The sequence below is a fragment of the Saccostrea echinata genome, unplaced genomic scaffold, assembly GCF_033153115.1.
Source record: "Saccostrea echinata isolate AGI-Se365-2 ecotype Australia unplaced genomic scaffold, CSIRO_AGI_Sech_v1 ptg000030l, whole genome shotgun sequence".
Lineage (NCBI taxonomy): Eukaryota > Metazoa > Mollusca > Bivalvia > Ostreida > Ostreidae > Saccostrea > Saccostrea echinata.
The window spans coordinates 33,114,746-33,175,693 of record NW_026889779.1 but is presented as its reverse complement, the minus strand read 5'-3'; the positions used below and the strand labels follow the sequence as shown (position 1 = coordinate 33,175,693).

General features: G+C 32.1%; 2 protein-coding genes across 2 annotated transcripts; one reads left to right on the top strand and one right to left on the bottom strand.

Annotated features, from left to right (window-relative positions):
• Positions 1 to 14,606: 14,606 nt before the first annotated feature.
• On the top strand, positions 14,607 to 45,238 carry LOC133196739 (atrial natriuretic peptide receptor 1-like). The gene is made up of 20 exons (XM_061332599.1): positions 14,607 to 14,733; positions 14,967 to 15,163; positions 15,420 to 15,545; positions 16,350 to 16,485; positions 16,689 to 16,829; positions 17,145 to 17,240; positions 18,573 to 18,654; positions 19,721 to 19,817; positions 21,229 to 21,396; positions 23,562 to 23,666; positions 24,082 to 24,153; positions 24,539 to 24,704; positions 25,661 to 25,813; positions 26,503 to 26,674; positions 38,048 to 38,188; positions 40,540 to 40,732; positions 40,983 to 41,172; positions 44,088 to 44,171; positions 44,400 to 44,491; positions 44,599 to 45,238. The coding sequence occupies exons 1-20, from the start codon at positions 14,607 to 14,609 to the stop codon at positions 44,782 to 44,784; spliced, it is 2,724 nt and encodes a 907-aa protein (XP_061188583.1). The 3' UTR covers positions 44,785 to 45,238.
• A 6,544-nt stretch (positions 45,239 to 51,782) lies between these two features.
• On the bottom strand, positions 51,783 to 54,898 carry LOC133197053 (uncharacterized). The gene is made up of 4 exons (XM_061332893.1): positions 54,895 to 54,898; positions 53,912 to 54,082; positions 52,063 to 52,161; positions 51,783 to 51,913 (listed from the first exon to the last, which is right to left on the bottom strand). The coding sequence occupies exons 1-4, from the start codon at positions 54,896 to 54,898 to the stop codon at positions 51,783 to 51,785; spliced, it is 405 nt and encodes a 134-aa protein (XP_061188877.1).
• Positions 54,899 to 60,948: the final 6,050 nt, after the last annotated feature.

Genomic DNA, 60,948 nt, shown 5'->3' with positions numbered 1-60,948 from the left:
GTTGTACTTCTACGGGTCCTTTAGAGTGTTGTATTATACTTAGATAACCGCTAATGCCCCTGGGCTTCTTTTTTTCAAAGATAACATCAAACTCATGCGAGAGGATGAAAACAAACAAAATACATAAAATAAAAAATATTGTAAAATTACGTTTGAAATTTAGACAGTGTCCATCTCCTTTACGCTGGTACAGTGAAAAGTACATTGTATGACCCCTGCAGAAAAATGACAGGAGGTCCCTTTTTACGACGAAAAATGACCCCAAGTCGTAGAAAAATAAATTTTGTAGAAAAAGCCCTAGAGGTCAGTTTTATAAGAATGTCTATAAAAAATTGGCCATAGTTGCGAAATGATCGCTACTGCAACAGAGTAATAAAAAATTGAAATAGGTGATTGATGCCAAGGTTTGGGTCTCAACATTTTCTTCGTTTTTCTTGCGTTTTTCTTACAATGACTAGACGAACACACATTTAAAATGTAATAATTATAGCATTATAGGTACATATATTTCTATCTATTATGCCTATTGTGTTCTCAGCACATAATGGGCATTACAATAGATACTTCACAGAAGCTATTTTTTTTTATCTGTTTCATGATTGGATAATTTACGGATTATAGAACGATTGTGGCCAATAAACAACTAAACTTTGACAAACTGGATGACTGTATTTTCCATCGTCATCTTCTTCTTATTTATTTAGTACTATTCTACTATCACCTGCCTATGGCGTTCATGTCTCCCAACATTATTCGGCACGCTAGAGCATGCTCCGAGTACGATCAACTTTGAGACAGAGGCAGGATCCTGAGAAATAAGTTGATGTAACAGGGATTTTAACAGCCGCGATGAAAGTCAGCATTTTGAAAATTCTTTGATCGTTATAATGACTGTGTTTCCAAATTTATTTATTTTTCTATTTTTTTATGTTATAAGGTTATATGTTCTGTAAGTTTAGAATATTTATAACTTAAACAAATTACAAAAATACATGAAAGTCATAGCTTTTATAAATACGGAATAATGCAATAGAGCGGCGCTGCTGAAGCCTGTATTAAAAAATATATATATATTTGTAAAGAATTAGATCTTTGTTATGACAAATAAGATAATTGTTCGGAAAACCTTGTTCTTTATTCGGATAAACAAGATATTTGTGAGAATAAATAAGTACTTCCTTGGATGATCCTTGAATGATCTTAGAAGAAGGTAATTTTTTTTTTGTTTTAAAGCCGCATTATAAATTTTGTGTGATATTCTAAAAACAATTGTTATTTATTTCTTAAATCGTGTCATCCATATTCAAAAACTTGTTTTTCATATTCATAACTAGTTATTATTACTCTAAATTTTATGAATTCTGTTTGATGTTTGTAAGTCATATTTGTAAACTTGTGATTTATGTGCGAAGTTTTCGATTTTTTCCCGCAAAGTTGATATCAATTTCCGCATAAATATGGCTGAAATACTACCGACTCCCGCTAAACAATAATCAATGAAAATATCATATTTAAAACTTGAAATTCATATTTGATTATTTTGTGATATAAATGTGATAGCCTTATGATTTATATGCAAAATCATGTGTTTTAAGCCCCCCCCCCCCCCCACCCCCCCCCCAAGTTATTTATATGCAAAATCGTGTGATATATATGCGAAATCTAATGATTTATTATTTTTTGATTTATGATGTGATTATGGTTTATTTGTGATTATCTTGTGATTTATATACGATATTTTGTGATTTGCATATTTGTAAGTTTAAGTTGTGAAAAATTGCTATTTCATGCCAAAACTTTTTTTTTAAATTTATATTCGACAATATTTTGATTTTTATGAATTGATGTTATGCGTTATGATTTATGATTTTTTTCTATCATATAAATTTCAATTTTTTCAATATGAATTTTAGCTTTTTGAATATAAATCTCAAGATTGACGAATATGAAAATCTTTTTTGGCAAATGAGTAACAAGTTTTGGAATAGGAATATAACTTTTCGCATATAAAAATAATTAAATATAAATTAAAAGATTATCTAATATGAATAAAAAAAATGATTATAAATAACAAGTTTACGAATCAAATGAATATCAACATTTTTGCATATTAATCACAAGTTTTGCATTATAATCAAGTCATATAACTATAAACGTTTTGCATATAAACCACAAGACTATCGAATACAAATCACATGTTTTGGCATATACATATAAATAACAAGGACTCGAATATGAATATCATGATTTGTTTTTAATATTCATAATAAGATTTCCCATATTAATCACAAGTTTACGAATATGAATCACAATTTTCAAATACAAATCAGAAAATACAAAATGAATCGCAAGTTTATAAATATGAATCCCATGTTTTCGATTATAAATTACAGTATTTTAAAATGCGAATAACAAGTGTTATCTAAAACACGAGGATTGTATAATATTGTACGGAACAAAGTGAACATTTGCTTGGAAATATTAGTTCTTCGTTCAAGTGAATTACATATTTAATCGAACTGTTTTGATTTTTTTCTTCTTTGCACAAGGTTAAGCTTTCCTCTGTTAATACTTAAAAATCAAAAACGGTACTTGCGTAAAGCAAGTTGGGGACAAGATATGGATATATGATCAAGTTTTTTTTTATTGACTTCATTCCTTTGCGGTTTCTAGAGTTTCATGGAAGTTATTATACTCATAGTTTACGATAAAATTGTTTGCATATCATTTTTGTGTATAATATACACTAAATGGTTTTTGTTTGTTTTATTTTTTGTTGTTTAACGTCCCTCTCGATAATTTTCATTCATATGGAGACGCCACCACATGCCGCTGGAGAGCTGCAATTTTTTTTACCTATATTCGGCACTTAGGGCCATTGAGCAGTGAGGGATCTTTTTCGTGCCAGCACCTACTGCGACACGGGACCTCGGTTTATACGGTATCATCCCAAGGACCGGTCTCTACGTCCCACAGTTGGATTCAAACCCGCGACTTATGGATCAACTCCTTACTCCGCGACTCTAGAGCAGACGCTCTAACCACTGCGCCACGCGGGCGACTACACTAATTGATCCTAATGACATTTTTTATACTAATTGTTAGGCCCTTATTTACACACTGAATTGTCGACGGATTTGTCCGTTATTTCCCGATCATGAGACGCAGCACAAGGTGTGTGTGACCGTTCGGCAGGGGATGCACACTCCTCCATGGCACCTGATCCCACCTCTGATGTTTTGGATGTCCGTGTTTGCTCTGCTCCTATTTTGTATTGTTAATGGACTTTTGAGTTTGAATACTGTTCGTTATTTCCATATATTGCATGGTAAAGAATTTTTTTGTTCTTTCGGTTTGAATGAAAATTCACTAAAAGCCTTTAACACATCAAGTAATTCTTCTTATATAAATTGTATTCAGTTGGTTTTCAAGACTTAACTTTGTCTTTATACATGTATTGTCTTTTCAAGATACTTTTACAATTAGTATAGAAATCACGTGACTGTATGTAAATTGTTTGACCAAAAAAGTTACGCTCAAACTCAAATTGATTAATCTGTAGACATTATAAGCAATTCTCTCTTTCTTTCTCTCTCTCCAGAACATGAAATATGAAGATAACGAACAGTATTCAATCTCGAAAGTCAAATGATACGATACAAATTAGGAGCAGAGCAAACACAGACCTCAAAATTTAGAGGTGGGATCAGGTGCCATGGAGGAGTGAGCATTCCCTGCCGACCGGTCACACCCACCTTGTTCTCCTTGTCATGATCAGGGGAGAAAAAAACGGAAAAATCCGTAGACAGTTCAGTGTATAAGTAATGGCCTTACAATTACTAGTAGTATGAAAAACATCAGTCAGCATTTGATTTGATGATAAGTGCTGACAAGGTCATTGTATCGACCGTAAAACTTGCGAAATGATAACTTCAAACGAGACTGTTGATATCCTTTTTCATGAACTTGTATGTCAATAGTTTGCCTCGTTTTAGAAATTGTTCATACGTAGAGCATGCTCTTGCATATCGAATCAACTGAGGGACGTAAACCTCAGATAAGTAAGGGAAGTTGACGATTGAAATGTTGAAGTCATCACGTTTTTCATAAAGCTTTGTTGTTAGGTTACCATAAACATCTTTTTCTAGTAAAATATCTAAATATGAAACAGATGTGTCTGATTCTGTGGTATCTTTTATTTCAAACTCACTGGAATATATCGAGTCGACATGTATGAAAGTAACTATTGTTAATTAATAATACGTCGTCGATATAACGAAATGTCGAGTTGAAGGCCACAGCAAGTGTTTTCCTCTTCTCATGTAGAAGTTTTTTAATAAATTCTGCTTCATATGAATACAAAAATAGATCTGCTTATAACGGGGCGGAATTGGTACCCATGGGAATTCCAACAGATTGTTGGAAGACCTGATCTCCAAAAACTACATAGATATTGTCAATCAGAAAACAAATCATCTTTTTAATATTAACTTCAGAGTACTTGTTTGTACAATCAGAATGCTTTTTAACAAAATAATTTTGCAAATGACCAATGACGAGGTATAAAAAGGTATAAAAACATAAAAAGGTTCATAAAAAAATCTGTTTTAATATCATACAAAACGATATAAAAGGACTTCCACTTAGTGTAGATAAATCATGTCAATTTATCATAAATGAGAGATCTTTTTATTTTTCGACAAATAACCTGGAAGGGTTTCTATAGAAAGGTTTAGACCTACAATTCTCTCCCAATTAAGCTCAGGTGAGCATTTTGGTGTACGGGCCTCTTGACTCATAATTCTTGATATTTTATCCCAAAAGAAAACTAAATCATTATAAAATCCACAAGGGTTTTTTATTCTGCGAAGGTTAATTTTTTTTAATGTAGGATATGTAGGTTTATGAGCACGTGAAGTAATATGCAGTTACTAGAAAAGTTTTTTTTCTTTCAGATAAAATTTATATCCTTATATTTGATTTTGATGAAAAACATTCTGTTGGTATTGGCTTATTGTAATAGAAAAAGAAAATGACAGAAAAAACACCACACGTTGATCAGTCTGACAAAAACAAAACAAAACAAAAAAAAAACCCCACCATTTTTGCTTATTTAATTAAGTCAACGGCATATGGTGATTAATTAATCACTCTGGTGATGATAATGTTCATGCAAAAACAAAATGATGGTATCTTTTTCAGACAGTTATATATATACGAACAGATCCTGCTTGATAATTATCGACCGTTCTTCATTTGACGAAAATATAAGTATTTCTCTAATCAGAAACTAGACTAGAGTTCTCAGGCATTTTCACTGTAACGTGTATTGCATTAAATAGCACCAAATTCAAACCAAACCTTTTCTATATTAATTGTATTCCACCGATGTAATTCATGTTTGGAGTACATTTAGCATTTTAAATATCCTACAAGAGAAAATCTGGACAGTTTTCTGGAAGATTATTTAACTCTATGAGAACAAACACCTACCACTGCTTAATTGAGCTGTCATGATCGGAATATCATTTAACGAAGAGGAATATCCGCTAGGATCATCAACATCATATACATATTTAAGCCTATTCAACAGTAGTACATGTGTAAGAAAATACAAATAGCTACCCTATAATGGTGCTCTCAGTTTGCCGTGCCGTGTGCTTAGTTTTTCTGGAGTTAGTAGGTTTTGTTATGTGTAAACATTTTCATCTTGGTCTCCTTATGTTACGGGGACAGAGAAATTGGGCTAGTTATGAACTTCAGGCTAGTGCTATATCTATCGCTGTGGACAACGCCAGAAAAGATGGACATTTTTCAAACCATACCTTCACGTAAGTATATTTTTTATTATGATACAAATGTAGAGAATTTCATGCTAGTGATATAAGTGGTAAGACTCAGTGAGATTAATGATTTGACGACGTAAATAGCACAAAGGTAGGGTTCCCCCTTAGAAGTATTATCCCTCGCTGTTGCCTAAAAAAGGAACATTGCAAGAATAAGAATATATATCTATTACTTTTCATATAATTATATTCATGTTTTGTCTCAACAAATAATAGACTCATTTTAGCAATTAAAACAATCCCCAAAAATTTAAAATAAATAAAGATCAACACTAGAGATTTTTCAAGTGGAAAAAATGTAAATATTTAAAATATCTGTGCAAATTAATGAAATAACGTTGAGTTGTGTTTATAATAATGTCTAAGTTTATTTTGTGCTTATCAAAAATCTGAGAAGACTAGGTATATATTTCAATCTTATTTCATGAGATAAAGACTATTGGCAAGCGTAAGTCGTTAATGATTGCATGTCTGCTTTTTTAACTTCTCATCGCTTTTTTTCCGGAAAAAAAAAAATAAGAAAGCAATATCATTATTGAATTTTCTTCTTCATAAAATATTACGTAATTCTTTGTTTTCTCAGAATACTCTCTCTCTCTCTCTACTTCTCTGGTTTCCCAAACAATTATTTCTTTTCTTTGAAGACAGCAAATAATTGCACATTGGCTTTCAATATGATGTTTTTATTTGTCTATGAAACTTACCATATCGCCAGATCGACCGGTATTTTTTCTATGTATAAGGTGAGTTGGGTTCACATGCACCAGTTTTGTCAGGAATTTAGAACTCAGCAATGCAGAGATTCAAATAATCAGTGATCAACAAAACAGAGAAAAAGTACGAGTCAAAGAAAGACTATGATTTACTTATGCTCTACGTATGAACAATTTCTAAAACGAGGCAAGATATTGACAAACAAGTTGATTAAACAATCGAGTTGCGAGTTTTATGGTCAATAGAATGACTTTGTCAGCAAATACAACCTATTATTACTTCAAATGCCGACTGGCGTTTTTCAAACTAATTGCTAGGCCATTATTTAAACACTGAATTGTGTACGGATTTTTTTCCGTTTCTCCCGATCATGACAAGGAGCACACGGCGGGTGTGACCGGTCAGCAGGTAATGATCAATCATCCATGGCATCAAATCCCGCCTCTGATGTTTTTGACATCCGTGTTTGCACTGCCCCGATATATATTGTTTAAATATACTTTGAGCTTGAATACTGTTCGTTATCTCCTTACTTCATTAGAGATTTTAAGGATTCTTTAATGAACATTTGAAAATCTAAAAATAAGAGATAAAACGATTAATCTTATCAAATATTTATCAAATATTCTTTTTCAAATGTTTAAGCGCAAATATGTCAATGGAAAATACGGACAAAAAATATGTCACTACAAGATAAAAATCTATGTATGTACATACAATCTATCATTTAGTCGAATGCTGACTGAAGTTTTTCATGCTTATTGTTAGGCCATTATTTAAATTTTCTACGGATTTTTACGTTTGTCTAATCATGACAATGAGAACACTTCGGGTGTTTACTCCTTCATAGCACCCGATCCCACCTCTGATGTTTTTAGAGGTCCGTGTTTGCTCTGCTCCCGATTTATAGTGTTTCAATGGACTTTTGATTTTGACTACCGTTCGTTTTTTTTTTTTCCATATTTCATATTGCCTAGTCATAAATGTGTTGTCTTTACGATTGCAGATAATCTGTATCCTACTCAATTTTGATATTCTAGAACTTTATATTGATTGACTTTTTCCCTGGAGGATTGTTTTTTGCGTCTTATCCTGTTGACAATTAAATAAACAACTATGATCAGATGTGAGTATTAATCTTGGCGTTAAATCAATGCACTCCAATTAATGAAATATTAACAAAATATGATTCCATTCTGAATCAGGCATCGATGGTGGACTTGAATAAATTTTGATACATAATTAAATTTACAAAAAGAAAAAAGAAAAGAAATTATCATTAAATTGGTTAATAATCTTGATATTTCATGCGCATATGTTGCTCTTACTAACATTAAAAAAAAACAACAAATATGTGCAGTTTTGACACGGTTTTCATCAGTATAATGAAAACAATTAACTGTTTTGTAGAATAAACTTTTTAATATCAAACAAATTCAGATCTTATCCCTACATTCAATTGTACATCTAAATCATTTTAATATTTCAGCAGAATTCTTAATTCTTTATAACGGAACCTTTTATGTGTTCTGCGAAAAAAAATTATGGAATCATTTGTTCTCATTAATTTCTCAGATATATACTCGTATATGAACAATAAATATGTATGATTATCTGGAATGTTTATTAACAGTTGCATAGATGAAAGAAAATTAATAAGAACTATGTTGAATTAACATAGAAAAAAGTATGACTTATGAAGAAGACATATTTTTTTAACATTAGTATTTGTTTATTCATTTTTACTAAAAAACAAAGAGCTCTCGCTTTTTTGACATCCATAATGAAATTGTTATATTTTTTGAGTATTTGTTTTTAGGAAAGCAATGCTAATGTCTTTACTGCTATGTATTCACACTAATGTTCTGTACATGCTGAAGTGTTCAAATATTTACAGTGATAAAATTAAGGAGATATTTCTTGAATGTGTTTGAAATATACAGAAGAATCAAGTGAAAATAAAAAATAAGATATTTAATTTATACAGTGAAACCTGTCTTATCCGACATGCTGCGGGAAATAAAAACAATGTCGGATTAGGCAGTGTGTCGGATTACCCAGTGTTGAATATTTCTGAGCATTATCATTAGTGTCAGACGACTTCATACAAAAAAAAAATCATTTTTCATTAGGTTAAGAGTACACTTGTATTTAATTGTCAAAGTGTTTGCATAATTGTGTGTTTCTTCGCTGTATAAATTATATCTGATTAGCATTTCTTTGAGAAACAGCGTTTGTGATATAGCATTAGTAATCTCTGTAGTAATATACGATGTTTTTCTTTTTTTTTTAAATGGACAAAACATGAAACTGCCGATCGCTTCGAGATGTTGCAATTTAATTTTTACTTACTGACAGTCGATATTAAAGTAAATATTTCGTCTACCTTCTCTACACAGTGGTATGGTTTGTTTTTTTCTACAGATTTTTCTCAACATAGACTGTGCTATTAATACCGTCACGCGACTTTTCATACAAACGGGACGTAACTCTAAAACTGTGCGATTGAATTTTAATCAAACAGACGTAATATTTTAAATTTAATGGGCAACTGAAAGCGGTATTTTTTGCTTTCGGCGAATCTTTTATGTACACAGCCTCGCTTGATTCAGTGTATATTAACCCGGAAATGAAACGTTTTCTATAAGACAAGTTGCTGCCTTTCAAATTGTGTATTGTATACATGTTACACAGTAGTTCGCCGTACTCATTTTTTTTTCATAACATGGCTTTACGAAGGACCCTGACTGCATATTTGATTTTAATTTCAAGTTAAAAATCTTTTTTATTCTGTAAGGTAAAGGCGATCTAAACATCATGTACTCTTTTTATTTTCTGTCGCGTGGATGCTATTTTTTCCAATGCGAGAATAAAATTGATAACAACAGGGACGTACGTATATATATAACATCAAAGAGAAATAATTGCCTAATTTTTAATTCAAAAACTGTTCATTTATAATTGCTTACATAAACACTTTCGAACTCGTACATGTAATTAACTACTCTCTAAGTAGACCAATCTTGTGACCAAACGGGACATTCATGTTACCTGGCCAGCGGCTAATTACGGTACACCAGTGTAATTATGTCGGATTACTCAGGGTAAATCATAAAGTAATTATCTACTTCTGTTGACAAAAAATCGCCGGAATTCGGAATGTGCAGTGGTCGGAATATACAGTGTTTTATTCTATATAAATTATAAAGAAATTTTTGGGAATAAAATATCAGGTCGGAAAGTCCAGTGTGCCGGATTGCACAGTTGTCGGATTGGACAGTGGGCACTGTATAAAAAACAGAGATCCTACTTCAACAAAGATTCCGAGAGTATAGTCCATCTCCACTTTGCAAAAATTGTATCCTTTTACGGGGCAGGCAAAAGGTGAAAAAGGAAAGAAGCATTTTTCTTCTTTATGCTACCAAGCATTTGGGCATGATCTGATTAATGAAATATATGGAGATAACGAACGGTATTCAAGCTCAAAAGTCCATTAAACATTACAAAATAGGTGCAGAGCAAACATGGACCTCCAAAACATCAGAAGTGGGATCAGGTACCATGGAGGATTGAGCATCCCCTGCCGACCGGTCACACCCGCCGTGTGCTCCTTGTCATGATCAGGAATAACGGAAAATTCCGTCGACCATTCAGTGTGTAAATAATGGCCTAACGATTAGTACAAAAATTTCAGTCAGCATTTGACTCAATGATAAATTGTATTTGCTGAAAAGGTCATTGTATCGACCGTAGAACTTACGAAATGATGAATTTAAACGAGACTGCTGATATTCTTGTTTCATCAACTTGTTTGTCAATAATTTACCTCGTTTTAGAAATTGTACATACGTAGAGCTGTGCTTAATTTTTTCTTTCGATTTATGGGTAGCCCAATCCTGCAATCAAAGTACAAGATACAAAGATTTTTTTCTTGTCAGTTGACAAAGTTGCAAACCAAAAAACTACAAAGGCTTCCGTAAGTATTCTACGGTTTTTTCCCAAAGATGGAGGCCAAGATCTATGCATTTGAAAAGTATTTAATCAATTATTGCATAAAATTAGCCCCCTACTGGCAAGTTTAATCTGGTTCCCCTTAAAAATTAAAACTGCCATAATTCTATCAAAATACATTGAATGGGAAGAAAATACAACTTGATTTATTACTCAGTAAAGTAGACCCATATCCGGTGGCTGCTATAGGACATATGCTTGAGATATTTTTTTTTATAATTCGTTCGCACGAAATAAAATTCATTCCCACAAAATTAAAAATTTGTTCCCAGAAATTAAATTCGTTCGCATGGAATTTAAAATCCGTTCCCATAATATTAAATTCGTTCCCACGAAATAAAATTCGTTCTCACAAAATTAAATTTCGTTCCCACGAAATAAAAAAAAAATAGTTCCAACGAAATTATATTCTTTCCCACGAAATAATATCAATTCCTCTCATTTTTGATAAAGGCTTTCTTTGTCATCTGAAATAAATTAATTTTTTAATACAATGCATGTGCAAGCAATACTAAAATAAAATGCCTGGTAAATCATAATTGAGTTTAGGCAAGTACCACATGTAATGTACAATACCAGGGCTCTGATCCGAAGTTTTGGAACTGTGGCTGAATCAATTAAAATTAGGAGTTTTTTTTTTTAAATTGAAGCTTGTCATTAAAATTCAATTTAAGGATATAAGTTGGGAAGTATGATGGTTGTTCGAAAAGTTCGTGGACAATGTCCATCCTCGTTATACTACTTTGAAGAAACTTTATGTAAGCACATTATCATATGTAAAAATATTTATTTTGTTGATGGTTGAAGTTTCATTCCATTCGATGTAATAGAAATCAATTTACTTTATTTTAAAATCAACATGTTTGATAACCCCGGAGCAAACTAAACAACATTATAACGTCAAAAATATAACATCATGAGGTTCTCAAAATATTCTCATACAGTCTTGTCCAGTATCTGCTCATTTAAAACGTGTCTCTATCAATTGAAATTCATTTTGTTAACAATTTTTCCAGTTGCATAATTTTGATTGTCAATGTTTTCTTTTTTTTTACCGCTTAACTATGCTTTCACAAGACCAGAAACCGTGAAACGCTTTTCTCTTTCCAAAACCTTACTAACTGAACGTTTTTGGGTTGATTCTTTACAGATAATTGGTTTTCTCACAGATCGTCCTCGTCTGATACAGAGTCTCTATCATTCAAATACCGCCTGGGCCATTTACACACACATGCATGACCCGCTTTTGAGATATTTCATGCTTCCTACAACATTTTCAGATTTTATTCTGACGTTTTCCAGAGTACAACAGAAAATTGTATCGTGAACTGCTGTTCCGTGACGTTCCACGAAGTCACCTTTTTTGCGTTTTTCAATGAGGATTACCTATCTTCAAAAATTGATTTCTTTTCCATGAAGCAAACTATTAAGTCATAATTTGGAATATGAAACGATGTAGCAATTCTTAATTTGATCGTCTAGATTTATTTTGGTTTTTGAGCCTTTTTACAGAGAATATGACTAAAGTAATTAATTAGTGTATTGTTTGTAAATTACTAAATTTTGACTTGCTCCGCAAACCAATTTTCGCAGTTTTAACTCCTAATAAGTTTAAAATAAATCAAGATATTTTAAAAACCTTTAATACGAATCATGTGAATTTATTGTTAAAATATTTCTACCAAATTTGGATATGATATGACGTTAAATAAAAAAGATATGACAGAAGTCCACGAACTTTCCGAACAACCCTCGTACATATTATATTTCTAAAATAACACATTGACAAATTTTGGTTCAGTTCAGAAATAAAGTATCAGTTTTTGATGTGTATGGGGATATGAATACAATTTGGTCACATGATCAAAGTCCCATAAAACAGCAGGGGCTTGATATTTATTTAAAATTATTATATTTTTTCCTTTACAATTTCTTAGATCCATTTTAGCATCAAGCTAGACTTCATATATAAATCAAACTCTATGTTACATACACAAAGTTAACACGTACATAAACAGTTCAAATCTAAATAAGTTACAGTATACATGTATGATCTATACATCAATGAAAATGTTGAGGATGACTCTAGGGGCTCTATTAATTCATGTACTTCATCTTTTGCTTGTACCATTATGAAGAATGAAGATCCTATCTAACTGCTCATAATAAACATGTGCTTACATGTAGTTCCTCTAATGCTAAAAGAGGGCATAGTAATAAACTGAAATGTAGGGGAGGGGGCAGAGACCTATAAATGTGGGGGGGGGGGGCACAATCCTTGAGACCTTACCCTAATACGTAGCATAGATCTTGACAAGCAAAAGAAAAAAAAATCGCACGAACGAATTTAATTTCGTGCGAACGAATTTAATTTCGTGCGAACGAATTTTATCTCATTCCGTAACATTTATATTCTAACTATTGGTAACTTCATTCGGTAATGTACTACTTTTATATTTTAACTATTAGTGTATTCATAAGTAATGTTCTACTTTTATATTCTAACTATTGGTGTATTCATTAGCAATGTTCTACTTTTATGTTCTGATTTCTCATACTTCCATTCAATAATGTACTGCTTTTATGTCTCAATTATTCTTGCTTTCATTCAATAATGTACATTATGTACTACATCTATGTTCTTGTTTTCGTTTATTAATGTTCTACTTATATGCTTTCACTCAGTAATATACTACTTTTCAGTGTGACATCACGGTTTGTTGATGACATGTCCCAGACTGCAGGTGAAACTGTACACATGATTACAGAGGACAAAATTGACATACTTTTGGGTCATCCCTCCTCAAAGAGTAAGACACCGTTATTATTCTCTTGGTCGAAGAAACTATGCCACACTAATATAATTAAAATATTGCATTAGTTCTAGATTTTGAATAACTGTGCTAAAATATCAAAAAATTAAAATTTATTAAATATTCCTTCGAAACGTCAATCAACCATAATTTTGGTTCAAATTAAATAAAGGTTATAATACACATAAGCTAGATTGCAGTTTACAGGTATGCATCTCAGTTTTTTCATCTTTTGATAAACAATATGGTGACATAGTTACTAAAATAGAACTTGGTGTATTTCTTTTTTTAAACACGATACTCCTCCTTTAGTTTCGGGCTGATTTCAACTAAACATAGTGCGTAAGTTGACTCTATCAGAGCTGATCATTGTCGTTACAGGTTTTAAATTTTGAAAAAGTTTGTCATGTTAAATATATATTTTTTGATTTCAATATAAAAAGTACAAGTTTAAGTACATCAAAATAAAATAATAGTAATATAATAATAATAATTCTACAAATTCAGAAACTTAACAAAAGTGTTACAAATCTAGGAGCAACTTTTCAAAACCAGATTAATAATGCGACAGTCTGCAGGTGTTTTCAAAGAGTAATTGTTTTATTTCGAAATGTCATCTTCTTTAAATCGACATTACTTCATGTAGCACAATTAAGAAAACTACATAAAAATATTTTATCCTTGAAAAGTTCAAAATAATTGCAACAATGAAATTGAAATTAACTTTTTTTTTTAAATTTTGTAAATGGATCAATAAAATTAAAATCAGGTCATTTTTTTTATTTTATTAAACAACAAAGGAAATCTTGGACCCGCTTACGTGACACCTTACTATAACATTCCCCATATCAGCTGGGAAGCTAACGATCCAACGTTTGAGAAAAAAGACATATTTAAAACCTTTATACGCCTGTCTGCGACCTTTAACAAGGTTGGCCTTGCCACAGCGGCACTGTTCACTAAGTTCAACTGGAATGTTACTGCAATACTCATACAGACTTCCTACGGTAACTGAAAACTTCATCTTTGATGCTATTATGATAATTGATATAGATGCGTATTATAACGGTTGAATAGATCAAAATTTAATGTGATTTGCCATTGCCAATTCTTTCTCTGTAATTTAACGTCACCAAATCAAAATGGCTTGCGAACTTTTTAAAGTCACTTAAATATGTTGGTTTGAAATACATTTCTTTTAACAGACCTTTGCTTGCACGCGATGAATGGCTTTCTAACCAGAGTGGCACATCATAAGATTACCGTGGCTTCCTACCTACGCTTCACAGAAAATCCCACGAACAGTCAGATAGATCAGTATTTGAACATTATAAGGAAAACAGCGAGAAGTATGAATGTTCTGATAAATTGACATCCAATATTTTTTTAAATCTGTGTTTTTCTCAAATTGTTTCCAAGAGTAATTGTAACGTTTTTAAATTTTGTTCACAGTATTCAAATATTATTTGATAATTTCAAACGGAATCTTGTCAAAATTATGAAAATAAAGCCTTGAATCATTCTTAATAACAGAATATTTATGTTTGAGTCGTGAAACATTCTATTTAATTTACTGTTTTAGTTGTGTTTATGTGTGCAGAGAATACTAATTTCCGAAAAATAATGATACGAGCTCACTACAATGGAATGACAACGGGAGATTACGTCTTCATCGATCCAAACTTTTTATCAAACGACGAGCAATATCGGTACAGAGCATGGTACAAGAATGACTCTGATGACGTCATATCACGTGAAGCATTTCGTCATGTCATTCATGTAGGATTGAAAATTTTCCTCATTTATTTATAAACAAAACAAGTTTTAAAAAGTAATTTTGATTTGGTATGAATGCCCGAAAGGAAGATAATAGTTTCTCAACTCTTTATTCAGCATTAAGACAAAGACTTTTAATTCCAGACATAATTAGTCATTTTTCAAAGTTTTCAAACAAAAAATACTTTTGTGCATACCTATATTATTGATATGTACATATCTCATAAATCACGAATTTCTAGCACATACCTGATTTCAGTTGACGGCAGCCAGATGGTTTGACGATGCCAGCAAGGAGCGTCACTTAGAACTAATGAGGATGATCCCACAGAGAATGACCGAGCCCCCCTGGAACGATTCTACAGCACTTGATGAAGGCTTATCCGTAATTATATAAAAGCTATTTTTTATAACATATCATGTTCATGTGTTCAAAGTAATTCTGTTATATTGAAAAAATACAAGCTTTCTGTATTTAAAAAAGGCTTTAGAAACTATGTTAACTCCAGGCAATAGTAGGAACCGGGGGAGGGGGTGTCCTTAATAATTTTGCCAGTATAAAGTTAACAATAGAAATGGTAGTTTTTGCCTGTCAAAATACTTGAATATGACCCCCCTCCCTCTAACTGAATTTGCTTCCTCTGTATCTTCTGTTGATACAGTGCAGGGAACTAATTTTGTTACATAAACCAGCATCAGCATAAGCATTAGTAGCATCAGGATCGAGCTAGCATCAGCATCAGCATTTAAAAAACAGCATTACCAGGATAAGCATCAGCAAGCAAAGGATAAAACCAGAATTGACCTACATAAAATCAGCATTATCCTACTAGCATCAGAAAATCAATGAGTTTTAATTCAGTAAAAAATTAAAAAAGAAAGAAAGAATATTGGTTAAAGTATTCACATTATTGATACATAGTGAGATATTATGATCAAATAATTGTAAAAGGGACTTTTATTGCTTTAAACGGCAATGCTGAAATTCATTATCTACTTCCGGTAGCATGATGCTACTTCCGGTAGCATTGACCTAATTATAAAACAGCATCAGCAAAAGGATTACTAGCATTAAATCAGCAAGCAAAGGAAGCATTCAAATCAGCAAGCAAAGGAAGCATTCAATTCAGCATCGATGCTGTAACAAAATTAGTTTCCTGCACTGTACATATTGGTTTTCTTGTTGTAGCCCTCCACATCAGCTCCAACATTACATGACTCTATGTATCTGGTCGTTCTGTGGTGGGAACATTGTTACAATAAAGGACTAAATCACAGAGACGGTGCTGGACTTTTCAAATTTACACATAACTTAACTTATAATGGTAAGCGTAGAAATATCTTAAAACAATTACTTTTGTTCAAGATTATGTGATCTTCATATTTTATCTATAGAGTAGTATATATAAAACCCTTTATTTAGTCCAGTGCAAGATGCAATGAAAACTGTTTAATAACATTTACGATCAAATATCTATAAAGTTCTATTTGCGAAATTAGGCTAGAAATGTTTTTTAACGTATTCAAGGTACCAGTGGTAAAATTCATTTTGACGGTAATGGAGATAAACAGCCTGTGTTCTGGGTCGAAGATCTGAAAAATAAGAGCGATGAAACAAGGATTTTTGCCATCGTAGAAACAGGATCAGAAGTAAGAAAGCATCAGCTTTGTAACAATTATTCTGTCTACAAATCAAATGATATCCTAGCTTGAATTATTGAGAAATATTGAAAAAAAAATGCTACAAAAACACAAACAAATTGATCAACATTTAGTGTATGTAGTAAATTAATTGTATGTAGTACAACATTTAGTAAAAAGTCCAAAAATGGCATTAAAAACACAAACCAATTAATCAACTTCTAGTTTATGTAGCAATTTGAATGTATGTAGAATGATATGCATTATAAAGCCAAAATTAAGAATTAATATATAAGTCATCGTTATTTTTCCATCATGCAACAGATAGTGAGTATTTGGCAAGATAAGTCTACTTTGTGGTTGACCAAAGACGGGGAGGCACCACCAAGTACACCACCGTGTGGTTTCTCTAACGAGTTCTGTCCACCTATAATCAAAGGTAATCATTTTCCCTAGCATATATTTTTAATTTCCATGTATTTATATCGTATATCATCCCAGCCTTCAAGAGAAAAAAAAAAGGTTTTATAAAATACCATCTTTTTGTTTATAACATTACTTGGTAGTTGCTGACTACAATTAATCTTTCTATGGTAGCTGGAGGGTTTTCTGACTTCACAGTAGAATTGGACCTAGAAATCTCTCCGTATTAACAGTATCAGACTACAAAAAGCTTATAAAAATACACCAAAACAATATAAAATTTTACATTTAAAGCTTGTGTGAGGTCTGTACAATTATTGTTTACATTCATTGAAAGTAAATGTTCTCTTTATGTTGGGAAATGTGATACTAAAATAAATACTTTTCTTCAATGTAAAATGCAATGCTATAAAATTCTTTGCAAATAGTTATATTATTATTCATTTTGGCAGTTTTAAAATTTAGAATACACGTTTTTCTATGAAGTATTAGTATCCATATTTATTGTGATACCTTTAATCATATAAATTGAAATTCATGCATACAAATCTCACGAAAATTTCAGATATAAAATTTTGAAACGAATGAAGGTTTAGTGCATGCTTTCAGAGAGTAAACCGGGCCTTCAGCTACCTTAATGGCATATATAAAAAAAAACTGTTGAGTGAAACAGTGGATATCTTGACAGGGGTGTGATGTCAATCAAATTATAGAAATAAATTCACATTCTTCTGGGAGTTACCAACAGTTTTGACTTTTCGACCTTGATTTAAAGTTTGACCTACTTTTGAAATAAAAATTAAACTTGGTCATAATTTTTAAACTCTTGGTTCTTCGGTTTTTCATTTTTCATAGGTGTTTTACTTGTAACAAGACGTTTCCTTAAATACCATTATTTTTGTAATTATGACCTTGATTTGGAATTTTAACTACTCTTGAAAAACTTTAACTTTGATCATATTTTCTGAATGTTCGCTGCAAGAACTTTCATATATCGCAATGCGTATTTCTTGTGATAATACCTTTCTTTGAGTACCAATACTTATTTTAAATCTTCCTTGGAGTTTGATTTGCTTTGAAAAAAATTTACCTTCCCCATGAGATGCCATACGGGGGTATCAGTGTTTCACAAACACATCTTATTTTTCATTTATTTTATTGAACTTTTAAGAATTATATTGTGATCTTTAATCTCAACCAATACATCTACCATGCAAAATTTACCTACATCACATAGCGCTTGAATATAAGGAAATATAATGTATGAAACATATCCAGTAAGATATGATACAGAACTAGACACCTTAAGTCGTTTGTATCATTTATCTAAATTGTAGTATTTTTTCAGATCATACCACTGAAATTATAATCTCCCTGTCTGTTGTCGTCGTTTTTCTCATCGCCATTATTATATCGGGATTTTATATCAGGTGAGATATTTCATTTAAGTGTGAATCAAAGCATTTAAGTTCATGTGTCCACATTATAACAGACGAAGAAAATCTCATGTTTCTTAAAATATCACATACACCTTCATGACGCATTTTATCCTGTCTAACGTCACAATTTTACCTTTTTATTCGGGTAACAGTGTTAAAGTAATGAAATTTTCTGATTGTTTTGATTTCATTTCGTTTCAAGAAATGTTGGATAATAAAGACAATGCCCTTTGGGTTCTGTTTTTATTTATTTATTTATTTTTATTTATTATTTATTCTTAAAAAACTTGATCATGTCATTCTTTCCTCTCGTTTTTATACTTTTCCTTATATATTAAATCTAAAAACAGTAAATAAAACTTCAGTTTAACACTTCAGTTCTTCCTCAAAGTTGGCTAATTGATGTCACAGGGATTTCAACAACCTCGTTCACAGTCATCATTTCCTGAATTCTATGGTCGTTATAATGACCTTTTAGCACATATAACCTTAGCTGAAGTGTTTCATACCAAATGTTAGCCATTTTTTTCTATGTTAAATTTGACTACGGAATATTCTGTCTACTTGATCAATAGATGGGTATGACAGGTCAACAGGAGATGCCTACTCCTATGATCATAGGCACCTGATCACACCTCTGGAATTATCAATGGGATCTTTGTTTTATGCCCTGTTAACAGATTTGTATTATATGTAGATTTTGAGATTGCTTACTGTTCAATTAAATTATATTTACCATCGCGTTTAAAATTAGCATTTCACAAATTCTATGTAAATACAACTTTTCCTTTGATCAAATGTTGACTTGTGTTTTTTAAATTAAATTGTCAAGTCATTATTTTCAAACTGAATTGTCTACGGTTTTCTCCATTTGCCCTATCGAGACAAAGGGCTACATGCGGGTATGGCCGGTTTACAGGGGATACAAACACATCCATGACATCTGATTCCATCTCTGGCTTTTCCAGGGGCCCATTTTTGCTCTATTCCCAATTTATATTTTTAGTTTGGTTTTTGAGCTCGATTAATGTTCATTCTCCTCAACTCTCAATTACAGGAAGAGAAAATATGACCTGCAAATAATAAAGATGACTTGGAAAATTGATATCAACGACATTAGCAGAAAGGGAAACAAGCGCGGAATCGGTAGTCAGGTAAATGATAGTTAGGAATCGGTAGTCAGGTAAATGATAGTGTTAGGAATCGGTAATCAGGTAAATGATAGTTAGGAATCGGTAGCCAGGTAAATGATAGTTAGGAATCGGTAGCCAGGTAAATGATAGTGTTAGGAATCGGTAATCAGGTAAATGATAGTGTATAGAATCGGTAATCAGGTAAATGATAGTTAGGAATCGGTAGTCAGGTAAATGATAGTGTTAGGAATCGGTAATCAGGTAAATGATAGTTAGGAATCGGTAGTCAGGTAAATGATAGTTAGGAATCGGTAGTCAGGTAAATGATAGTGTTAGGAATCGGTAATCAGGTAAATGATAGTTAGGAATCGGTAGTCAGGTAAATGATAGTTAGGGATCGGTAGTCAGGTAAATGATAGTGTTAGGAATCGGTAGTCAGGTAAATGATAGTTAGGAATCAGTAATCAGGTAAATGATAGTTAGGAATCGGTAATCAGGTAAATGATAGTGTTAGGAATCGGTAGTCAGGTAAATGATAGTGTTAGGAATCGGTAGTCAGGTAAATGATAGTGTTAGGAATCGGTAATCAGGTAAATGATAGTTAGGAATCGGTAATCAGGTAAATGATAGTTAGGAATCGGTAGTCAGGTAAATGATAGTGTTAGGAATCGGTAATCAGGTAAATGATAGTTAGGAATCGGTAATCAGGTAAATGATAGTTAGGAATCGGTAGTCAGGTAAATGATAGTGTTAGGAATCGGTAATCAGGTAAATGATAGTTAGGAATCGGTAGTCAGGTAAATGATAGTTAGGAATCGGTAGTCAGGTAAATGATAGTTAGGAATCGGTAGCAGGTAAATGATAGTTAGGAATCGGTAATCAGGTAAATGATAGTTAGGAATCAGTGGTGAAATAAAATATTAACGTTACATATCAGTAACCAGATAAATGTGAAGCAAGGTAAATGATAGTCCTAGAAAGAATTTCATAGTGTGAAGATATTGTAACCGGCAATCTTTCCAATACATAACAAATTTCACTTCACATATTCCGGATCTCCATGGCGATATAATGCTAACTAGAGACTGCCAGCAAACACCTGTCACCTAGACATGTGAAGTTAAAGTAAAATTTGATATTGTTATTTTCATCCATGCCCTTTGGAACAATTGATTTAATGTGCAACGAAGGAAGGGACAGAGGTCTATTCACTTTACCATTGAGAAGATTTTTAATAAAAATTATATTAAGAAGCATATAGAAATATATGTAAGAAGCATATAGAAATATATGTAAGAAATATATAGAAAACACATTGAATTATATTGAATTAGATATCTCACAGATATAGTATATCTCGTAATTTTTGTAAGATAGTATAAGTTTCTGTTCCATACCTTGTATAACTCGGAGTCCATTATTATTTGTTTAGCTCAGTAAGAGTACCTTTTCAATGATTGACTGTGAAGCCAGTAGTAATGGTACAAGCAACCTTAACTTTACCAAGACAGCCGAGTATAAAGGTCAGACTGTAGCAATCAAAAGTAGCCCTCTGTCTACAGTTCAGCTCAATATGACGGACCTGGTGGAACTAAGAGCGGTATGTGGTAAATGTAGTCACCAAAGAGACCTTGAAGTTGACATTGGAAGGCAGTATTCAGTGACCATTCAGTCACTAAATGCTCACTGCCTGATAAGCCCAAAACCTATCTCTTTTTTTTTTTTTTAAAAATTCTTTCAGTGACTGTTTAATACTTTTCGATGGTCACTGAAAAACCTGTTTGAGATATTTTAGGTAACGTTTTTATAACTATCTATTAACAAATTAAAATTTTCTAAAGTTTTTAAACAACTTTAACGTGATTTTTATTTAAGATTAAAATACAGATAGAATTTTTAGTCATTACTGGTCTATTTATTAATTTCATAACTCCAAGGTAATTGTATTTCCTAGTGTGATACTAAGCTAAAAGGTACATGTGTATACATGTCAAAATGGATGGATCAATTGTAAACATTTTTAAGCCCACTCCTGAGAATGAGTTCTTTTTTGTTTCGTAAATCATAAAAAGTCGGCTACATGCTTATGTACATATTTTCTCATTATTTAATCTAACAATAACAAATTGATGAATGAATTAATTACAAAAATAATTCTTGCTTTGTGCCCAACGTAAATTAAATTTAGAGATTCCCATGAGAGATTGAACATCAATATTGGGAATGCATTTTTCCAGCTCCGGTATATACAATTTTTTCTTACATTCTATTTGATCAAAATTGATTTTTTTTCCATGGACATTCCTTTTGGTAGAATAGATTTATACGTTTAAATGTCTTATCAAAGTGAACGAGTCCTATGATTAAAAAGAAATTATTATATTCAATTAGTTATAAATGCATGTGATTCATTAGAAGTCGTGTACAACGCTCCTTAAGGTGGTTATTTATCTCGGGTATTTATGACTATAAACATAAAAAAGACTCCTAATATCCGTTGCAGTTAATTGTTCTTTTCCTGAATATATTGGTGTGGAATGATCAAGAAACCTACGGAATAAAGATAGAAAATTAAACTTGTAAACCCATCGTAAACCTCCTTGATGAATAACAGAAGGTGAATACATGGTAATATCTGTCCTGATTCGATTACTGGAATACAGAAAGACTTTTTTATCCATTTATTTCTAATAATTAAAGTTTAATGATAAAACGCTTTTAATTGCTTCAAAAGGTATCAACATCTTATCATTTATAAACTAAAGAAATTATTGAATTGAAGCTTTGCTCAAGTGTGCATGTCTCCAATGATTTTTCAGAAAGAAAGAACTGAAATATAAATCAAAAACTAGAAAAAAAAAAATTATACTTGTCATTTATTATCAGTGACCATTCAGTTGACTCAAGGTCTCTATATGATCACTGCAGGACCTTTGGGTCATGGAGCGACCATACATTCCACAAAAATATGTACAATTTACTCTACAAAATATAACTGAATATATATATATATATATATATATATATATATATATATATATATATATATATATATATATATATATATATATATATATATATATATATATATATATATATATATATTACATTTTCAACAGTGAAATACTGTGATTTATTTATTGAATAAAAGTGATATTCTCTCACAGTGTGAAAGGATGGATACCAAAAATGATATTCTCTCACAATGTGAAAGGATATCAAAGTAAGTAAAAAATAATTTCTGGCCTGTCATAAGTAAGTAAGCATCTTGATAGAGCTAAAACTGCAAATTTCTTCCCAAATATGTTGCTAAAATCCTTGCTATGTAATGTTTTCAATCACACAACTTCTAAGCTATGACGTCTCAACCGTTCAACTATGACGTCAAGCCTATGACACTGTGTTAAGAAAAGACAGAGGCAAAGGGAAAATCAAAGAAAATGTAATAAACAGAAAATTCAATGTTTTGTCGTGAGACAGGATTTTTTGATATTTTCACTCGTGCTTCGCACTCGTGAAAATATCAAAAAATCCTGTCCCACTCGTGAAATAAATTCCATATTCATCTACAAAACATTGAATATCCTCTCTCTCTCTCTCTCTCTCTCTCTCTATATATATATATATACCTTCACAGACAAGGATTTTTTGTTTTTTCCTAAAAGGTTAATGCTTTCTTTTTTTTATTGTTTATTTTTGAAAATACCCGGCAACGCTAGACGATGCTAGAGGATGTACAGGATGCATATCATTTGTTGCTTTCAGATGCGGGATTTTTTGCATTCCAATGTGAATCCTTTTATCGGCGCTTGTATCGATCCTCCCAATATCTGCTGCCTGTTTCTGTATGGCACCAAGGGAAGTCTTCAGGTACACAGGTTCTCAGATTAATTCTCTGTAATTCCGGTTCCATTGTTATTTTAATAAGACACTGAATGTAATCGGAAATTAAATCATAAAACTGCTGGTGGAGAAGTCATTGAATTCAGCATTCTAATTAATTAGGAAAATCCAAAACAAAAGTACTTTAACTTTGCAACATGTTAATGGATATTAAACTTTAACCATGTTCTTAAGGGCATTGTGAAGCTTAAAACTATTTTACTGAATTCAGACACTAACTGATTTGGTACATGTATGTAAAATATATAAAATATGTCTTGTTTATAGGCTATATAATATAGGCCACTTACCTAATACAATAAATGAAGCTTGTGGTGTGAATTAACAATTGTTTGTTTCAGATAGTAATGATCTAATTTGTTTCAAATTTTGCTTATTCTAGGATGTCTTGGAAAATGATGATATCAGATTAGAATGGGCTTTCAAAGTTGGAATATTGAAAGACATTGCCATGGTGAGATTAATGAATAAAACATTTGTAAAAGGTAACAGTTTTCATATAATGTGCCTATCTCCCTTTTCTGTAGGAAGTTGGATTGAGAGAAATGTATTTCCGTTCTTTTAGCTTTTCGTGTCAGTGCTACATGTCATTAGGTTTTTTTTCTTTTACCAGAATTTAAAAAAAAGTAGTCAGTATGTTGCTATTCATAATAAATGTGTTTTTGTGATTCTATCATAATGGCGACTCAAAGGTCAAGATGTAAAACACGATGGAATGCTGTTTAATACCCACTGATAATCATTTGAACGAGGTCAAGGTCACAATCTAATATGAAGGACGGATTATCATAAGGATTATTCATATCCAGTCTTACAAAATGAAGTTCTTCTTAATTAAGGGAATGAAGTATCTCCACTCATCCGTCCTGAAATCCCACGGGCGACTTAAAAGTTCTAATTGTATCATCGACAACAGATGGACTGTGAAGGTCACAGATTACGGCGTATCAGCTTTCTACGAGCATGAACAACTGGAAAATATTAAGAAAATGGAAAAATTTAAAGGTCCGATATATATATATATATATATATATATATATATATATATATATATATATATATATATATATATATATATATATATATAAATTACCTGCAGATAAATAGTTTTGTCAGAGACACATATATTTATAAATTTTAATAATACGAGATCGTAATGGTAGATCAATTATCTAATTAAACCTTATTGATAAGGAAAAACACATAGAGACCTATGGAATGCCTTAGCTGCCTTATGAGATGAGTTGTATAATCATGTTTAGGTGCTTTTGCACTATATGCTGTGGGTACTGCATTATGATGAGATAAGTGAATGTAATGTAAAAGCACCTCATCATTATAAAGTACCCCCTGTATATATTGTAAAAGCACCTTATCAGATTTAAATACCGACAGATACAAGTGTATATTGAAAAATCACCTCATCATAATGAAGTATCCATAGCATTTAATACAAACCCATCTCATAATAATGAAATACCCACAGCATATTATGCAAAAGCAGCTCATCATAATGAAGTAACCACAGCATAAAATGTAAAACCATCTAATCATAACGAAATACCAACATATATAATGTAAATGCACCTTTTATAATGAAAAAATTACATCATATAAAGCAAACCACCACATCTTAATGAAGCACCCACAACATATTACGCAAAATCACTGTATCATAATGAAATATGATGTAAATGCGCCTCATCATATTGAAAAAAATCAAGACAAAAATCATGCAAAAAAACCACATCATAATTAAGTACCCACAGCCTATTATGCAATCCACCTCATTACAATGAAATGCCTATAGCGCAGTATGCAAAACTAACTCATCAGAATGAAATACCCACAGTGTATTTGTAATGCAAAAATCTCCTCATCATAATGAAGACCCATCACATAAGGCCACTATGGCGTTCCATAGATCTGTTGACTGATTATTGAGAATTGTTGGGTTACAGATTTATTATGGACATCTCCGGAAATATTGAGGTCTGGCGACATAGCTCCCAGAAATGGCACACGGGCTGGTGATGTATACAGTTATGGAATCATCATGCACGAAACGTTTTACCGAAACGGACCATTTCCTATTTCAGGAAAAACAGCAAAAGGTACTTCACCTTAAATCTCAAATATTTATGAATTCCCTGAAAGTTATTTCAACAGTAAAAAGCTCAAAACTATTAACAAACTGTATTTGCTAATACATGTACCTCTTAATTTTCATAGAAATACAATGAATGTATAAAATTTCTGCTTTTGTGGGATAGTTTCTTCCATAAAGAAAATAGTTACGAATGCTGATTTAATTGGCTTTCTATTTTTAATCTTTTCGTTCTTTTCATATATTTCCTAGTAAGATTAAAGGAAACGAAAAAAAAGTATATATTTTTTTTAAGATCGATCACCATTTTTCATTCTTGTAAGTTCTTCTGTATTAAGATAGAAGCAGCGTTACACAAATTCGATGGTAAAGGATTGGTAGGCAGGTAAAGGTTGGATATTTTTCTGACTTAACATTTCTTCATCTGTCTCTGTAGTACTTGCCATACCTATAAAATTATGGTTTTAATATAACATAGTTTTGTTAAAACATACACAAGTACATTTATTATTTATCTTCACATCCTTTAGTCTCTCAAATGGTTTGATCGTAGAGGATGTCTTAATATATCTTGAAAATTGTCTTCATTACTTTTCTTACTATTCGTTTTATCTCTTTAATGGTCATGCAAATGAAACCAACTTAAATGTTTATGATTAGAGCGAATTTGACGCAGTCCTGCTATTTGAATTATAGACATAATAAAGGGCATACACAGTGGCCAGTCGTATAAACCTGAAATCATCAAGACAGAGGCCATTAAACCTCAGATGTTGAAATTAATGAAGATGTGCTGGGATGACGATTGGCGACTGAGGCCTGATTTTACCAGCATTCTAAGCTTTATTAAAGAAAACAACACCGAGGCGTAAGTAAACAACAAAGACTAAAAATCGAAAATATCAAAGTGGTGGTTAAGTTGTGTCCTTTCACGAACGGACGGTTCAGTCCAGAATGAAATAGAGAGAGCGTACGATATTTAATCTATTAGATATTTATTTCAAAGGTAAAGGTTATAATCGATACTATTCTTATCTTTTTATCATTGTGAGCCTTTTATCAGCAGATGAAGTTAATTTAACTTCATTCGTATGTCATAATAAATATAGAAATCTTTATCAGTATAGATATCCCTATTTTGGGATATTGTTATAATTGACAGGCCATCTCTGCCATCAAGATACAAGCAGTAAGTCAGCAGTATCTTTTTATATATCACGAGTTGAACGCCTTGAAATGTAAAAGATGCATGCAATATAAGAGAAATCATACTAAACAAATAAGAAACATTTAATGACCACTGTTTTAAAGATGTATTCCTATCAAAAAACATTTTAAAAAGTACTACATATCAATGGAAAATAAAACGTTTAATTTCTATATTTCTGTATAGAATGAAAAAGCGTTTGAATAATGATAAACTGAGCAAAATATCTTATTGTCAACTTTTAATGTTAGATAAAGAAAGAAAAACACAAAGTGTTTTAGCATGATTTTTAATCTAAATTTATGCTGCTGTATCGTATTTAAAATGAAAACAGACACTTAATGTCAAGTCAATATTTCCTAGGAATAGACGCATAGATGGGAAAAGTGTTAATCTTTGCATTAAACCTATCATAAAGAAATACTTGTTGAAAAGGGACGCTAATAATAAGAGTCCAAAGCTTTAAGGAGGGATTCTTCTTGTGTTTATCATATTTAAAAATTAATGAAATTTTCACAGATTCAATGAAATGTATGGAGATAACGAACAGTATTCAAGCTCAAAACTCCATTATACAATACAAAATAGGAACAGAGCAAACACGGACCTCCAAACATCAGAAGTGGGATCAGGTGCCATGGAGGAGTGAGCATCCCCTGCCGACCGGTCACACCCGCCGTGTGCTCCTTGTCATGATCGGGAAATAACGGAAAAATCCGTCGACAATTCAGTGTGTAAATAATGGCCTAACAATTAGTATGAAAAACGTTAGTCAGCATTTGACTCAATGATAAATTGTATTTGCTGACAAGGTCATTGTATCGACCATAGAACTTACGAAATGATGACTTTAAACGAGATAGCTGATATTCTTGTTTCATCAACTTATTTGTCAATAATTTACCTCGTTTTAGAAATTGTACATACGTAGAGCATGCTCTTGCGTATCGAATCAACTGAGAGATATATACCCCGTATGCAGGTGATGAAGGTATATTGCTGCATAAGTAAGGGAAGTTGACGATTGAAAAGTTAAAGTCATCACGTTTATCATAAAGCTTGGTTGTTAGATTACCATTAACGTCTTTTTCAAGTAAAATATCCAAATATGAAACAGATGTGTCAGACTCTGTGGTATCTTTTATCTCAAGTTCACCAGGATATATCGTATCGACATAAGAATGAAAATAGCCATTGTTAATTGACAATACGTCGTCGATATATCTAAATGTCGAGTTGAACGCCACAGCAAGTGTTTTCTTCTTTTCACAAACAAGATTTTGGACAAATTCTGCTTCATATGAATACAAAAAAAAGGTCTGCTAATAACAGGGAGCAATTGGTACCCATAGCAATTCCAATAGATTGTTGGAAGACCTGGTCTCCAAAAACCACATAGATATTGTCAATCAGAAACTCAAGCATCTTTTTAATGTCAACTTCAGAGTACTTGTGTGTACAATCAGAATGTTTTTTAACAAAATAATTTTGCAAATGACCAATGACAAGGTAAGTATATTTACAAGTTCCATTTTTATTGAAAAAGCAGCTGTCAATGATATCAAAAAGCCTGGACTTTAATTTATCGTGGGGAATGGTTGTGTATAAAGTTGAAAAGTCGTAAGTTTTTAAGCTGTTGATTTTGGAAAAATCTTGTGATTTCAAATTTTCCAAAAGTTCCTTGGAATTTTTAAGTATCCACATCTGATTTACATCACTTCTCGAATATATTGTTGCACAGTACTCTTGAAGTTTCTCCTTCACCACTGTTAATATCTTAGTGAGGAGTAAAGATAGAGGCTTGGTTGAACATTTACTGGAACCCGCTATGTATCTTTGTTTGTAAAGATTTTTATGAAGTTTCGGAATCCAATATAAATATGGTAATTCGAATTCATTTTGGTTGTTTGGAATATTAAAAATATTCAAAACTGACATATGATTTTGAAGAATTTCTTCCTTAGAAAGGGAACTATGAGTATAAGTTGGATTACCACTTGTAGAATTAAATCCAAGTTCCTCTAAAATACATTTAATATAATGAGCCTTACAAACAAAGACAATGTTGGTACTTGCTTTGTCAAGACAATATGTCTTGATCAAGAAGACAATATCAACAAGTGATGAAATCAATTACATTATATTTGACAGTTTCATTAAAAAGACAAGGTCGTATCAAGGTCATAATTTTTTTCCTTGTTATTAAGTACCAGTCCACATAAAATTCAGACAAAATTGTATGAAAGTGATACATGAAGGTTTTCAGAATTCGATGATTTTTCACTCATAAATTTCTCTTGCAATATGAACAATGTATGTAAAATGAAAAATGTTTTGAGTCATGGTTACCATGGAAACCCGGCCAAAGAAATTTCCTTAGCAACCGGCAATTTTTTCCATGTTGATGGACAAAAATTCACCTATCTTTAAGGCTTAAAATAAAATTTTAATACCATGAAAATTATTCTCAATTACTGGTGTAATAAAGATACACATTTAAAGTGTTTTAATAATGCAATGAAAGAAATTTAGGTCTTAAGTTAGTTCAGTGCTAGCCATTGGAAGGTACACATGTTTTGCAATTTCTGCTGATTCAGCATTTTTAGTGATTTTGGCAATATTCAAGGCCAAATTTAAAAAAAGGCCAGATTAATACAGCTGTTGCGTTTATTTCACATAAAAGCAGATGAATTTCTCTTTCAGAATTTGAAGTCAAATCCACGGGCCTTTTTGAAAATTGAATTTGTTGCCTAGCAACAAATATGGGCATTTTGATACATAAAATGAGAAACAATGTAAAAAGTTTACGGAAAAATCAAATGAATTGTTATCTACAAAAACGAAAAACATATTTTAAAATAGTAGAATTAAAGGACTTCCTAGCAAATTATTGAATATTGTATAATTATTTATCTCCATAGCAACAACAGGTTCTCCATAGCAACGGGCAAAGAAAGTCAATTTTGACATGTATTCATGTAATCTTATTAAAAATTTATTCAAATTAAGTCAGAAAAATGTCGTTGAGCAAAATTGACAATGAAATGTTGGTCTTATTAAAGTTTTTGTGGTACTTAATCAACCCATAGCAACGATTCCCAGTACATGACAACCAATGTGCACTATGGGATCGTATTGTTTGTCATGGAATTGAATATTCAAGTAATGTGCTGATAATTGTATATGCTGAGAGTGTGGAAAGAATATAAAATGTTGTAGCAAATTATTGAATATCGAACATTGACTTATTTCCATAGCAACAACAACACTTCTCCATAGCAACGAGGCAAAGAAACTTAATTTTGACACATATTCATGTAAACCTGTAAAATCTATCTAAATCAAGTCACAAAAATGTGTTTGAGAAAAATTGACATTGTCGTGTTTGTTTTAGGAAAATATTTTTGTACTCATTTAACCCATAGCAACGATTCCTAGCACATAGCCAGCAATTTTGTCAGTATGGGATTCATTCTCTGTAACCGCTGTATTGAAAGATTTGGCACTCGTCACAGATTTCGGGGATACATGTACGACTCTCAAATAATCACTACAGAAAGCATTACAATGTAACAATTATTCCTCATGAAAATAAATAGATAAATAAAAAGAATATCGTTACTATGGAAACGTATCTAATAATATTTGGTAAGAGGATTCAAATTGAGTAGGAAGATCAGGATTTAATTATTCTATTTATACTTATTACAGATTGCAGAGTTTTCTTTTCAAACAGTTAGAGGATAAACACGTTTGTTCATATCTAAATATAGAGTTTTATGCATCAATAACCTCGAGTAATACTTACGTCACATTTATAAAATGATTTAAGCCGATGGTCGTGCGACCAAATTATTATCGTATCGTCTGCTGAAAAACTTAATCAGACGATTCTAGTATCGGGCGATGCAGAGTAGTCACTTTAAGGACATTGGCAAGTCAAGGTTTTCCGGAGAAAAAAGGTTTAATACATGGTTTTTTTTACTTATGAAATAGTGATTGAGAGTGATCTCCCGTGTAGAATTCTCTAAACGGTGAAAACCAATTAAAGCCAATGTTTACAGAGGTAAACAAAAGCACATGTACTTCCTTCAATGGGTAGAATCATCTATACAGCAAGAAAGAAAAGTAGTAATGGCTTTTTTATACATTGTATTTAGGGGACAAAGAACCAACAGGTCGTCATTTACCATAGTTGTGCTCAGTATGCTGGGAAGAGCAAAGATGTTATATATGCTGAAAGGTAGACAGACGAATAAAAATTGAAATAAATCCATGCCAATATTTATATAACAATGTGTTTCAATCAATTTAGTCAATTAAATGATAGAATCAATCAACCAGTCTGACTCTCTTGACCATTATGAATAATATGTAATTATAGCTGTTAAGGGAAGTAACTCCAAAAAAAAAAAAAGATCGGTGCTGGTATGTCCATGCCTTATATATACATTTTCAGTCAAAATATCTATAAGTCATAGAAAATGAAGATACAGTAATGTATATAATACAAAAACTAAATGAAATAAGTGGGTTTTGGAGAAATATTATGATGAAAAATTATGTAAGTCCCTTTTATTAACATTTTACATACCGGTAGGAAATGCATTGAGAATTGCAAAAACACTGATATGACAAAATCTAAAAAGGAAGGTTGGCTTGGTAGGTTAAACAATCCAGAATATAGCCAGTTTAATACAATTGAACCTACTCAAGAGTTCTTGAAAAATCCTATACGATAACCAGGAACTTTGCCAATGTCCTTTTAATTCCTAGGAACACCGATGCCTTTACATGTTAAAAATCGCTAAGTAGGCCAACCCTTACCCGATCATCGTTTGCTGAGCCGCTGTGTGATTTTCACCGTCGGCTGACATTTTATGAAAACCCAATCCTGAAATGTCCATCGACCTACGACCGACATGACAAACTGTCTTGCGATGGTTGGACAATGATCCTTATATTGACAATGATGCCTTATAATTTCCATCCTAGCAATGTTGAAGGAATCGGCCACCAACGCAGAAAAAAGTATAACTTGTCCCGACAGACACAAAATTGGCCGGTTGACGCAAAAAGAAGAACTCAAAATCAGACAAGACAACATCCGATCAACTGCCGACTGTCCCCCGAAGAATCCTATTTTTGTTTCAAAAAACTTCGGCCATTGGTCACTTTTGGAAATGTGACTGGGATTTAAAGTTTTCGAAAGACTAAAGAATAACGTAGACTTAAAAACAGGTTGTGTTAAACAAATTTAAATTAAATTTGAAACCAACAATATCATACATTTAAAATATGGAACAAAACGTTTTAGGGGAATCTATGTATTAAATCTCTGTTTTTGCTTTTTATCTGCTATTGTATGCATTATTTATTTATGTACGTTTGAATTTTTTTTTTTTTTTTTGAATTTCTCACTAAAAAACTATATCTCCCTCCAGGATTTCTTTTTGTAAAATAAGGGGTCATGGGCCACAAGTCTCACCTGAATCTATCTGTTCCTGCTGTTATTTGAATATTTTCGCTATATATTCTTAAGAAGTTGAAATGACCCTTTCCTAAATTAATATGATCATGCCAGATTACCTATCGGGTCCATGATTTTGGCAAACTGAATCTGCACTGAATGAGGTGCTTGGTTATCAATATACTTATAATCTTGTTGTCCTTGAGAAGAAGATTCTTTAAGATTTTTTCCCCGAATGGCATCTTCTCAGGCCTTTCCGGCAAGCCCCGAAAATACATTTAATGTATTTAAATCACTGGATGTTAAAAATTTGTACAAAATGATGTGATATGTAATTTTATAATTTATGTAAATATTTAATAAACATAGTTGATTGTTCCTTCTGTGGTATATTTTAATATCTTTACATTCAATGAAGATCAGTTGCATACTCCATTGAAAAAAAGTCTCCCTACATTTATTCAAATGTTTCTTAAAATGGGTTATCATTATAGACGCCTACGTACATGTAACAAATTCGAGGTTGTTTTTTCCACTTGTCCCTCCCTCCCTTTAAACCTCATCCAATTCTTAAGACCATGATATGAAATAACTTGGATTTACACAGAGACAAAAAAGTATATGTCAGCTTCTTAACAACAAGTAAAAGATACAAGCTTATATCTGATCTTTTGAAAAACAGAAATTATCTCAAATGAACACAATATATGTTAGATCAACATTACCAGGGTTAAGGGTTTTATTAGGTGTATAGAGTATAATTTTATGTGCTTGCTCACTTAATCTCTACCTTTTCTTTCACTGCATTTCATTTCCGGTATATTGCATAGCATTTCCGACATTTTTTAATTTCATTTACGACAATTTTTTTTCCATTTCCGACAATTTTTTGTATTTCCAGAATATTTGTAGGATATCTTTCTGGCAATTTTATGTTAGCCAAATAGGTGGAAATAGAATTTTTATAGAATTAATTTCAAACTACGTTTTCAAAATATAAATAAAAACATATAATACAATACATTTATACAGGTAGCATTAAGATTTATAGCATTTTTCCGTGTGCTGCATGTACATGCATATGTGATGTCTTTGTTTTTAAAAACATAAAAACATTCTTCTGTCTTTAGAGAATCCCTTCAACGATGATGGTTTTTTCATGGCCATAGGAACCGGGGGAGCACGGGGGCCCGTGCCCCCCCCCCCCCCCAATTATTTTGCCAATATATAGAATACTATAGAAAACTTCGCTACAATATGTTTGTGCCTACTCAATAATAATGTCTGATGACCTTTTTTGCCAAGGAATTTTTGGTAGTTGATAGTGCCTCCCAAATGAAAGTGTTTGGTTGCCCCCCCCCCCCCCCCCAACTGAAATTGCTTCCTATGGGCCTGTTTTTACGTCGACTGGTTTCTGTATGCCTTATAATTTCCATCCTAGCATATCTGATTTCAAACTTAAATCTGAACATTTAAAAAAGGAGATGACGAAAGTTCACAATACTTACGTGTGTCTCAGGGAATCTTTTTAATCATTACATTGGCTTCAAGCAAAACTCATTATTTGGATTTCAATGATTTCTCCATGATTTATTAATTAAAATTTTTCATAAGTGAAGTCTTCAATCCTGCTTTCATTGCAGAAAAGTACTACTTGAAAAAATGTCGGAGATAAAAACTTTATAATGTTGGAAATAAAAGATGAAAATTTAAAAAAATTCCGGAAATGAAATGCAGCCATTGAAACTATGCCCATAATATCGTGCACATGTCTTGGAGTTAATCCACAATACACACTAATGTGTGTGTACAAGTTACATGAAAAACATTATTTATGGAATACATCCTTATTTTGGTAACTTATTTATAATCAGATCAGAGAAAGATGTAAGGAGTAGGTGAACAAGGCGTGCAGAATGCCTATAGCTTCAGATATGTAAAAAAACAAATTCAATTTGTGAAATTAGTATTAGTACATTTCTTTTTATTGAAATTCCTGAAATTATGATAAAACTTTTCCGAGGAAAATTTTCCCGGCAAAAATTATACTGTTATTAAAAATTAATGGGGTATTCATGGGGATCGAACCCCCTAGCAATAAAAATCCTGAGTATCATTTTCCTTTGATACCAACGCGCTAACCACTACGCTATACAACTCCTGATAAATAGTGGCATTTAAAGAGGCTGGGGGGTTGTGGCCATTTTTAGACTATATTGATCTCCTTTAGAAGAAGAGCTCCATATGAAGATATAGAAAATGATCAAATTTTAAAACTAAAATTTTTGAAATTTTTCTTTGCCAAATGATAGTTGACAGCTTGAGATATCATATCTAAAAAATTAAGTTAAATCTGGTGGTTAATTTGTGGTTAATTTGTTGACCCCCCAGCCTCCTTAAATCGTGTTTGTGATATGACCCTTGACTAAATGGACTTAAAGTATTTCTTAGAGGATGCGAATGTTGTGTCATAAAAGTGTATTTTTAAGGTATAGTGGGTCTTTGCTCCTTGTCTTTGTTTGCCAAAAAATGTATATTTTTATGCAAACTTTGACGGTAACCTTTCAATAAAATGGAGCGATGACCCACTCATATCAAAAAAATGTGTTATAGTATGAGAAAATGATCGTTTTGCCATCTTTAGTGTGTGTGTATGCTATTTCATAGGCAAATAATTTCAATCTTCGTGAGATTTTTGCAAATTGTGGAAATTTTACATAAAGTATACTTTAATGTTAGATGATATATCAAAGAAAATTTTGTAATTGAGATTTAATTTTTCACCTTTATGTTTGTTACACTATAGGCAGTTCGCTTGCCTTGTTCGCCGATCTTCTTTGTATCAGTAATTTGAGGAATCTTGATCAATTCATTTTAGAGAGCTTTAATAAGTTACACTTCTGAATTTACACAGAGGGCTAAAATGGTACATGCACTGGTCGAAGTGGGAGTAAAAAAAAAGAGATTTGTTGTTACATTCATTGTTAATGAAATTAATTCTTCTTAACTTTTCAAGTGTTGTTACTTAAGGTGTATAAAGCAATAAAATACTTTGAAAAGACCTGCTACATGCTTTAGTTGTCTGTATTGCAGAATTTGTTTTACATTCCATTCGACATCATTCATACCTACTTTGAACTGGAATGTTTTTTCGGTGAATTATGAATTTTTATGTTTAGTTGCTAAGGGGATTGCATATTGCCATGGCTTAATTATTAGGAGATTGCATGTTGCCATGACAACCACTGATAGAACATTTTATATTCTTTCCGCTCTCTCAACATATACAATCATCAACACATTAACTGAATATTCATTTCCATCACAAACAATATCATCCCAAAGTCAAATCTATCTTACAGGAGGCATACTGCACATTGGTTGTCATGTACTGGTAATAGTTGCCATGGGTTGATTAAGTATACCAAAAATAAACTTTAATAAGACCAACATTTCATTGTCAATTTTGCTCAACGACATTTTTCTGACTTAATTTGAATAAATATTAATAATATTACATGAATACATGTCAAAATTAACTTTCTTTGCCCGTTGCTATGGAGAACCTGTTGTTGCTATGGAGATAAATAATTATACAATATTCAATAATTTGCTAGGAAGTCCAAATTTAATACTACTATTTTAAGATGTTTTTCGTTTTTGTAGATAACAATTCATTTGATTTTTCCGTAAACTTTTTACATTGTTTCTCATTTTATGTATCAAAATGCCCATATTTGTTGCTAGGCAACAGATTTGATTTTCAAAAAGGCCCATGGATTTGACTTCAAATTCTAAAAGAGAAATTCATCTGCTTTTATGTGAAATACACGCAACAGCTGTATTAATCTGGCCTTTTTTTAAATTTGGCCTTGAATATTGCCAAAATCACGAAAAATGCTGAATCAGCAGAAATTGCAAAACATATGTACCTTCCAATGGCTAGCAAAGAACTAACTTAAGACCTAAATTCTTTCATTGCATTATTAAAACACTTTAAATGTGTATCTTTATTACACCAGTAATTGAGAATAATTTTCATGGTATTAAAATTTTATTTTAAGCCTTAAAGATAGGTGAATTTTTGTCCATCAACATGGAAAAAATTGCCGGTTGCTAAGGAAATTTCTTTGGCCGGGTTTCCATGGTAACCATGACTCAAAACATTTTTCATTTTACATACATTGTTCATAGTTCAAACAAATCTATGTGTGGAAAATCATCAAATTCTGAGAACCCTCATATATCACCCTTTGTCTGATTTTTATGTGGACTGGTACTAAGAATCAGAAATTATTGTTGCCAATCATGTAATGCTTATTTTTATTTTAAAAGATTAAATCTTTTTCTTTTTACATAAAAACTTGAAACAACAAAAGGTCTACCAGATGGTAATATCAAACTGAGATAAACGGTTAAACTAAATAGATATTGGGTAACCCGAATTTCCTCTATTTTTCTTCATTTTTTAGGGAATATTAGTTATTTTTATATACTTTGTATATTTAAAATTATATTATTTTTACATATGGTAAAGTAGTAATGTAAAGATACGAAATGATACAAAAACCAAAAGTTTTGACCGTTTAATAAGAGAGAAAAACATTTTTTACTGAATTTTTACTCGAATCTGCTCTCAGAATCCTTAGCTTTCCAAGGCTATAATATTGCCATTTGTCTAGAAAATCATATTTATTTGATATATTTCAAAACCTTAGTCCATTTTTACTAATTTCCGTTACTTTTAAAACTTCCTTAAGCCTTTGATTGTTTAAAAATGCCTTTTAAATTCCTTATTCTATAGTAATTTTGAGAAGCAGAAAAGGAGATACATGTATTTTCATACGCCGCCCTCCCGCCAAAAATATAGTCCCTGCTAGATTTCAAAGTCAGTTTACAATTACTATTTCAAATTGAACTATTATGAAAAAGAAAGAAGAATATTATCTTTAAAATCTTTAACATCTAAATATAAAAGACAAGTAAGCAAATATACTTTGAGTATTTCATTTAGTCAGAAACCAGACAATAATCCCTCCTTAATTAATATGTATCTGATTTAGAGCTCTTAGAATAAAAATTCGATTATTTATTACATTGTTATGTACATGTCTTAATAAATTGTTTTGCCAAAAAAAAAAAAGAAAAAAAAAAGGAGAGACGTTAATACCTAATGCTAGTAGAGTGAAATAGAGATTTTTTTTTAATTTGCCCCTTTTGATATACATGTATACATGTAATTTATATTTTGATGAAATAAGATGAATTATGGGGTTTCTTGAATTAAAATGGCCTCGGTATGGTTACAAATATATGTAGATGACTATAAAGATAAATGACTTGTTGTAATTGCACTGGTCATGTATATATTAACATTCATCAATTTGTAAGCTACAACATTTCCTTTTTCATTAGAAGCATTTCTCATTGATGATTATAAATGTTACAGGCATCGATTGTTATTCTGTAAACACATCTTTTTAAGTCAGCCGTTAAGAGTTATCCTGTAAACAAACTCCTCAAGCATGACCTGTAATTGTACATGATTTCTAATTGTTTCCTAGGAGCGTGAGTATTATAGACTCCATGATAACGATGCTAGAAAAGTATGCCAATAATCTAGAAGATCTAGTGGAGGAGAGGACAGTAGCACTCAACGAGGAGAAGGATAAGACAGACCGTCTATTGTATAGGATGTTACCCAGGTAAAGTAGACTCATTAAAGACAGACTGTCTGTCTACTGTATAGGATATTACCTAAATAGGGTAAGACTAAAGACTGACCGTATATTGTATAGGATGTTACCAGGTAAGGTAGACTCATTAAAGACAGTCTACTGTATAGGATGTTACCCAGGTAAGGAAGACTCAAGACTGACCGTATACTGTATAGGATGTTACCCAGGTAAGGTAGACTAATAAAGAGAGACCGTCTACTGTATAGGAGGTTACCCAGGTAAGGTAGACTAATAAAGAAAGACCGTCTACTGTATAGGAGGTTACCCAGGTAAGGTAGACTAATAAAGAGAGACCGTCTACTGTATAGGAGGTTACCCAGGTAAGGTAGACTAATAAAGAGAGACCATCAACTGTATAAGAGGTTACCCAGGTAAGGTAGATTAATAAAGAGAGACCGTCTACTGTATAGGAGGTTACCCAGGTAAGGTAGACTAATAAAGAGAGACCGTCTAATGTATTATTAGTTACATAGTTTTTTAGTGACAGGGTACGGGATGATACCTGGTTAGTAAATTCCATACCTGGCGAGGCGAAGCCGAGCCAGGTATGGAATTTACTAACCAGGTATCATCCCGTACCCTGTCACTAAAAAACTATGTAACGAATTTACCCCACCGATAAAATATTTATGCATTGTCTGTGGTTTGTAAAATTGTTTTTCTCACTATATATATGTTTCATCACTCATACAATGCCTATTATGACGTCACGTTGTGTGAAGTAATGTTGTTTTGCAAGTGTTTCGTGCTGTAATAACGTACTGACAGTTTTGAAGACTTTCAGTACAGGGAGAAAAAGGTTCCATCTTCGTTACTTACATTAGTTAAATGTAACATTGTTAACAGACACTCGGCAAATCGCGTAAACTCGAGTTGTTCGAACGTTACAAAAGAACGATAACTCCGTATCTACCATGTATTGATTTTCAAGCGACTAGGTATAAGTAATACACCCCCTTCACATGACAGACTTCAACCAATCGTAAGCCAGGATTTCATCGAAAAATCAACAGAGGTGGGGTAAAGGAGGTTACCCAGGTAAGGTAGACTAATAAAGAGAGACCGTCTATTGTATAGGAGGTTACCCAGGTAAGGAAGAATAATAGAGACCGTCTACTGTATAGGATGTTACCCAGGTAAGGAAGAATAATAGAGACCGTCTACTGTTACCCAGATAAGGTAGACTAATAAAGAGAGACCGTCTACTGTTACCCAGATAAGGTAGACTAATAAAGAGAGACCGTCTACTGTTACCCAGATAAGGTAGACTAATAAAGAGAGACCGTCTACTGTTACCCAGGTAAGGTAGACTAATACAGAGAGACCGTCTACCGTTACCCAGATAAGGTAGACTAATACAGAGAGACCATCTACTGTTACCCAGATAAGGTGGACTAATACAGAGAGACCGTCTACTGTTACCCAGATAAGGTAGACTAAGGACAGACAGTCTACTCTATAGGATGTTACCCAGGTAAGGTAGAATGAAAACATACTGTCTACTCTATAGGATGTTACTCAAGTAAAGTAGAATGAAAACATACTGTCTACTGTATAGGTTGCTTCACAGGCAAGGTGGACTTTCTGTCTAGGTCTACTGTATACATGTAGTATGGTACCCAAGTATGGTAGACTAAGAATAGACAATCTTCAGTAAAGGATGTCACCCAGGTAAGGTATACTTAAAAACTGTCATTGTATTGGATGTCACCCAGGTAAGGTATACTTAAAAAACTGTCATTGTATTGGATGTTATCCAGGTAGGGTAGACTAAAGACAGACCGTCTACTGTATAGGATGTCACCCAGGTAAGATAGACAACTTATCTGCCCGTCCATTTTTTAGGTTGTTACCAAGTTAATATAGGCTACTTGTCTAAACGTCTACTGTATATGCTGTTACCAAAATTATATAGACTAATTGAATGAGAGTAAGATAGATTTAAAAGGCACCATATTTTATAGGATGTTTTACCCAAGTAAGACACATCTCCTAAAGACGCTCAATCTATTATATAGAATGTTACCCAGTAAATCTAAAGACCGACTGTTCACTGTAAAGGATGTTACCATTAGTTCGGAATTTCATGCTTCGTAAGAAGTTTATAACTTGTGAATTGAAATACTTAATTTGCTTTAAATTAAATTTTGACTATGAAAAGTTTGATAATATTCTTATTTTGGACTGATAAGATTTTAAATCTTTTCAGTCCAGTATTCTGATTTTGACTTGAGCGTAATATGTCTCGTGATCCTATTGCATGAGCTATCGATCCTAAGTACTACAGTTCTTTTTCAATCTTATTTTGGTTTATTTAGGCTTGTGGCTGATAAACTAAAGAGAGGTGAATTTGTTGTCCCAGAGGAGTTTGAGGCTGTTACCGTATTCTTTTCAGACATCGTAGGGTTTACCACTATTGCTGCTAAGATCACGCCGCTTGATGTCGTGGATTTCCTTAACGAAATTTATACGTTATTTGACGATATAATTTCCACATATGATGTTTATAAGGTAAAGATTTCAATGCAGATTTTCCCATCCATTTGTAATACAAGAAGCTTAGTATCACACATAATTTTTAAAACAAAAAGTGAAAAAAGAGATTGAAGGAACAAAAACGAGTCATTATTTATGAAAGGTGGATAAAAAATTATTATGAGTATAACCATGTTATTTCAACCTCAAACAATTTTCAGACAAAAAGGGAGATAAATCTACTTTTATTCAGGGTCATAATGTGTTTCATAATTACTATGGACAGGTGGAAACGATTGGTGACGCCTATATGGTGGTCAGTGGGCTGCCGGAACGGAATGGGAATGCTCACAGTAGCGAGATAGCTAACATGTCACTGGCCATATTGGAACAACTCAAACAATTCACGTTAAAGGCTATCCCTGAACAAAAAGTAACGGTTAGGATAGGTCTACACACAGGACCAGTCTGTGCAGGTGAGGGCATAGAATAAGTGATTTTTGCGGAGTATTGAAGAACAATCTTCCACGGAAGTATCATTTTAAACTGAAGATTTGAAACCTTATTAAACTTATAGATTGACAAGCATGAAATATGTATCTACATTAAAATAGAGGGACAAAGGGAGGGTCTTTTCCCATTTCTCTCTCCCTCTGCTCTCTCTGAGAGAGAGAGAGAGAGGTAGAGGTGTTTTTTTCAATTACAATCTTTGGAAAGAATTGTATATGGAACTGTTTCTGTCAGAAAAAAAAATTAAATTTGAAGTATATTTTTTGAAAAGAGATTTTAATTAACTTCGAGCCTCTTTTAAGAAGCATTTGAATTTGATTAAAGTTCTCAAATGTATATCCTGGTAAGCGAATTCCATTTTAGACTCTCATAAGAGTTATTGCCCACAGTTTATTTTTGTTGAATTGTTTTAGAATCTTTACAAAATATTTACATTTAACTGAATATTTGTATTTTGTCATGGTGATAAACATTTACAAATCATGCGCTAAATATTCTAGTCTTAAATGCAATTAAATATCAATGTATTAACATCATGCCTATATGTGCCTATGTTTTGTTATAAAAGACAATGTTGCATATATTTAGACGCAGCTTTACCTTCTGAAAAAAAAAAATCCAGGGATTGGTACTCTTTTAGTTAGATTCGGAGGACGTTACTATTCATCGTTATTCTTCAAAAGGGAGTGATTTGTCACTACCATGTGTCGCTAAACAGTGATTTTCATCTGTTTAATTTCTTCACATTAGTAATAATTGAATAACAGGTGCTGGCAAACGATGTCCCATATTTCCCAATTTCTTTTTAAAGGCAATAAGATATGATCTTAATTTGTTGTTTGTTTTTTTTTTTTATATTTGTTTAACGTCCCTTTGAGAATTTTTCACTCATATTGAGACGGCACCACTTGCAGGTGGAGGGATGCGAATTTATGGACCAGTACTCGGCACTTAGAGATCTTTTTCGTGCCAGCATATACTGAGACACGGGACCTCGGTTTAAACGGTCTCATCCAAAGGACCGGTCTCCGCATCACACGGTGGATTCAAACACGCGACTCAACTCATAACTCAATGACTTTAAAGCAAACGCTCAAATCACTGTGTCAAGGGGGCAAAAATTTGCTGTTCGATAGTCGATAAATATATAATTTCTTTTAGGTGTTGTTGGACAAACAATACCCCTTTTGTGTTTTTTTTTTTAAATTTACAACATTTATGTTTCACTCTCGGTATTGGACAAACGATACCCCGGTATTGTCTTTTTTATATTAGTTAATATTTATCGTCTAGGAGTTTTAGCAATTGATACCGCAATACTATTCATTTAATGTAATATTTGACTTTCATTTGTTGTTATACAATGGTGTTGAACAGCTACTGTGTTTGTCTTTTCAACGTCATCCATGTTTGACTTTCTGTTGCTTTAAGACATACGATATCTTTTTATATAGGTTTTAATTTGATTTATGTCTTACAGGTGTTTTTGGTCAGAGGATCCCTCAGATACTGTTTGTTTTTATCAACAACATTTATGTTTGACATTTAGGTGTTGTTGGACAGACGATGTCTCAATACTGTTTTTATTCACGTCATTTATTTTTGACATTTAGGTGTTGTTGGGCAGACGATGCCCTGGTAATATTTGTTTTTTGTTTATGACATTTATGTTTGACTATTAGGTGTTTTTGGACAGACTATGCCCCGGTACGGTTTTTATTCACGTCATTTTTGTTTGACTTTAAGGTGTTGTTGGACAAACAGTGCCCCGATACCGTTTTTATTCACGTCATTTTGTTTGACTTTTAGGTGTTGTTGGACAGATCTTGACTTCGTCCCGGTGCTGTTTTATTCACGTCATTTATATTTGCGTTTTAGGAGTTGATGGTCAGACGATGCCTCAATGCTGTTTTTATTCAAGTCATTTATATTTGCAATTAAGGACATTGGCAAGTCAAGGTTTTCCGGAGAAAAAAGGTTTAATACATGGGTTTTTTCACGTATAAAATAGTGATTGAGAGTAATCTCCCGTGTAGAATTCTCTAAGCGGTGAAAACCAATAAAGCGTATGTTTACAGAAGTAAACAAAAGCACGTGTACTTTCTTCAACAGGTAGAATCATCTATACAACAAGAAAGAAAAGAAGTAATGGCTTTGTTGTACATTGTATTCAGGGACAAAGAGCCAACAGGTCGTCATTTACCATAGTTATGTTCAGTATGCTGGGAAGGGCAAAGATGTGACATATGCTAAAATGTAGGTCGACCATGCCGACTGAGAACAGTTCTTAGGTGGTATGAAGGAATCAGCATTTAGTAACTACGAATAAAAGTTAAAAATAAATACATGCCAATATTTTTATGACGACAACCGTGTTACAATCAATTCAGTCAATTACATGATAAAAAACAATCAACCAGTCTCCTGACCAATTTTAGCTTTTAAGGGACGCAACTCAAAAATGATGATCAGTGCCGGTATGTCCGTGTCTTGTTTCTATATATATATTTTTAGCCAAAATATCTAGAAATCATAGGAAATGAAGATACAATAATGAAGATTATACAAAAACTGCATGAAATAAATGGGTTTTGAAAAAATATTATGGTGAAAAATTATGTAGGTCCCTTTTATCAACATTTTACATAGGAAATGCATTAAGAAGTGTAAAAACACTAATTTGACAAAATCTAAAAAAGAATGTTGGATTGGTAGGTAAAATGATCCAGAATATAGCCTGTTTAGTACATTTAAACCTACTCAAAAGTTCTTGAAAAATTCTATACAATAACCAGGAACCTTGCCAATGTCCTTAAGGTGCTGTTGGTCAGATGATGGCTCAATACTGTTTTTATTCATGTCATTTATGTTTGGCCTTTAGGTGTTGTTGGACAGACGATGCCGCGGTACTGTCTCTTTGGAGACACAGTGAATACAGCATCAAGGATGGAGTCTAATGGAGAAGGTGATATCGATACTAGAAGTTTTAAAATGGATATCCCATTAAAATGGATTACCTTTCTTTCTATTCTAAAATCTCAGAAGTTTTCTGATAACCAAAAGGAGTTCAAAAATTTAATCATTTAGATTGGGTTTTATAAATAACCCAATCAATTGGTCTTTTTGGAAAAAAATATTTTCAAATGCATAAAATTGTTTTAGCTTTGAAACTCAATACATTTTTTCTACTCAGGTGGAAAGATTCATATCACAGAAAACACAAAGACTGCGTTGCACAATCTTGGAGGTTATGAGATGTTAGACAGAGGAAATATAAAAATAAAAGTATGGTTATTGAAGTCTATCACATTACAAAGATATGCTTGTATTTACTTTTGTTGAGCCTAGTTGAAAATGATCGTATCACATAGTACTATGTCTCTGCATTTCAGGGAAAAGGAGAAATGTTCACGTATTGGTTGTTAGATAAAACAAAGGTTTTACCTCCTATATTCTCCCCGAGTAACTCAGAAAAGAAACAAATGTGCAGTTTTACAAGACAGCAAATGTCTCTTAGATGTGGAGTAGATGTAACAGACGGATTTCCCGGCGAGGAATGGACGGAAGTCTACTACTGACCTGAGAATTACAAAGAACAACCTACAGAACTTTACATATTTAAAACGTCAGGCACCGGACAATTAAACTAAGATGAGCTTAATTACTTATGATCTCAGTTTAACCTTCCACTATAAATTAAAAAAAAAGTTAAGAAATGGATAAAAATGAAACTGAGATAAAATGTAGGCTCAATAAAAATAAATCAAGGCCTGAAAGCCAGATTACCTGAATGCAAAGATATATATTTTGTTGAAAAATAATTAAAAACTGGTTATGCGTATTCTAAAGCTTATTGCGTCAATTTCGCAAAGAAACTTCAAACAAGGATGCTTTCGTTACAAGAAATGTCACACTATAACGGAACTATGAAATTTTGTGGTATAATAAATTGGTAGATGACTGAGCAAATAAAACTGATGGATTACAGATTAGTAATCCAACATACTGAGTATTGTCAATCATACATTTTCGTAATTTAACAGCGATTTAAAACTAAATATACATTCGAAACACATTAAAAATGTCTGTCTTCTTTAATAGACATCTGAAATTTGAGAAATCATATATGACATGTCCAACGTTTTTATAGAAATGTTTACAAACTTTTAGACAATATTTTATTATAACTTTATTTTCCTTGGTATTCCTCCATTTGACTTGATGCCAGTTGAACTTTTGGAGTGGATCTTAGTAATAATTAAGGACCACCAAACTTTGTTATATTTTTAATCATTATTAAAGATCAAACTTAATTAGATTATAAGGTTTCCTCGTGTAATTATAGCTCGATAAAAAATTGACTAAACGATAAAAAGCTGTTAAAATAAACATCGTATTAGGGAGATATAAATATTGCCGTGATGCTAATGTTCTACTTAAATTACTTATAGAATGGATATTTTCCCCGTTGAGATATTTCCTCTTAAATTTAATGTGCTTCCTCTGCCAATTTATTGCAAAATTGATAAAGATCTTAATGAGACTGATTGTATCTTGTTTAATGTCCCATTGGAGAATGTTTCACTATATGGAGACGTCACCGTATGTCGGTCAAATTTAGACCTATACTCGGCACTCAGCGTAGTTGAGTAGTTAGGGATCTTTATCGTGCCAACTCACACCTTCACATGGGTCGCGGTTTTTAAGGTCTCATCCGAAAGGTCCGTAACTTTCACTTGTAATGCCTGGCGCTTGACGAAGGAACAGTCACTACTATGTTTACGTCTTTGGTTTGGCGCGGCGTGGCAAACGAGAATCGAACCCGGGCCTCCCGATCACGAAGCAAGCCCCCTACCACTAGGTAACCGAGACCGGTCTGTGGATGAAATAAAAACAGGATTTAAAAAAAAACAAACAAAAAAAAACAAGAGCTCTGCAAGGATCTCTTTGGAATTAGAAATATATCTAGAATGTTAATTATATAAGGATCACTTCGAAATAAAAGAAACTCATTATATTTTCGGTGACAAGCAGTCAATGACGCTTATAAAATTTGAATTTCACAAGAATACGTACTAGCATAAAAACGAGTTGTTATATAAATTTCCTAACGCATTATACTTTCACTTTCAATAATTAATGACTCAATTATGAGAAACTAGCAGCGCACGTATTGTCTGTTTGTTGTTTTTTTAAAGCCCATTCGAGAATTTTTCACTCATATTGAGACGCCACCACTTGCCGATGGAGGGCTGCAAATTTAGACTTGTATTTTGCATTTATGACCTTTGAGCAGTGATGGATCTTTTTTGTGCCAGTACCTACTGTGACACGGACCTCGGATTATACCGTTTCATCCGAAGGACCGGTTTCCACTTCCTCCAGTGGGATTTGAAACTCAACTACTTACTCCCCGACTTTTGAGCAAACTTTCTAACCACTGCGCTATGTGGACGACTAGCAGCGTATATAAACTTAATTCACAATTTCATAAGAATATTTACCGACTACAAAATCTCAAAAAAAAAAAAAAAAATTGCAACGCACCCAAAAGTGATAGGATATACCAGTTTTCGATCAATCTATCTCTTGTGGTGCAAAGACTTCTTGATGTAAGTCTTAAAATAAATACTGTGTTGAGAAGGTCAATTCCAATATATGCATGCATTTTCAATATGTTAACTTAAATTCAGTATGAAAATAAGCATTAATTGCATAACATATTACTCTGCATATATAGTAAGGAAGTTAGTAAATAAAAAACGAATCATCGTAGGAGGAAAGAATGCAGCATAAAACAAAATATATTTGGCATAATGAATCATGTCCAAAAAATTTACTTTATTAAGTATATGATACACATATTCATAAATGCGAAATAAACGTTGGTGTCTTATTTTTCCTGAATTGAAGGCAATTTAAGGAGATAAGAGTTAGTATTCTTTTTATTATACTGATCATGTCTTTAGTATTTTTCTATTTATCTGTGTTCTTATACACATTCATAATTATACACTTGTTTGTTTAAAACTTGATGCCCACTCTACTGTTTCTTGAACTGTCCAATTTTCCTGACCGCCTCTTTTATAGGTATATGTATAAATCTGTGTTTTAGGATCCTCTACAAAATCGCCGTTGCGTTTCTTTAGAATTCTTCTCACCTGGTATTTGGTACAGCTTCAATTTTCAAATATAAATGAATAAATAAATAAAAATGATGTCCAGTAAAACAGAATCAAGAAGAAAATAAGAAAATTAATTTAATTTATTGAAGCACCTTAGCTTTCGATGCAATACTTACCACATTATACAAATGAAGATAATTATGGCATACAAAAACAGAACTCCTCCAAGAAGAATGATTTCACAGACATGTTTCCTGAGACATAGATTGGGTATGGGGAATTCTATATAAGTTTCAAAGAAGAAAAATTAATGAACAAAAGCAAAATAACTCAAAATGAATTAGATTTAAAAAAAAAAACTTGGGTAAAGAGTCGTTTTCTTGTATGCGATTTTGAATTTTAAAATAACATCAAGTATAGACTGTAGATAAGGCTTACATTATTTAAAACTACCATGTTTGAATACAGAAATACATCTGAATTTTATTTTTTTTTTTTTAAATTGATAAAATATGAGATATTTGCAGAAACCGAATGATTTATTGACAATTCAAGATCCCCCCCCCCCCCCCCCTCGCAATTATAAAAAAAATCTATGTTATCTTTTTCTCAGGACTCAGCAATATTTTTATTAGCTTTATGTTCATAATATAGATAAGTTGACTAACGTTGCCAGGTTAAAAGTAGACATTTTCTAAGATTTTGTTACAATGCCATAAAAGGTATAAAGTTGCTTCTTTGAATACCAAGTAAAATCTACAATTTCTTTACATTTTGGAAACTAATCGTTTATGCCATTTCATTTCAAAATCGGTCAAAAATTTTAATAATTCCATGCAACAATTTCTCTTTTATTTATTCTTAACAAAATATAAATACATCGTTTGGCTATGACATCCTAAAATGAAAATTGGCATAAAAATATTGAAATTGATGCAAGAAAAAAAATCTATGAAAGTTTCCAAGAAAAAGTAGAGCACAAAACAATATAGATCTAATATACACCCACATCATACACAATTTCATGAAATGTGAATATAAAGAACAGTAATCATGCTCAAAAGTTCTTCAAAAACAATAAAAGTTGAGAGCAGAGTAAATACGGACCTCTGAAAACAGAGATGGGATCAAGTACCAAGCATCTGTAAGCAAACCCAGTCGACCGGTCACATCCGAGTGTTCCTGTCTTGATTTTGAAAAATGACGAATCGTACACAAGAATGGCCTAACAATTTATGAAAGACGTCTGTCAACCTTCGACCTGACGTTAGATTGTATTTGCAAACAATGTAAGTGTATCGACCGTAGAATCTGTGAAATGGTTGACGTTAAACGAGATTATAAATATTCCTGTATCATCAACTTATTTGTCAGTAACCTGCTCATTTTAGAAATTGTTCATACGCGGGAAGTGCTCTTTCGTATCGCATCAACTGGGAAACATAAACCCATTATGCAGGAGATATTTACATGGCTACATACGAGAATAAAGGAATTTAACGATAGAAAGCTGTAAAATTTGACTTTCCTGCACTAATTTATCTAAAGACAGGAACGTCTAAAGGACATAAATCCGTTTTGTGATTTTTAATTTTGCGTATATATATATATATATATATATATATATATATATATATATATATATATATATATATATATATATATATATATATATATATATATATATATATATATATATAATTATTTCTGGTTTTGAGGTAAATACGATGATTTAGACACCTGAGGAGTATAATATTCACCGATCCCGATAATTGTTTTAATATATGATTGAATGATTAATTGACACAAACTCATTCAACAATCTATGCCATCTTTTACATTGACTGGAGTACTAGCCAAACATAATGAGAGAAACGGGGTTAAAATAAACAATTGGGATTGTATTAATTAGGTTTTTAACTCCATTTTAGGTGCAATGGAGAGAAAATATATGTCAGGATATAGGATCGAATTTGAAAATACAAAAGCCCATTGAGCTCATTTTCGTAGGTAAAAAAAAAATTCGCGAACAAACGCGTAACTTTCGCCAATAAACGCGAATATTTCGTGTTATAATGCGAAACTTTCCCTGTAAAACAGAGACATTTGCATAAGTCTATGTACAGTCTGTTTTACTTTTTAATGATCTAGCTTATTCATTACAATGAAAAACGAAAGACTATTTTGAACTTGGATTATCACGAGCTGAAATTTTATGTTTTCTCGCCATTGAATGTGTCTCTCCTCTTTCTAAATCTTTTTTGCCGTCACATTTTGTCTTTCTCAATGCTGTTCAATACAAGTGTTGAAGCGTATAGTAGAGGAGCGAAAATACAAGTCTAATTTTAATTAGATTGAACACTATCTATAGAATTTGAAATAAAAGATCTCAGAAAATTGACAACAATGAGGTAAATTTGTATATTTCACGGAACAGGTGTGTCACATCACATGAGTAACTAACGTGAAAATTGGATGACAAATATTTGTATCAAATATTCCATCTCCGATAGACTCACTGTAGAAATACAACATTGTATTTTAAGGTTGCACCATTTGATCATACTATTACTTACGAAAACATTGACAATTTATTCAAAGAAAGCAACGAGTGGAGATCTTCCTGAGAAAAAAAATTAATCTACAGAATTTCTTGGATTCAACAAGTGAAAAACAAGAAAATCTTTAAAGGAATATTCATTTAATTAATTAGTAGGGTTTTGAGTTTAAATGCAAAATCAACACTAATCGATCTATTTCTCGCATCAATTCTCTTTTACATCTTCTGAAGAAATGTCATTTATAAATTTATAGAAGTCCCCCTCTGCATTCATGTTTTTTATCTGTCAGTCAAGATCACAGGTTCCTGAGTAACATGACTATATATGTATAATTTCGCGTTATAACGCGAAATTTACGCGTTTATTCGCGAAAGTTTCGCGTTATAACGCGAAAAATATATTATTTTTTTTTACCTACGAAAATGAGCTCAATGGGCTTTCGTATGAAAAGGGGTGGGGACATTATAATAAAAAATTGACAAGTTACCTAAAAACTGTTTGACTAGCCCCCCCCCCCCCCCCCCAAGAAAAAGAAGAATTGTCCCAATTCAAAATTTAATTGATTGGAAGTTCAGGTCCATAAACGGGTGGAGGGGAATTTCTTGAACCTTTTTATCTTTAAATTTGAAATTAAATTTAACGTTTACCTTCTCAAAAAAGATGATAAGTGGGACAATCCTCCATACAGCACCCATTACCCCCATCCCCACTCCTCACCCAAGACTCTATGTGCCTTAATGTTATGTTCATATGAGTGGAACTCAGGTGCAAGTGAAATAACTTTCCAAATCTATTTGTATCAATATAGAATTTCCCAATTTATTTTTAGTTTAATGTGAGAAAATAATGTATTGAATGTTTCAGATGGATGTTAACATCGTGCATTAGGCGATTAAGGGGCAATATGAACACCAACTATCCTTCTGTATTCAGTAACTCAGAAGTGAAAAAAAAAAGAATTAGATTACACGACCAGTTTGTACAAGTCCCAGCTGACAAAGCAGGTAACAACATTGTCTTTGTTTGTAAGGCTCATTATTTAAATTGTATTTTAGAGATTAAAAGATTGATTGATTGTGTGTTGTTTTACGTCCCGTTTGAGAATTTTTTACCCATATAGAGACGTCTGTATTTTAGAGGAACTGGGATTTAATTCTGGTAATTAACCTAACAACCAAACTTTATGATGGACATGATGAAGTTAACTTTTTCAGTCGTAAACTTCGTCGATCGTCTACTTATGAAGCAATATACCCTGATCATCTTCATATCGGGTGTATGTCTCTCAGTTGGATCGAACTATGGACAAACAAGTTGATTAAACAAGAATATCAACGGTCTCATTTAGAGTCAACATTTTGCAAGTTCTATGGTTGATGCAATGACATTGTCAGCAAATACAACCTACGATTAAGTCAAATGCTGACTGACATTTTTCATACTATAATTGTAAGGCCATTATTTGCACACTGAATTGTCTATGGATTTTCCTTTTTCCCCCGATCATGACAAGAAGCACACGTTGGTTGTGACCGGTCGGCAGGGGATGTTCACTCCTCCATGGCACCTGATTGCACCTTTGATATTTTGGTATCCGTGTTTGCTCTGCACCTGATTTGTACTGTTTAAAAGAAATCTTGATCTTGAATACAGTTCGTTATCTCCATATTTCAAAAAAGGACATTGTGTCACGACAAAAATTCCTCGCAACCACATTTTACAAAAATCACCTATATATACATGTACCAGGATATGTAGCCATTTAGCACGCTAATGCTTAAGCATAATATGAATACAAAAGACATAATTAAACTTAATTTGTTGAAGAAAGCTCTATTATACCTCCCTTTTGTGTGTTTTAAATCACGTTTGTTTTTTCTATTGATCGCATCATTGTCTCAAGGATAAAAAATACGGACCTGTTTTTATAAGTTTCTTTTGATCCTTCATTTCGGGTATACAGGAAAAACCATCAGGATTCTCTTGAAAACATGCTTTCACTGCATAATGATCGTAAGTTTCTAAAGGAATATTGAATATTGGATATATATCTTAAACAAAATCAAACATTTCTTACTATGATCTTATATGATATTACTGTGAGCCCGCATGTGTAAATCTTCCGAACTAAAGTTTTTAAAGCTTTTGTTCAAAACTACGAAATATTTACCATTGACACACTGGACTCCTTGACTTTCACTGCAATTTCTAAATACAAATTTTTTGTCATCGGCATTATACATCATGCACTCATCTGGATTTGGATAATCTGACAAAAATATAATTATTACTTATGATGTTTTTGAAAATATAAATTTTTAAGATACGAAAACAACTTGAAGGCAAGAAAATTTTATTGCTAGATCGGAGTTTTCGGAATTTGGTCAAACATTGTTAGCAAGATTACTCTCTAATCGAAATATAATAGATAATTAAGGGTGATGCTGTTCAAAATCCAATAAAAAGATAATAATATCAAAATTGGGCTAATATGGACGCTCTGGAAACACCAAAAGGGGGAGGAGTACGCTTCCTCTAATTAATTAAAAAAAATCTCGGGTCGAAAAATATGTTTTGCTATTGTTCTAAAAATAGCAAAATATTTGAATTTATTTATCTGACGAAGAAAAAAATATAGCATCTCAGGTAGGCAATATTATATTTCCCTTGTATGGTAATGTTTGTTATTTTATACACAATAATAATTTGCTAGTTTTTTACGATTCTTTTCAATCATGTCAAACTTAATGAAAAAGGATTGAATTATTTTTTCTGGCTTTAATATAATTGTATGTCTAGAAATTTATATTTATATACAGGGTGTTTCATAATATATGCCACACATCTAAATGGGCATAATCTGAATATCAAGCATGATACCAAAAATACCAAAATACCATATACAATCATATTAAGCTAAAATTATGATATTGCAAAATATTGGGAAAATTATAATTTCATGAAGTACACTGATAATCAGTGATGTCATGATTTCAGTTGTTCTCAAAATGGAGTAAAACTAGAAATTCAAAAAGTTGAATTTGTAAACTTTTATTATAAGCACGATATCCTAAATATTCTATAGGGTGTGATGACGAAAAGTATCCAGATCAGAAAACCCTGTCTAGTTTTTATTTATTAAGGTAAATTAAAAAGTTTGAACAAAATGTAATGTAAAGATGGAAGACAGTTAAATCATGCCCCCCCCCCCCCCCACACACACACCAAATGAGAACATCGTCAAATTGAAGTCAATCATTGAGAAAACCTTAAGAAAGTCAGTTAGATCTGAGTTTAGGGAAATGGATTGGGACAATGTAAGTGTATCAAGTGTATTTAGAAATTTTTAATTTGAATTGAGTGTCTGCATACAAGATTTCAGCATTGCAGCATATAAAGCCAACTGACATTCAGAGTCGTTTAAGTTTGCAAAATTGATTGAAAGAGAGCGAAAGAAGTGGACGTCAGCACATACCGGTAGTTCTGAAATGACACATTTATTTAAGTGCATCTTTAAATAAGAAAATAAATATGCACTTTGGGGGTTCTAAAAATCTAGATATAAACAAGAAAACTGTCAAGTATCCTGTGAAACGTACGAAGCAGCGGTCAGAAATCTGAATACGAGTCTCTTGAGGTATTTAGGACAATGGTAAGGAAAACAAGTGGAGTATAACATTTTAGGAAATGGTTGCCATAGAAACTGAAATGGAGAATGTTGGATACTTTTGACTTAAAATAATAATTTTGAATATCTGCTGATTAAAATGATACATAAAATGTATATGTAGCTTTTGTTGAATTTTTTATTTCTGCCTTTAGATGTGTGACATATATTGTGAAACACCCTGTACAATATAAATATAAATTCATATGAAGTTAACCCGTTGTTAATCCAAACTAGCTAACTTTATTTGCACCTTTTTCATTTATACTTATCTGCAGTTTTCAGTATAATATATATAACTAGTTTGTGATAATAGGTGTAAGGTTTTAAAAAAAAAAAATTAAAGAAATACCTTCAAAGCTCTCATCATAAAGTGTATACTGTTTTCCAGGAATCATCCTTTGACGTCCTGTTTCTAAGGTTGATCTATTCTTGGTAAACACAATATCATCCTCACACAGCGTGCAGTTTTTTGGCTCACAGTTGTTTTTACCTCCAAAAGATTTCACGTAAACATTGCCATCTTCAATTCATATAGTTCAAATACTTACTACAAAATGAAAATTTTAGATTTATTTGCTGAATTTTGTTTTGTTTTTGTTTGACGATTTTTTTAAATACTGACAAACAAGGCATTAATATAATCTTGATTTAATGCTAAAATATATCTTATACTTATATTTTCATCTAAGAGAGACAGTCAAAAGAGTCTAATGATTGACGTTATGAATATCGGAATTAAATAAAAAGTGCTAAGCTCTTTATTAGTCTCCTACCGGTGAAACCGGAGGGGAATATAGATTTCCTCTGAGTCTGTTCGTCTGTCTGTCTCTCTGTCTGTCCGTCCGTAATCTGTCTGTCTCTCAGTCTGTCCCACTTGATTTCCCGCACTTTTTTCCCAAAAGCTTGCAGATATTGAACTGAATTTTGCTATGTGAGTGTATCTTGATGGATATAGATCAAGTTTGCATTTCGTTCCGCTTCATTGATTTTTGATGGAATTATGGCCTTTTCAATTTTAAAGGGTTTTTCACAATTTTCTTCTGAAGGCTTTCAGATATTTGGCTGATTTTTGGTATGTGACTTCACCTTGATTAGTTATAGATCAAGTTTGCATTTCGTCCCGCTTCATTGATTTTTGACGGAATTATGACATTTTCAATTCTTAACGGGAACCAGATTACACATGCCGGTAGGGGACTAGTATTGCTAATGCAATACTCTCAGAAAGCTTGTTTTTAATGTAATTAAAATAAGGACAGGAATATTTAGACCGTTTATCTATCGAAATATGTTCAACCAAAAAATATCTTTACTGTTTATCCCTGTACAAACCCATCATTAAAACAGCAAACAATGTTTGACTATTCAGGAAAAAATGGCTTTACAGTTGTCACAACCCCATATTTATCATTGCATAATAAGGAAAGAAACACAACTGGAAACGAGGTATACGAAAAACTTATTTCAATATGGACGCTCAAATATTTTAAATGCTTTGGCAAAGTATATTTTTCTAGCCTTTAAAAGAAGAGACACTTTTTATGAAGTCTCAAGAAGATTGATATAGACTACTTGTACAATACAAAAATTGTAAGGATAAAAATGTTATATTTTGTTTTATTCTTAAACCCGACTATGCAAATACTTGTGACTTAAAATACATTCTTCTTTGGGCCGGTGGCCTTCAATAGATATATTGATTGATTGATATTATAAATATCTTAAATATTTCACAATCAGGAAATTACAAAACTTTTTTGTCGTCTAGTGGTTTGAAAGATTTTCTTTTTTTGGTGCCACGCTCAGATCCATTGACAAACAAAATGCCAAGATACTTCAATTATCTACAACTTCCTCGACTGCAACTTACACAGCTTAAGCTTACCTTAAAATACCAAGGCCATGTTGATTTTTATTCACACACACACACACACACACACACACAGCAATATATTTTGCACATTGAGGTTTATATGGCAATTATGTAGATACACTATATACAATGTAAAGGAAGAATAAAGTTAAAACATTTTTAACATAAGATTTGAAGATAATGAACAGAGTCCGTGCTCGAAAGTTCATTGGAATAATATAGATTTGGAACAGAGCAAACACGGACCTCTAAAATCATCAGGGGGATCAAGTGTCATGGAGGAGTAAGCATCCCCTATCGACCTGTCACAACTGCCATGTACTAATTGTCATGATCGAGCAAACAGGAAAATCCGTAGACAATTAAACATGAAAATAAGGGCCCAATAATTTGCATGAAGTACATCAGTCAACATTCGATTCAACGATATATTGTATTTACAAACAAGGTCAATGCATAGACCACACGATTAAATTTTGTGAAATTTTGATTTCAAACGAGACTACTGATATCCTTGTATCATCAATTTTTTTTTTTGTCAATAGCTTGCCTCGTTTAAGAAATTTTACGTAAGAAGAGCATGCTCTTGAATATTGAAAAACTGGGAATCATAAACCCCACATGCAGATGATAAGTGTAAATTGCTATACAAAATTACATGTATCTCACAATCTTCGTAAAATAAATGAAAGAACTCGAAACTTAGAATTAAGTATCGTTTTAATTGATATTGATGTAGCGTATGCTTGAAGCTGAAATAATGTTTATTATAGTATGAGAAACAAACATTTTAATTCAATCTAGCAGGCTTACAAATGATTTTGTCTTACATTTTAGTTCCGTTATTTCCTCTTCAGTTCTCCTCGACTGTATGATTATGGACCCACCTGTGACAATATTATATTCATATTACATACAAAATGCTTAAGACATTTTTAAATCCAAATATACCTCATAGATAAATATACACACCAGTAGAAAGTTGGAATCTAACACAATAGACCCAAGTGTCCTTCTGTAACAAAAGAGCATCTCCGAGAGTTGCCGGGCGTCTACAGCTCTCTTCGTTAATGCAGGATTCTACACCTTCTCTCCAGTTATGGTTAGATATAGATGATGAAGCTCGAGGTATCAAGCATAAAAATCCTGTCAAACAAATTCTGATCATAACTAAAACTTTCTCAGTTTTCTCAGTATCAAATAATCTGTTCATTTTAAAGGTGACACAGTCTTAAATATGTCAAATGAATACAAGTACATCTTTCACAACAGTATAATTTAAGCAAAATTATGCATTCTTGTAACCATAAGGTAAACTACCTCAAAAATGAAAAATATCATAATTACCACATTGTTTGTTTACTTTGTTGAATCCCAAAACTTTAAATAGCACTCACCAAATATTATCAATATCATTGTAAGCTCTATAGCCCTGAAACAAATATTCACATTTATGGGGAAAAAAGACCGATTCAAAGAGTATACAGGATATGACAAAGATGTCCCAGGAAATTGTAGCATCCCTGTACCACATTGTACCAACTGCTTCCTAGTATGTACATTTTTTTTTATCTATTTGTGCCAACACGTGGGTAACATTAACAGATATTTTTTCTACATTTACATGTTTTACAAGTATTGTCATACGGAAACAGAAATAGAGTATTCTTACATGTTTTTTTTTCAACAATATACTTGATATATTTCTAAACACTCACTATATTTTATCCTCATATTTACAACTTCTATTTAAAAAAATAATGTTGAAAAACAATTCTATTTTTGATTATTTTTTTGTCAGGCGCTAAGATTAAGTAAAGTTTTCTGAATTTGAAATAATAGATTGTAAAACGGAATTAAATAATTGATATATAACAAGCCTTCCTGTCATTTTAATGGAATATTTCAAACAAGGAAGGATGTAAATTGTCATTCATATTGCTATCATAATTACTATGGTTATGGTTATGCTTGAGATACGATCGCCATTGATGGGTGTAAACTGTGTTGCAAATAGAATAGTAATACACATGTATATGCAGCCTGCATATGACTTTATTTTACTTTTTTGTCAGTTCGTTATTGGTGCCTTCCTTTAAGTTCGTCTTTAAAAAAAGAATATACATAACCATATAAAATGTCATGTTTTTTAATCAAGGAAGTATTGTTAAATAAGCTTTATATATTTCAAAATTCAGTCGGGGTAGTTCATAGAACGTTCAGACCATATCCTTCCTTGAATATTTTTGTGTGATATAATAAAGATATAATAAAGATAATTTTTGTAGAGTCTCATGGAGTGTGTGGGGAAAAAAACTAAAATCTACTCAAAGAAAGGATATAGTCATATTTGTATGCAATCATTTTCAATTACTGCAGAATAAAGTTAGTTTGATTCGTGACTTGTGGTGAAGGGTTGGGCAACAGCTCTACAGAGGAATATATAGGGAAAACTTTAAAAATCTTTTCACGTACAAAGGTGTGATTTGGCATATCAATATCCAATCATCCACATGTAGTGCAGTTTTATACTTACTAAAAATTAATGGCTATTTGGTAGGGTATAGCAGCAATAGGAGATAAAAATTTCACGGGAAATAGAAAACATAGAGAAAAGTGAGTAAAATTACTAATCTTATTACTTTTACACAATCCGGAAAAAATGAACAAACATAAAACTGTACGATTACTAGAGGAAAAAACTCATTAGAGAAAAATATATAGGCTTTCAGTGTCATATTCATGTCTTCATTATTTTTTGTGTTTTATTTATTTAAAAAAATGTGAAAATAATGAATATTAATCTATCTTAAAATAATCAACAAACAATAAAATTCTGTGGAGAGGGCATAAAACAGATTTTCCAGAGGTGGGATCAGGTGCCTAGGAGGAGTAAGCATCCCCCGTCGACCCGTCACAACCGCTGTGAGCCTTATGTATTTATCAGGGAGACGGAATATTCTGTAGTCAAATTTAATATAAAAAAGTAAGGCTTGACAATTTGTATGAAACGTGCAAAAAAAGTTTTTCACTCTTATTATAGAAGCTTCCCAAGTGGGCTACGGTCTATACATACTCAGAAATAGGTTGTATATTTATCATAATCAAAAGTATAATTCAAAAACAAACTCCTCAAAATACATTAAACTATTTTAAATTTTTCTAAAGATACTGTATATTGGAATGAATATTTCAAACTTATTCGGTAATTTCCACGGACAAAGCGTATCAGATATTTTTTGATTGACTATTTTGAAACCTTGGGCTACGGACTAAATGCATATAGTACTTTTAAGTTAATGAGAAACCATGAAAAATAGTTGTTGTATTATAAAATATTTGTTAAAATTTTTATATTGGAGTTCACTTGTGTTAAATGAATTTATACAAAATCCTGTGAAATTTAAAAAAAAAAAATAAAATGAAATAAAAGCTTCATTTCTCAATACATGTATATTTTTTCAATAGACACAAAATTTATTTTTAAAAAATTTAAAAAGTTTTTTGTGTGGAAAGCAACGTTCCGCTCCCGGATTAATAAAAAATACTGTTGATTGCCCAAAATAGAGGTGTTGAATGGTTTCGTCCCTAGTACCCACATAAAATTCATGCTTCTTAGATGCTAAATTAAAGCTCCTTCTTGGTCTTCAAATGGTCTTAAAATTTATTTTGATATCAAAACACCAATAAAATGTAATTTTGACATGTATTATTTTGTTCTGACAATTTATATTTTAACAACATATTCAAAATTGCTGGTCTTCATTGTTTTACATTAAATAAAATTTGAAACAATGATACATTATTTCTAAATTAATTATCAGAAGAACAGCCGATCGGATTTATACACAATGGGATTCAATTCCTCAGTTATATAATTGTGAAGTAATATTGAAGTGGTTTTTTTTTTTAAAATAAATTAATAAAAACAAGCATAATATGCATTCAAAAAATACCAATTATTGGTTATTCAAATTAAGTCAACGATATAGATTTATATTACCACTCTGAACTTAACAGAGGCATATCGTAGTAGTTAAGGTGTTCGCCTTCGGGGCATAATGTCGTAAGATCTATATTCCACGTGCGGAAACTTTATTTTAATTTTTTTAAATTTTTACACCGAGTGAACAAATGAGTAAATCCGGCGTTTATAAATTTGAAATTAGTATATGAATAATATTTTATCTGAAAAAAAGTTTATTGGTGATATTATAGTGGTTTATGGATGCTTTAAAGACAGCTTAAAGGAGTTTGGACATTAAAAATCTAAAAGTCTTGCTTAATGATGGATTAAGGGAAACTTAAAGACCGTCGAGAACCATCATTAAATACCTAAAACCCACCTTTCAGCAACCTTTAATTACCCTTTAAAGAGTTGGCGATGGTACCTTAATGATGATGTACATATTATTAAAATAAAGTATTAGGGTGCTTAAAGGTGGCTAAATACAAATTCCCTATCAACATCATTACACTCATCTGAATATGGGATGTCTAAAAAATCATTTTTATTTTCATTTCATTTAATTCATTTTAGGAGATTGAACTTTTTAAAAGTCAATACCACTTTACTTACCAGAACATTACGTACATGTAGCAAGAAACAGACAAGCAAATGTCAGATTTAAAAGGTAATTAATATTTCACTTTAAAAAATACCTTCAAATTGGTCATCATCAAGGGTGTACTGAATTCATCTTTTGCTGTTCTATCTCTAACACAGGATGATCTTCCGCTAAAAGCAATAGGTATGTTACAAAACTTGCAGTGTATTTGCTTACCATATCTTGCACAAATATTTTCATTTATCATTTAAAATAATTAAAAATATTGATTGCAGACAGGGAACTGATTTTCATAGAATTACTTGATAGAATATCTGTTTTACTTGCATACTTGCCAACTAATATTTATATATATCTATATATATATCTATCTATACATATAAAAAACGCTCATTTTACAACAACTCTTAAACTAACATAGCTGCCCTAAATGAAGAAATATTAATATAGAAAGCACAAAGAAATTCACTTTTAAAAGGATACCCACTTCCGCCCAAACCTGGGGTTGAACTCTCGACCCACGGAATCTATCTCCTAGCAGTACAGGAAACAGCGCGCTAGACCGCTCGGCCATCTAGGCAAGTCAAAAAACTTGCTTTCGATGCCGATGGAATTCTCGCGGCGCTGTCCTACACTACGCAGTCATTGGGAATGGAAGTGAGATACAGTTATTTGGACATTAGTTTTATTAGAGGATCGTTACCAATATACATTGTAACAATTAATTTTATTTAGAAAGTCCAAACTTCGGGTTGGGGCGGAAGTGATTATCCTTATAGAATGGATTTCTTTGTGCTCTCTCTCTCTCTCTCTCTCTACATATATATATATATATATATATCACAACACCGAAATAATCTCTACCGGTTCAATCCTCAGGAGTTTGACAATATATTGCTTAGTTACACATAAATACAAAATCAACATTCTTATTGTAACGTCAAA

What these genes read in the sequence shown, in the direction of transcription:
- LOC133196739 (XM_061332599.1), top strand. Translation starts at nt 14,607, where the DNA reads ATGAATGGCTTTCTAACCAGAGTGGCACATCATAAGATTACCGTGGCT. An exon ending in CTGTCCACCTATAATCAAAG is followed by an intron (nt 17,241 to 18,572) that starts GTAATCATTTTC and finishes GTATTTTTTCAG; the next exon opens with ATCATACCACTGAAATTATA. An exon ending in AAAGAAAACAACACCGAGGC is followed by an intron (nt 26,675 to 38,047) that starts GTAAGTAAACAA and finishes ATTGTTTCCTAG; the next exon opens with GAGCGTGAGTATTATAGACT.
- LOC133197053 (XM_061332893.1), bottom strand. An exon ending in TTATGATGAGAGCTTTGAAG is followed by an intron (nt 52,162 to 53,911) that starts GTATTTCTTTAA and finishes TATTTTTGTCAG; the next exon opens with ATTATCCAAATCCAGATGAG. An exon ending in AGGAGTCCAGTGTGTCAATG is followed by an intron (nt 51,914 to 52,062) that starts GTAAATATTTCG and finishes ATATTCCTTTAG; the next exon opens with AAACTTACGATCATTATGCA.